Source organism: Diadema antillarum, unplaced genomic scaffold (assembly GCF_040938485.1).
Source record: "Diadema antillarum isolate AM-2024a unplaced genomic scaffold, OU_Dant_1.0 seq00000201_RagTag, whole genome shotgun sequence".
NCBI lineage: Eukaryota > Metazoa > Echinodermata > Echinoidea > Diadematoida > Diadematidae > Diadema > Diadema antillarum.
Window position 1 is genome coordinate 1 of NW_027271261.1, and position 51342 is coordinate 51342.

General features: G+C 37.2%; 1 protein-coding gene across 1 annotated transcript; it reads left to right on the plus strand.

Moving 5' to 3' along the window:
- Positions 1–37911: 37911 nt before the first annotated feature.
- On the plus strand, positions 37912–48719 carry LOC139728784 (transmembrane GTPase Marf-like). Its single transcript, XM_071639725.1, has 8 exons — positions 37912–37933; positions 38176–38281; positions 39032–39230; positions 40939–41075; positions 41828–41936; positions 42760–42864; positions 43690–43828; positions 48634–48719. The coding sequence occupies exons 1-8, from the start codon at positions 37912–37914 to the stop codon at positions 48717–48719; spliced, it is 903 nt and encodes a 300-aa protein (XP_071495826.1).
- The last annotated feature ends 2623 nt before the right edge of the window (positions 48720–51342 follow it).

Here is a 51342-nt window from a genome sequence, read left to right on the forward strand (position 1 = left end):
AATGTGATTGAGCAAAATCTTTGTGGAAGGCCACCCTACAAAATGTCTCAAAAGTCAATTTTCTGGTCAAAAAAAGAAGAATAAAAGAAGGAACAGGATTAAACAAAACTTTACTGTGAATTAGCCTTGACCGATTTCATGCTATCGAATAAAACAAATTTCAACCAACAAATTATCCATAGCAAGAGTTCCCAGAGTGTTAACACATTGTGCAACCAGATTCCACAGAGCAGTAGGATACATATGGAAGCAGTAGACACTCTGCATTGGAACAACATTGTGTCCTAAAATCATGAGCTGAATTGAGAAGGCAGAATGAAGCACGAAGCTGGAAAAACATTAACAAAACAAAATTTTGTTTTCCTGGTGTCAAAATGAGCAATGAACAAGTTCTTGTTTCTAGTAGGATTACATCATCCAGTCAAGAGGACAAGGTCGCACCAAATCTGCAAAGTTTAATCTTTAACCTCCCGAGGACTTTACTACAATTAACATGCATTTCTCATGGACACTTGCCCGAGCATACACGGGACTCATCCTCAACAGGTTAATGTGCCCTCTGGTAAGTCAATGAATATTCAATTGATAATGATTATTTACCAAACTTTTCTACTAATGTTGTCTCTTGACCGTTCTTCAAAAGAAATGTTCTAGTCTTGTTTTTTTATATTCTCAATGAAAAAAAAATAGTATAAACTTTGAAATTATACAGGTTTCTTTCAAACAATGTCGAAAGCAAATTCAATTTCAGTTTATCATACTAACTTTGTGACTTTCGAGGAAACAAAATAAAATATTCACAAAGGAGTCATCTGGGGCCATCGCATTTTGTGATAAGCATTCATAATGGAATTAATGGGGCTAGAAAGACTAGTCTGATAATGGCTTTCAGTGCTGCAATTTGGGTGTTGAATTTCTTTTTCTTCCTTTACTATGTATTTCAACAGTTCTGCATTCATCAGCCACAGACTATGGATATATTTATGACCTTTGGGCATGAGCTGAAATTATAGGACTTTGAATATATGGATTTTCTGCAAGTGAAAAGGAGCCAGAACTACAAAGCAGGGGTTGCATGAATAAGTCCATAATTACAGCTCCATGAAAAAGCCCAAGGATTGAGGACCAGAGATAGAACTTGGGTGTGCGATGCCACGTGAAGTTTAAGTGAGATCTATTCATACAAGGCCACGTGTGCAGACAAGGATGAGTGCACAATCCTAAGCCATCCCCATTCCTCTAAAAAACGTCTGCTCCGCTCCATTTTCTGCCTGGGCTCTAAAGCCCATGAAATTTGTGGTTGAAGATGAGGCCGATGACAATGTGACTAGCGTGCCGGATGATGTGCGGGATTTTCGTTCAGACGCCATCAATAGACAGCGGGAACATCACTCGTTGCCATGGAATAAACATTCTTTTTTGTGTGTGTGTACGGGTGAATAATAATGAATGCTGCCAAGTGATTAAATATCTGGCAAAATCATTGTCTCAGTGTGTAACACTACCCTGGCTCTTTGGGAATTTCTAAACAGCCTGGGAAAACAAGAAGGCAATTGAATAGAACTACATTCATAACAAATTTGTAAGATTTGTTCATGAAAAAAAATATATTTATACTATAAAAAAAAAATTTTGTGGATATTGAATTGTATGCATGCTACTAAACTATACACAGCTCTGTCACTGTACACAAGTTGGTTGGGCCTAGGAGGTACTAGGCACCTAGTACCTCCTCAGTTGGGCTAGCATGCTACAAAAAAAAAAAAAAATGGCTGCAGAAACAAAACCAAAGGGTTCCCTAATACAAAACTGACTTCAAAAGTAACCTACAGTGAAATCAATGCAATGGGTAAGCATAGACAAGGGCAAAATGAACTGAAATAACTGCAATGACAATGTGGAAATTTTCACACATTTCGCATGACCAGGAATCAGCAGGCAAATAAAAACACGCAATTATTTATAATATCATAAATGTCTTGATTCCACAAAATCAAAAACATGCAAAATACAATTAACCTGCAGAGCACAAAAAATTATCACGTGAGAATAACCACTTTTACAGGACTTAATTGATGTCTTTTAATGTTTACCCATCACACTTTTGGTTGGATTGCAAATTTGCAAATAGATTCTTCAAAAGAACCAATTTCTTCATTGGAACAATGGAATGATTGTCATGATTGAGCATCTAAAGAAAATAGTCCCTGTTTGATCTACCTTGCAAAGTATACAGTCTATGACTGTGTGTTTGCATTCATATCATAATTAATCATCAACAAAAATCCTACCATTCCTTAAACAAGTGGGTCAGCCAAAAATTGAATTATTCTGATGTCACTGATATGATATGTCATGTGATAACATTCAATATGTCACACCATCAATAAAGCAGTTTGGGTCTGCAAATTGTTAAAGTTGCCTAAAGCAAGATATTATACAAATGATGCACAGGATAGAGTGCGTTAGTGGAGGCGTATAGTGCACTCGAGGGTATTTACAATTGTGAAACATGCACAAGGCGAAGCCGAGTGCATGTTGCACTACATTGTAAATACCAGAATAAATACCAGAATAAATACCGGAATAATCCTGTGCATCATTTGTTTTATAAAATGGGTCGAAAATTCGAAAACTAACAGCATTTTCAGCGTTTTTCACGTACCTTTGTGGGTCAAGACGTCCGAAGATGTTCGTCCCAAACATTTACGCACGTCGCACTCGGAAATCCCGCACATACAGTGTAAGTATAATGGGGGGTTGGGTTTCCGAACACTTAAGTTCCCGCATGAAAACTTACTTATTTTACATCTATAGAATATGCACCCTTTACCTTAAAGACTTGATATAGACTCCTCATATAGGCCTACTAGACAACATACTCTGAAAACGGCGTGAGAATTAACCTACTAAATCGTTGGATTTGCCCTTCAAAGTGACTCCATGTACGCGTCCGGTCCCACAACGCTTGGTCTACTGTACACTGTACGTATGATACGTACGCCGCGCCACACGTTATGCACAAGGTAAGAAAGGCCTGCCGGCCGGCAGTCCGAACTAGAAGTTGTTTACAGGATTGACAGCGCGTATGCATGCAATTCAAAGGAGCCGCCGCGCGCACAGACGATCGGCAATAGGATTTAACACGCAGTGCAATGGGACTGAGTAACCAAAGCACACGTGACTCATTTCAGCGCTTCCTATTGGCTACATTCTTGAACCCATTTTATAAAGGCTCCTAAACCATTCACAAATTCATGCAATATACACTTTGAATTATTTCCTATGTCCAACGGTGGAACAATATGCTGTACATACACTAAGTACAATCAAATATTGCTTCTGTTTAAAATTTCTTATTCATTGGAGTCCTCATTTCATTCTACTCACCTTTTCTAACCTGATTTAAAAAAAAAAAAAATCAATGGTCTTATTGAAAAGACCTACAATGTCTTAAAAGTAGTCTAGTTACCAGTTCAGATACCATCCTGCCCGAGTCATAATTTCATCTTTTGATACTTGTATGATGAAGAGAATTGCTATCATCCTCATAGTTTCATTATCAATTCATATCATTATTTTACCCTCATAATAAATTTTCAAATATTATGAATGCTCCAGCACACCAAGATAGCATAAAAGCTTTTAATATTTTTGGACAACACAGGTCTGGCAACGCCCAGATTTCCTAGTGCAGACATGATTCTTCCTCCTTCCCCCTGTATGAATTGCATGTCAAAAAATAAAAACTGCAGATTGTCTTGATTGCATGCATGTATTTTCAGAATGAAAATTGAACGCTGTCTGTGGGCCAATACTTGAAATGGGGCAGTAAACAATTGGAAATGGAAATACAACTCAAACATTGAGAGCTATAAAGCAGTGACAACATTAGCTATAATATTAATTAGATTAATGCTATTACCTGGCAGAAATAGTATCAAATGAAGTTCCAGTCAATTTAAGAGCCAGTGAACACAAATGTCATTAGTGTCCTTGTAAAGGCAAGAATGAAAAACGAGCATTTACTCTGGGACAGCACTAGGCTATTTCTCAAGACACACTCAGCTCCTACTATTCTTTCAGGCAGTCTGGCTGAGATAAAAGTTTGGCTCTGTTTAGTTTTCAATAGTTACCTTTTTCTCTTGCTAGCTGAGTGAGCAGCTCATCATACAAAGAGTCTGACATGCAACATGTGGATTGCATTAGATGTGATTCAATGGCACAATCAATTAGTTTGATTATAACTCCCTTGATGTGACCTAAAAAAAGGGGGAAAAAAATCGCAACAATCGATGACCCTTCCTTGACATGCTTCAAAATCTGCTCCCAAGGAAATTTGAAAACAGAGCTTCACAAATTTCATTGCCATTCCAATTTTGAAGCATTTACATTCACTACCATTATTTTTCCTACAGGACAGTGTACAATGTATATGTGACCCTGCATCACAAAACCAACAAAAATTCGCCAGACATGGATTTTTACTTCAGGGCAGATTCTGAAAGAGCAGACTCTAAGCTTTAAAATGATGTATAAGTCGACTCAAATGGACTCTGCTAACCTATCTAAATATTGGAAAGAGAGCATACACTCTGTAAAAGTGTGAACTGAGAAAAGAAGCTCTGAAGTACAAGGTCTATTAGAAAGCATTTACTCTTTACCAAGCCACGCTTCCTGTGCATTGAATGGGACAAAAAAAAAAAAACACGATGTAATCCACCAGAGAAACAACAAATGAAGGGATTATCAGATTGAGCTGAAATTGAGCATGCTTTTTTAACACATTCAAAGCAGTAGCATTATAATTCTTTTTAAAGTTATTAGAGTTGAAAGTGAAGGGTGTGTTGAGGGTTTTTGAGGGATGAAAAGGGGACTCTATAAGACACACCTAATCACACTATTCTACAAAAAAAAAAGTGTTTGAGAAAAACTGCTATAAAAACAATTTCCTGTTTGTTTCATGATCCTAAACTTCAGCATAATGTACAATTTGTACAAGAAGAGTTGCTTACAAAAAAAAAAAAATATGAAAAAACTCAAGATTGGCTAGGTAGACCCATTTCACCTATTTTCAGTCCTCATATAAAATCACTGCATGTGACTTTTTGTTCATTTTGACATGCAGTCACATTGGGTATGTTTCCGAAGGTAACGTGGGTGCAGTATCCAAAGGGTACATGTATTCAATTTCAATGAATGCAGGAAACTATCCACAGTATCCAAAGGGTACACTCAATTTCAATGAATGACTTAATCTTATAATGACATTCTTGTTAACCCGTTGAGGATGAGTCCCAAGTATACTCGGATCATGGGAAATGCATGTTGTAGCAAAATCAGTTCGTCCTCAACTTATGGACATCACAGTCTGCAAATCAGCTGCTGATGTTTGAGGCCAATCTCATGCAGACACAATATCAGGGGTGCTACAGCGGTAGTGACTGGAGTTTTACAAGCAGACTTGAGGAAAAGAGCCAACATGGTAAACAACTGTTCTAAAGAGCATGAACACCACAAAGAAATCAATCTACTCTTTTGATAACAAGTCTCACCTCTAACACTGAATATCAGAGAAATTTCAGGAGCTAGAGAAAATGTTCCAGCAGCCAATACCACCATCAGAGATTTACTTAGAATGGAGACACCTTTTTTTTTTTTTGGGGGGGGGGGGGGGGTGGATAAAGTTCTGTAAGATTCTGAATCTCGAACAACTTTGTACGTGCAAGCAATCACATATCAATTGAATGTTTGTAGATGTTTGTGAACAAACACACTAACATCTTGCTATTAACAAAAAAAAAAAATCTCCTTCCTGTCCGAGGTTGGAGGTTACTTCTAGCAGTTCACAGAAAGTTCCATCAAACAGTCATTTCTCTTTTCCCATTAAATGTTATATTATCAGCAATTCAACCTGTGCCCCAATCTTGTCACTCAATTTGATAGGGGAACCATGATGCCTATAACGCATCGGGGAATCACCAATAGCTTGACTTTTTTATTCAATCTGATTGAAAGGCTTGTATTTTGACGAGAACTTGGTGGAAAACCATGATGGAAATCCTGATAACATTACTAACCATCAATTTTCTGGGCAAGTTCTAATCCGGCAATAACACTTGCCAAACTGTAAGCTTTTCCTTGACATATAATTCTCTCCAAAATGTCCATAAAATCCTGGTGACAGAAAAGATGCACACAAGCCACCTGATAAACAGTTTTTAAAGAAAATTCTCTTCAAAAAGCAGACACGGTCTAGTGTTCAGAGGATGAGAATTTAGAAACATGATGGTAAATACTGTATACGCCATATATTTCGCGAGTCTAAATTTTTGCGAATCGGAAATTCCCGACAGTTTCGCGAGTGGTTAAATTCGCGATCGTGGAGTCCTGTACTGAACGGAGAAATGTACACGCGATCACAGTCAATATTTTCACATGTCTTCAATTTCGTGAATAGGACACGACTCGCGAAATTCGCGAAAATAAAAACCTCACGAAATATTCGGCGTATAGACTACAGTAGGCCTAGACCTTTAAAACTGAAAACACCACAATAAGATATTTCTCAAAAATCAGAGTCTTGAATCAGAATCAGAGTTGAAGTCTTGAACAGCAAAAGACACTTCAGACATTTGAACTGAAATGGATATTTTTGATGAATTTTCGATCCTATTCTTAACAAGAAGATGAATTATAAACCCGTTCCATACTGAATGAAATGCCCATAATACCCAGGTCACCAGGTTCCTGTACCGAACGGGTTAAAAACAAATATCTTACATGTATATGGCCCATTCTCAGTAAAAGCGTTCAAATACGGAATTTTGGTGTCGCCGACATTCCATGACAGTTTGCGGTTCCCTGAAACCTATTAGTTACTATTTAAATGTTTATAATATATCACGAGGACTTTATTTGTTAAAAATAAACACGATCAAATGCGGTTGTCTGCCTTTTTGTATAAAATTTTGCTGTTAAACTTCGTTAAGACCCCCAAAACGCAGTGTCGCCGGCTATTTCAGAATTATGTTTTATTGCTCCTCTCCGTCCACAAACACACTTTCCAAATATCATTTTCATGGACGATGAGCATATCATATGTGCTAATCACAATACTCAAAAAGTTCCAAAATTTTTATTGACTTCTTTTTTTATAGCCTTTTGAAACCTGTCGCCAAGTTCACCGCCAGATACGTTACCAGTTTCTTTAGTGTTACAGCATTGCGAAAATAACAAGACTATGCAATGACCCTGTGTATATGAAACCCTGAGGATATACTTCATACATTGCAAGTACTTAGATTTTTTGTGCAACAGCTCTTTTTAGAGAATACGGTACAATGTTTGAAATATCGGTTTTCTACACTTTTATTTGGACAGATACGTGACATACTTTTCACGCCACCCACTGCGACAGATATTGCAATGTCAGACAAATTGCATATTATACATTACTCCTCGGAATGACGCATCGATTCAACATTAAAGTTTAGTACAAGTGAGAAATATTTGGTAGATATCGCTCTCATAATAATATGATCGACCATATACGTTACCACAGATACGTTACCCCAGATACGTGACCGAATTTTGCTCATTGGTCTTGTGCTTTCTGGGGATCAAATCTGGTCAAAATTCATCCCTACACATTACATGCCTCGTTTTGTTGGACCTCAGGATTATATTCTTACACCAAAAGGACAGAGAGGTGAAAAAGATCAACACTTCCACATGATTTTTCTTTGTGCGTCAGTGTCTCACAACTTAATGCCAAGTTTTCCGACAGATACGTTACCACATAATCAAAATGCTGAAAAGAAATTGTAAATGTTTTTACAAACAAATCGTTGTGCGCTCATAAACTCCAAAGTTCTATTCTATAAAACCCAGCCACTTTCATATTCTATGCAACAACTTTGAACGTTTATTTTACAAGACGAAGCTAAGATTCAGCATATCAGTTTTTTGCTTTTCAGATTTAGCAGATACGTTACCGTACGTATAATTCAGGGCACCCACGGTGACAAATAATGTTATGTAAAACAAAGTGTTCATAAAACAATTCTACATAGAATGACGCTTCCATAAAAAATTAAAGTTATGTTCAAATGAAGAATATTCAGTAGAAATTGCTCTGTAACTTCACCGACAGATTCATTTACGGTACGCCAGATACGTTACCAAACTTTGAAAGAGTAAAAAGTAGTTTATGAAACGCTTCCGAGAAAAGTTTCAGCGTTCTGTTGCATATCTATTCTAGTGTTTTTCAACATATGAAGAACTACTCAAGATTCATTGATAAGTTGAACAATTATTTATTCATTTTCATTAAAAGGGATGAGCCAAATACGTTACCATAGGTCAAACAACTGTTTAGCATATCGAGTTCATAAAGACTGTACCTACTTCCTTCTAAGTGCCTGCAAAAATATATTTTTTAAACCTTGTTTGAATTATCCATCAAAACTTAATGAATATTTATAGTCAGATGGATAAATACATTCAGACGTAAGATGAGAATATTCTGTGAATGAAGAACTCAGCTTTCACATTTGAGGTTCTCTTTCACTACATTTCATAGTTTAAATATTACGTACAATGTGTAAAATGGTTAATTTGGGCAAGAAATACATCATTCATTTTTACATCAATTCATGAGGTAAATAATTAAACAGGTGATATTTATTAATTCATACACAACTAAAATTATTACTTATATTTTACCAGATACGTTACCAAAGGTGATTCGATGTTTTTCAATAGTTATTTCCCCAGGAAAGCAATTCATATTTGTTTCCTGTGAAATTCCAGATCGGCTTGTTCCCTTTGCATGATTTGTGGGATTCGAAACTTTATTTGTAAGCGAAATTTGCTAAAAATACAAAGTGAATTTTAAGGTTATATTTCATTTCAGCAAAAAGCATATTTCAACCTACCACACAGAAATAATTTCTACCAATTAGCAAGGGATGACAACATCTTTACCTCTTGAAAAACCCCAATATCTTTAGGGGGGACAGATGTCTTTTCCTGAACAGAAATTGGATCAAAACAATAAATTTAATTCAGAGTTAGGAGTCCATTACAACATGTAAATTTGCGGTAACGTATCTGATTGGTGATCAAAAATCATATATGATGCTCTATTTCAATTCATTTTTACTCAATGAATGGCCATCATTTAGAATGTTCCACTTTTTGTTTCGTATTTGACCGGTTTTGAAGTTTCCGAAAACACATCTTTGAATGTATTACTTTGTGGTTGATTTTTCGGTTTTACTCACATGGAATTGAACACTTAATCTGAGAATGGCCCATATAATGCTCAAAATCTATTCTGTTGTTCTGTTAATGTCAGGGTAATATTGAAACCAGGATGAACATTCTCAGAGAAATGTTGAGTAAGATCAATGGATCCTGCTCATTATTTATGAATCAGCTGCCTTTATTCACCAACTGGCAGAGAAAAACTAAAATTATCCATCAGTGAGTGAGGATTTTATTATCATCTCTGCATGTATCTTTTGGACACTCATACACTGCACTTATTTATGCCTGAGAGTCTAGCTGCTAACTCTGTACAGCGTATTACAATCACCTGTGTGTTGTTGTTTCTTTCTTTCTTTCTTTCTTTATTTAGTTATCTGTTTTGCTTGGGGGGGGGGGGGGGGGTTGAGGGAGAACAAATTATCCAGAGAAGAAAAAAAAGGTGCTGCTATTACTATAGCATGTTGTCTATAAATGACAGAAAATTCAGCAACTCTTTTAACACATTTATCTATACAATGTATGTCATCTATCCCTTTAATTTGGTAATCTTGAACATCACCTACAAAAAGGCATTTGAGTCTTTGACAACATTCTGTTTAACTTCAGCAGGAGGTCTATCCATGACACAGATTATAACTTGATGACTCTTTCATATAAAACAAGTCACAAGATAAACCCCATCAAATCATTTTTTGAAGAAATAAACCAAGAAAACATAATTTCATCTGTGTGTCCATCCCTCCTTGAATAGAGGCTAATAATCATTTTGGGTCAAGGCAATAGATGCAATCAGTTTCGACACTCAACAGAAATGTGAATGTGATTTCATGGTGCTGTGGTACAAGATAGCAAATACCTCTTTCACAATGATGTCAGTTCAAACCCAGGCTAATTCTGTATAGCCAGGTAGGATAGGATACACTGTATGTTACATTTGTATCTGGTTCCCCCCACCCCCCCCCCCCCCCTATCTTTCAGTACAAAGAGCCATCCATGGAGGAGTATTCTCTCTTTGGCTCAAGTGCCAGTACACTGAGTACAGCAATATCTAGATCATATTCTCACAAGATTTATTTGACATTGAGATAGAGCACAAAGTGGGAAAACATAATATATCATATCCCATCACAGTGATAATTCATTTTTGTTACATCTATTGAAGAGGGCACATCAAAGATTTAAATACATGCCCCCTCCCCCTCCCTCTCCTCCACAAAAAAAAAGTCAAACAATCAAAACAAAACAAAAACATATATGTAAATTGAATATTCTGAATATCAAAGGTTATCATGCATTTAAGTTTTTGGCTGCTACCTCAGCCTGTCTGCTACCCACCATGCATCAACAATATAAAACATCTGATAAGAAGTGGAAGTGAACACTAATCTGTATGCTAAATACCTTTTGAGTATATAAGGACAATGTCTAAACTTAAATATTCAATCATTATTATTAAAGTGGTGAGACATACTGATATAATGAGGTTGTACCATTGTAATGCCATCATTGTTTGTACAACATCACAATCGCATCACATCACATCACATCACATCACATCACATCACATCACATCACATCACATCACATCACATCACATCACATCACATCACATCACATCACATCACATCACATCACATCACATCACATCACATCACATCACATCACATCACATCACATCACATCACATCACATCACATCACATCACATCACATCACATCACATCACATCACATCACATCACATCACATCACATCACATCACATCACATCACATCACATCACATCACATCACATCACATCACATCACATCACATCACATCACATCACATCTGATACAGAAGTAGGGACTGGTCCTGTTCCTGTACATTTCTTTCTATTGTCTCTTCTCTGAATCAACACTACCAGGTACTTCATGATACACTACCTTTACTGACAAGCGTCCCTTGAGCATAACTGGCCAGTCACAGTGATGACTAGTAAGTAGAACTAGGCACTGGTGGAGTGGTGTGGTTGTTACAGTCCGGTAAATCCCGAATGTAACGGATTGATGCCGTGGCTGCAGGGACAGACGGATAGCTTGGATGATCAATCAAAAGAGTTCAGTAAAAGTTCTTGGAACAAAGCTAAAAATCTTCACGAGAAGCTGAGCTTTCGGATCAGCTATGAAAGGAAACTCTCAAAGCGCCGACTCCACTGCGCGCTCAATACTATCACGAACGTGATCGAGGCAATATCGACATCAAAAAGGGGGGAAAAATGTCCACCAAGCACCATGGTCCATGGCCTTCGGAGATAATCCTTCTCCCAGAGAATCTTCACGTCAACATGAAAATCCGTTTTCCCCCGCTTTTTAATGTCCTCTCTCTAACACTACAAAGTCCATAGACTGACCTCTCCTATCAATACAAAGTCTCTGACACATTCACAGTCCCATGTGGCATGTGCTCATTCTGGTAAGCTTTGAAGAAAAATGTAGTGTTGCAGAGCGAATACCGTTAGAAATAGCAAGAAAATGGGCCTCCGTCCGATGTCCTTCGTCCAGGCATACGCGTTGCCACATAACACAGCTGTTCTTTGTGCTGCTTTCATTCAAGAATGCATCTTCGCTGGTCCTTGATGTGAACTGCAGGCCCAGACGACACTAGCAAACGTCGCTTGACATTACCAACAAAATAGGATTATAATTTCTCATCTAACGACGGAAGTCTATTGACGCAAACTGAGTGGTAAATAAAACTGGTATGAGGATCAAAAAATAGAGATCACTTTCCCTGGTCTTGCTCCTCCATCAATAATTTGCGTCTTTGGCATCGGGCAGGGGCGAGATGGGCGAGCTAGCCTCCTGATGCCCGGTTCCTTCCATTCAGTAGTGAGCCAAGCTGGTAGCAGTCGTACCCAGATATGGGACAAAACGCAGCCCACATTGGTGTTGTAATCGAACACCACACGGTAGTTATCGTGTGCGGACCACGACCCAAGTCACATGCGGGATTTGCAGAGAAAACACTGAGGGGCGCCTTGGAAAGTTGTTTTCGGTACATTCCAAGATAAACAGAGAGAGCGCGACTCTAAAATAAGGGCAGCTGGGGCCAAGCCACGCACTTTGGTATACGACGAAAATGTCTCGGCGCCAATCATAAGGTGGAGTCAAAAGTAATGAAAGTTTAGTTGTAACTTGGCAGTCGAAAGTGTTGTCAGTGATACGACATCATTATACAGTACTTCATTAGCTGATTTCAAGGAACTGTAAGATCAGGTAAAAATAGGCAAGCACTGAACATGCATCAACTATACACCTCATATCATTAACGTAGGCCTACATTGTTAATTGCCGTCAATGTTCTACATGTTCATGGCACTGCAAAAAGTAATGATATTGATAGTTCCGTTAGTAAATGGAAACACATTATTGGTCTCATTTGCCACACCTGTCCCCCCCCCCCTTCCCACCCCCACCCCCAAAAAAGGTAAATTCATCAATCGATGGCCTAGCGAGATTAATCACTATCTGCTCATGGCTATGATATTATTATAATCTTATAGGGCCTACATATTCATTGTTGTGCAGACATTGTGAGAAAATATTAGACGGTAGACGAGCACATGAAGAGCTCGTTCTGACACAATACACTCACTGGTGCTTGGCGTCAAAGGAGTAAAGGAGAAAGAAATTCAAATATTTATATACAGAAATATATACATCAGCGAAGTCTCAGGAAAATAATCGAACATAATTATTAATCTGTTAAAAAGTTGTGATTTTTTTTTTTCTTTTCGTTTCGGTGGAGCCATCACTAAATGAGAGGAATGCTACATTTCATGATGTCACGAATATACATAAAGAATTCCACAAAACTCTGTTTCCCTCCACATGTACAGTGTAACTGACATAATATCGTTATCGGCAATAATAATATTATTTCACCCTGCTTTCTGAAAGAGAGGTTAGTCAATGAGCGCTCATAATATGTTCAATTCTGATACACCAAGTGACGTGCAAACCAAAGCAGGGCATATTATGTGGAAACTCAGTACAGACGTAATGAATTAAGATTGGATAATCAAGGATATACCTGACACCTAAAGTGACACCAAACTGAGATCTCTAAAATAAAGATTATAAAGATCCAAACAGTAATGCTTGTTCATTTTTTTCTCTAATTTGGCGACATTTTGGTAAAGCTAAAGAAATCTCTTTAAGATCAAGTAGATAGCTGTTCCAGACGGCGAGATGTCATGACAACCAGGTAGATGGCTGTGAGATGGTTCGTTTCCTGGCTCGCAGCTGTGACATACCCTCTCACGTCTGTTTATCTTCCAGACGATAGTGATGAATGTTATCAGTATGACCACAGCAGTCCATGGCTCGCGATTTGATACTTTCACCCTCCTCTTCTTTCACCTCCTCCTCCTCTTCCTCCTCCTCCTGCTCCTCCTCCTCCTCATCCTCCCATCATCATCATCATCATCATCATCATCATCACCATCATCAAATCATTACCAATTGCATCATAATATGTTGCTAACTCAATTCAAGTCCCTTTAGTTTTCTTACTCTCCTTGTAATTATCTACAGTGACAGTGGAAGCCACGTAAAGGTTTACTGTGTTTATCATGTTTTTCTTCTCCTGTTCTCCTTCTCATTCTACCCTTCCGTTTCCCTTTCCATCCCCTTCATCTGATCATTACCGTATTGCGATGATATGTCTTCTTCTCTCTCTCTGTCGCCATCCCATGTTTGTCCTTCGTTTCGTTTCTTTTCTTTTCTCTTTTTTTTTCTAGAAGGCAAGGTGAACATAGCAAAGCGTACCCGGTTGATGAGTTCCGGATGTCTACCATGCATCTTGGTATCTTCCAACCCTGCGGAGGACCCCGCCTCCCTCCTTTTTAATCCCTCTTCCTCTTATTCACTCGGCCGCCCCCGCCCCCCCCCCCCCCCATCTCTCATGTCTTTGAATACAAAATACTATCATTAATCTTTAAGATGACCTTAATTTGGATATAAGGATTACCCCCAGTGTTGATGCATTTAAATCTAAACTAAGAATGCTGTTAAGGTTGTTACCACGTTATTTCAAATCTGTAATGTCAATGACAAAAGAATGTTGTATTCTTTCAATTTTGCAGGTTATAAGCTAGAATTTGTTATATCTGTTCCTCCTCCATTTCATTTTTCTCTCTTTCTTCAGGAGAGAAATTATTTCAATTTCAATTTCAATTTATTTTCATATTTCTCGATGAAAAATTACATCAAATATAACAAAATTAAATGAAATACATGACATACATGGAATATTGCAAATATGTAAACATAATAGTGGTCGATCTGTTCAGTTTGGAATCTGTGAATGAATGCTAAAGAAATATGAAGGAACCTACTTAAAAAGCGAGCTTGTTGAGCGTAGGTCCCGGTTAAAAACGAGTTTAAGATTGAGAAGGGGAGCACGGGTACAACAATGACCGGAACATAAGAGAAAACAAAAAAAAAAAAGTACAAATATACAGTTATATAACAAATTCTTCTCTAGTGCAGGTTAGGGATCGGAAAAGCCACATGCTGTATATAGGCAGATGAACCATTGTCGTTCTGGCAATACAATATGACTTAATATAGTTATAATAACAATGATATCATTCAGACAGTATTAGAAATGTGTACATTGCGTGTATTAAGAAGGGAACACATGCACCTGCAAATCCATTAAAAAAGACATCGAACAACCAGTTGCAGTGCAGTGAGAATGTGAAATACCAGCTGTTTCCTCGTCCCAGCTATCTTTAAAGAAGGAAAAATATACATAAACACAGTGATAGAATTTAAGGGCGCAAACAGCTGGGCTCTTAAAGTCTGGTTTTACATGACAACAACCCTGGAGTACAGTATAACGGGATAGTCCTGGACAGCACAAAACAGAATTTCAATGAGCTGATGTAGCGTAATTATTCAATAAATACTGTCTTAATTTGCATTTGAAGGATGATACTGATAAACAACCTTTGAGTTCAGGGGGGAGGTCATTCCAGTATTTCGGTCCCGCATACATAATTGTTTTCATCGCGAAAATTGTGCGAGTACGTGGAAGGTGATAAGCGTCCCGTTGGCGGGTGGGATAATTGTGAACTGAGTAGTTTCTTTTGAACATGTGAAGAAAAACATCAGGAAGATCATTCGTTGAGTACTTATACATGAAAATACCTAGATTGTAATCAAACAAATCAATCAATTTCAGAATTTTATTCTTGTGAAAAAATTCATTTGTATGAGATAAATATCCGGCGTTATTGATAATTCTGATGGCGCGTTTTTGAAGAAGGAATAGCGAATCAAGTAAAAATTTGGACGAATTACCCCATGCTAGAATTCCATAGTTGAGGTAAGGGGAAATCATTGTTGAATATATAATTTGTAATATATGTATGGGGAAATTATATTTCAGCTTGTTTAAAATTCCAATGTTTCTGGACAAAATTTTACTTAAATAGTTAATATGGGTTTTCCAGGATAGATCACTATCAATGTAAAGTCCCAGAAACTTGATACTATCTACCTGGTTTAAATTGATACCATTGATCTTAACATAATCAGAAACAGAGTTCAGAGAATTGCTGAAAAGCATATAATGCGTCTTATCAATATTTAGTGACAACTTATTTGCGTGGATCCAGGACTGAACAAGTTTCAGTTCATTGTTTAACATATGTATAAGCGTGTTTGAGTTACGATGTGAAAGAAATAAATTTGTGTCGTCAGCAAAGCATATGAAAGAAAGAATCTGGGACGAATTTTGGAGGTCGTTTATGTACAGGATAAATAATAACGGGCCAAGTAGGGAACCCTGAGGGACACCACAAGAAGTTGTTTTCAAAAGAGACTCATATCCATTTACATAAACATATTGCTTTCTATTAGTAAGGTAGTCTTTAAACCAATCTTGAGCTGTCCCACGAATGCCGTAATGGCTTAACTTATAAAGCAAAATATCATGGTCTATCGTATCAAACGCTTTCGAGAAGTCGAGAAAAACACCTATAGTATGGGAAGCGTCGTCTAAAGCATGTGCTACTTTATCAATGAAAGCTAACAAAGCGTGGGTTGTGCTATGCTGTTTTCTGAAACCAAACTGAAAATTCGAAAGAATATTGCAGTTGATAAGGAATCTAAGAGTTCGTTTGTGAACAAGCTTTTCTAAGATTTTTGAAATTGAAGTTAAAAGAGATATTGGACGATAATTGCTAACCGATTCTTCAGCACCCTTTTTGAATATGGGAACGACTCTAGCAATTTTCATCTTTTCAGGGACCTTTCCAGTCGACAAAGATTGATTAAAAATATAAGTAAGGGGAGTAATTATTTCAGTTATTATGTTTTTTAACAGAAAAACTGAAATTCCGTCATCACCTGTACTTTTCTTGTTATTTAGTTTGCGAACAATTTCTTTAATTTCTTCCTCAACAATGGGAACAAAAAACAAAGTGTGTGCATTCCTATCCCTTAGAAACGAATGAAAAGGTGTCCCGGAGCGAGGTATTTTCTTGGCAAGATCTGGCCCAAGGTTAACGAAGAAGTCATTGAATGCATCTGCCATCTCCTCTGGATTGTCTATCAGGCGACCCTCTTTCAGAATACGATTTGGAGAATTCGCCTTAGTGCTGGATTTTAAAGCTGTATTAATCACCTTCCACGTACTCTGTATATCAGATTTGCATCTATCGAACTGTCGGTAAAAATACTGTTGCTTAGCTAAGCGTAACGTAGAGGTCAGGGTATTTCGATAACAAACATAACGAGATTTAGTTGAAACATTTGGGGATTTACGGTATCTACAAAATAATCTGTTTTTCTTATTAATAGACCTAAGAAGAGATTTCGTGATCCAAGGCTGTCTTGGTATTCTTTTATAATTAGATTTAGAGCGTTTTAACAAAGGTATATGATTATCACAAGTTTCTATCAAAATTTTCATAAAAACCTCAAAGGATGAGTTTACATTTCCTGCGTTGTAGACAGGAGACCAGTCAACGGACCCAAATCCCTCCCTGAGCCTATTTAAATTGCGTTCAGACATGTCACGAATACCATGGTTAGATGTTGGAGTTTTTCTTGCTGTAAACTGAGGTACAAGGGTATAAATCGGGAAGTGATCAGAAATGTCAGAGACTACAATGCCAGATGTGACATCAAGAGATAAATTATTAACAAATATATTATCGATAAGAGTTGAAGTGACATCGGAAATTCGAGTAGGTTTTCTTATAAAAGGAATGAAGGATTTGGACAACATAAGGTTGAGGAAATCTTGACAGACTGTAGTATCATTATAACTAAGGAGATTTATATTAAAGTCTCCCATGATAATGCATGTCTTGTTATCAAAATATTTATCAGAGAGGAGATCATGAAGCAACCCAATAAACTCAGTCGGGTTAGAATGCGGGGGTCTATAAATTTCCCCCAGTATGATGTTACCTTTGTTCGGAGTTATAACCTCCACAAAAATACACTCTATACATTCTGAGGTAATGCTGTATTCATGTAACAATTGACAATTCAGAGTTTGTGAAACATAAAAACCTACTCCGCCACCTCTTTTCCCGGTTCTGTTATTGGTAAGCAATTTAAAACGATTGATGGAGTATTGAGAAGAAGGCGACGTTTCCTTTAGCCAAGTTTCACTGAGGCCAATGATCATGTGACTAAATTGTAACTCGTTAACAAATGAAAGAAATTGATCAAAATTTTTATTCAAACTTCTGATGTTGATATGCGAAACAAAGAGATCTTTCGGGTTAGAATGAGACAATGTAACTATATCATTTTCCAAAAGATAATTAGAAGATACATTTTTCAGTGAAATATCATTTAAATCAAAATCCAGATTTAATTCCTGGGTTTCTGCATTTAAAGATGTGATAAAATCGGTGCTGTCGCCTTCTTCACAATCAGAACACGTTAAGGGAGAGTTTGGTACAGGTGACTGGTAATCACATACTTCGTTGTTCATAACAGGAAGTACATTTGCATTAATTTCTTCACCCATGTTTGGTGGCAAACAAACACAAGTTACATGATGGGTTGTTTACCAGGAATGCATGTTCGTAGATTCGATTTCCATCTGTCACTTTGAGACAATTTTCAAAAACAACATTTCAATGATAAGCAATGACAGAAGTGCAGGCGTTTACGTGGGATAACATCCGAAGAGGTGATAGTGACAGGTGTGCATTGCAAATTGTATAAGTACGCACTAAGGACAGGTATATAATTTCAAGGGCTGAGTTGGTTGGTATACAGGTAGTGGAAAATTTCAAGAAAGAACCAAATAATGAGGAACCTCTATAGACAGTTTGTTTCACTATGACAAAGTGAGGTCCTTGACAGTCGTATCTAGGCGTGAGTTGATCGAGTATCAACGTTACGTAACAAGTAACTGGAACAGCAGGTTCATGGAATTTTCTACACGTTGCATGAATGAGTAAGGATATGAAGCTTGTCCTAAAAACAGTATTAAATTGGAGAATTTCAAATGCCAGACTATACCAGAAGGCGTTATCAAATAGCTTATAAATCAAAACTACTTGCATTTTGTTGCATACATGTACAGACATGCGGCTTTTTTGTAATAGCGAGCAGAAACAAATGAGACACAGAGTAAAACGGTAGTTGTTGGTTGGTATACGGGAAATGCATTGAGAAGTGAAAATTGATCGAAACATATTCATGAAGGAAAATATATCCAAAATAACGTTGAAAAATAGGATTTGCTCTGACTTCGAGCATGTTAAAGCACATAAAAAGGCAATCCAAAACAGACTCCCAACAGGCATATGATGAACGGACTCCCGGAGTATCTACGGTCACACACCCTAGCCCCCCACCCCCACCCCCTTTCCTATCCTCGACCCAGTCAGATAGCATGTACAAAGTTTTGTTCAGTTTGTAACTTGACTGAGTTAAAGTGATATACAACCAATTTGTGTTACAAAACCTTGATAGAAGCTGATAGCAGGGTATCAGAGTCTGTATGCGTGAAAAATATGCGTAATAATAAATTAGGACCTATTTTAATTGATTTGCCTAGCGACATGCAACCTCATGAATGGTCCAAAAAAAACTAATTTGTATATCACAGTTCCTCTGGTTTTATGAAACTCGTGAGTATGATTAATATGCAAAATATTCATCTGCAACTTACAGAAGAAATGATACGAGTGTATATACTGCATAACAATAAAACCAAATCTGATACAGGACAAGGGCGTGTTACACAAAGGAGGACGAGGAGGAGGAGGAGGGGGAGGAGGAAGAAGAAGGAGGAGGAGGAGGAAGAGGAAGAGGAGGGGGAAGAGATGGGGGAGGAGGAGGAGGAGAAAGAGGAGGAAGAGGAGGAGGAGGAGGAGGAGGAGGAGGAGGAAGAGGAGGAAGAGGAGGAGGAGGCGGAAGAAGAAGAGGAGGAGGAGGGGAAGGAGGAGAAGGGAAAGGAAGAGGAGGAGGAAGAGGAGGAAGAGGAGGGGGAAGAGAAGGGGAAGGAGGAGGAGGAAGAAGAGGAGGAGGAGGAGAAGGAGGAGGAGGGAAAGGAAGAGGAGGAGAAGAAGAAGGAGGAGGAGGAGGAGGAGAGGAAGAAGAAGGGAAGAGCAACATGGAGTGAAGACTCGCTCTTTTAATGCTTCTGTAGCTGCCTCTTCTGTTAGAGTCAAACAATACTAATAAACATGGTAATTCCTGCATGCAGTTATAGATAGCATAAGATAAGATAGATAAGATGTGTATTTTTATTTTGATCAAATGGTTTTGTGCTTTGCGACATAAAAAGATGAGTTGTTGCCTTCCACGTGTCAATGAATAATTGCCACTCTTTAAAGGTCAAGTTCGTCTGCTATTTCTTGAATGTGTTTACACTGTGACGTTACACCCCTCGAGTATGTTGTTGATTATCTGAGCAATGAATGTCGAAGTATAACATTGTATGCCGTGCATTGCAGACCGCCGTTGCTCAATACGCCATCTCAAGACACAGTTTCCAGTCGCCAACTTCAAGGTGCTAATCAAGTCTTATAGTAATTCCTTAGTACAGTATCCCCAGTAGAGACTGTCCGGTTAATGATCGTATCAATTCACTCTTCTTGAATAATAGTTTGCTGACATTAAGAACGTGGTTTTCTTCTTTTTTTATTATGGAAAGAAATTGTTTTATTCATTTTCAGTGCTTATATTGGGTTTTGTTTTCAGATCATTTTGGCATCTGATTCCGAGAGCTATTCAGTCAACAATCAAAGTGTTACCTACTGATGTAGCATAGTGGATACGTCCAAACAGACATACCTGTTTCGATCCCGCTGGCAACAATAGGGCCTGCCCTAATAGACAATGCAGTATTGTATACTATTTTTTTTTAACAATCCTTCGAGAAAAGACAGGAAAATAATAGATTGTCTTTAAGGAACTCGTTTCGGATATGATCATACGGACTCTCCTTCCATCTCCCCTAATGATGTCCAGCAGTTTGACGATTGGCATACTACCACCAGGCTACCACCTTCCGGTGTATCCCTCTGTATAAGGGGTTGAGCTGAGGAAAGTTAATAGGTTGTATTCCTTCTGCTATAATTGCTTGGATTTCATTTATGGTTTTTGACCTCAAACTTTACGATTATACAGAAGAAGAAATGCTTTTCGGAAAATTTAAGAAACTAAAAATTGGCTATGTTGAACCAATTCACCTATTTTGAATCCTCACTTAAAGGGGATGGCTAGTAACAGATCAGTGGGAATCAGTGGGTAGGCTGAGGGATTATTGTTCCAATCCTTGTGGGATTCATTTAAGAGTACATTATACATCTATTGTTGTGTGAAAAATTTTTTTGCTTCAGAATGGTCTCATATTCAAGACTGTGCAGATTAATGCCCCGTCGCTGACCAAGCATGCTAACCTGGAAACACTAAACTGCACATTACTTGAATATGAGACCGTTCTGAAGCAAATAATTTTCACACAACAGTCAGTAGATATATAATGTACTCTTAAATGAATCCCACAAGGATTAGAACAATCATCCCTCAGCATTCCCACTGATTCCCACAGATCGGTTACTAGCCATTCCCTTTAAATCGAGTCATGCGACTTTTTATTTTGTGTTGCAGGGTCAGTTCAATTCAGTTCAGTTCAGTTCATGATTATACAGTACGATTGAGATCACATGATTATACAGGACGAAAACCAAGTATAGACCTTAGACCAAGTATAGGCCCTAGTTCGTTCCCTAAAAATGTCTTCAAACTCTAATTTCGGTTTAGAATGATAAATATATCATCTGGTATCAGAGCATATACATTAGAAATCAGAGAAAATGATTATACAGTGATAATATCCTAAACACACAAAGATCACACTGAAAACGCATAATGGAAACAAGCTTCTGTAAAGTACAAAAAAAAAATTACAACGGGACCCTCCGCAATGATAACTTTAGAAATAGTGAATCAATCCAAATACAATTTCAGGATACGAAACTATAACTCATTGTCCACGTCTTACAAAAAAAAAAACAACAAAAAAACAAACATTCGATTTGCTTCTGTGGTCAAAGAGAAATGAGGAATTTTGTAGAGCATGTCAGGAATCGCCTCCCTCCAAGTTCTGTCTATTGTGTTCATACACAAGAGCATCCAAGTGCTAAACCTGGAAGAATCAGACTCATGACATGCTTTACAACAATTCACATTTCTCTGTGACCGCTTAACCAAATTGAATGGGGTTTTCTGTAAAATAGACCTAAGGTGTTACATTTTAAGACCCTGAAGTAGCATATAGACAGTTTAATCATAGTGGGTGTTATCAATGCGAAAATCTGATTGTAATTTTTTTTTTAGGACAAACTGTAGTTTGAAGCGTCATTAGGGTCTTCTTTTAGAGATCAGGATCGCCAGTCTACACATCCCTTGTATATCTAGACATTTTGTGCACCTACTATTCTTCGGTGTGATCTTGAATGAAAAAGAAGCTAACGAAGTTTCAAGTTATTCCTTGAGTATAAATAATATATATATATATATATATATATATATATATATATATATATGTATATATATATATATATATATATATTTATTTATTTATTTATATATATGCCAGGTAATGCTCATCCCTCCCTTATACCCCGTTCTCGGTTAAATAGTCGTAAGGTGATATATCATAGACCCGCGAAACTCCAACATAATAACTATCAAACATATCTTATTGATATTTATATCATTCTCATTGTTTCTTTGATATCGTGGTGGCATTTATGTTATTCTTGACAGAGAAGGTAACGATTTTTGTCAGCGCCAATGTAATTGGTTCTTCATGTCTGGTATCATTCACACATTATGTGATGACACATGCAGCATTGCATGGACTAACCCTCCTTTTTTATTGTGGTCCTACACAGTTGAAACAGGAATTGAGTAACCGACTGTCCCTGAGACTACCACTTAATGATCCTAATTTTGTTCGAGATATTCTGCTGCGTGTATGCATCAGAGGGCTTCAACCTTTCCAAGAAGACGGAATGCCCGACATTGATACATGAAATTGAAGATAGACATTTTTAAGAGCCCTTCAACTTAACCGCTCAAATTAAGCGTTTGGCACGTAAGGAAAGATGTTTATCTCTGGTTCAGCGCAACGTGCATGTGTTGCCAATTTAACAAACAGCTTGACATCCTGACACTGTAGCAGTCAGCACGTAAATCAATGTTACACGTGTACTAGATTTCTACTTTATTCGACGTTCGATTCGATTATAGTGTAATTTCTGCGGGCGTTTAATTGTCTTCAAGATTAACAAAGAATAAGTGAATTAAAGTGATCAGTCACAATTCTCATACCTACCTGTCTGGTCAGCATTATGATCAGCATCAAGTGTTCGTATCAATTATTTCACACTGTAAAAACATCGGTGTTAGATTTAACACCACGGGTGTTACATCTAACACCGATCAAACTTCAATAAAGGACGACACCCACAGGTGTTAAAAATGCACTGTGATGGTGTTGAAAAGTGTTCACCTGACACTTCGTGGTGTTAATTTGACACTGTACCTGGTGTTATTTTGACACTGTACTGGTGTTAATTCAAAAATGACACCACATGGTGTTGACGTGATATTTGCTGGTGTTAATATCAATGGTTTAACACCCGTCCAGGTTCAATAAGGGACCACACCAGCTGGTGTTACTTTGGTGTAAATTTATTTTCACATTTTTTCAAAAATCTAGTATTTTAATGTAAAATTCTTGATCGTCTTGTTTAAATTAAAAATCAACAAGAAGTGCAGTTACTAAGAAACTCTTCAAAAAACAGTTTAAAATTTGGAAATGACACCCGTAGGTGTTAATTTAACACCATAAATGAGCACCGAAAATTTAACACCAGCTCGGTGTTCACTATTTAACACCGGACTTTTCGCAGTGCAAGATCTGATTACACATTAAAACATTCAGCATGTTCCATCCTTCACTAGTGGTATTTTATCCCTAATGTGGTTTTAAAAGATAGTGTAATGACCTCTTTGCGCTTAAAACTACACCCTAAACTGGCGTTACTGCAGCATGCTTTCATACAATGATTGATTAAACGACTCAAAGGGCCTAAGGTATGGAGGTCCATAAGAATAACTATACACCTACCAGTCACACACTATAAAGCACACCAGCTCAAACACCACTGAACACACGACAACGTTCCTGCCATAATCAGTATTATGCAGAGAACAAAAGGTGGGAACGCCATAAAGTATCATCGAATGACAAGATTTTCCAAATATTTACCTCAAGCAGAGCCTCCAGTACGCTATCACTCCATCGTCGGGACAACATTCGAGCAATATTCCTGTGTGAACCCTAACCCACGAGATGGAGAGAAAACAAAAGGGGGGATATGACTGTCCTCCCGCTTGGATGGGATGCGGGATGCACTGGTAGAATCCTCCAGCGTGTCCTCCTTTGCCCTCCGAGCGGGTGTCATCATTCTTTACAGGCCGTAGTCTTCCTATATCAGACTCTAATCTGTCTTTTCTTTTCTTTTATTTCTTTTTATTTCTCTTTATTTTCTTTCCTTTTTTTGAGCAGGTTTTGTTTCAAGACAGACAGGTTTTGTTCTCAATTATGTAGAAATCATTATGATATAAATTTACAACACATCTATGATAAGTTTTGTTTAAATTTACGTGTGTTTTGTCTGTATCTTGTGGTTTTATGAGGTCGGGGAATGCGTCTCATCAAGGTTTGACAGAGAAACAATGTTATCGTATGAACGTTCTGGTTCCTCACCTATAATTGACAAGTAGAAGACATGCCTCCTGTGAACTATCGAATGGGTTAAAAGATAGATAATTGAATGAATCAATCAATTCATGAATGAATGAGGGAATAAGTGATTAAATAGACAGACAGATAGATATATATATCTAATCACAGTATATAGATAAAAAAACTTTTTTTTTAACATTAACTTTAAAAAGAGAATATCTTGAACAGGGAAAGTGGAACATATCAGATCCTTTTCCTGAAACTTTCTTTAACTTTGATTTTCAGTCACGCTTGTCTTGAGCTTTCTAATAATCATGTTGAAGGCTATTTTATGATACAAACATACTTGAAAATATTGAAGCTTTCAAACAAGGCATCTTATCAAATCGAACAGAACATTGCTTCTGAAGACGTTGTTTGTTCTCTTTGTTCACATCAAGAAGCAGATCCTTAGACAGATTGTAACGCAGACAGATGTTGAGGCCTGTAGACAGCTTTCATCGATCATCATTCTGTAAATATGGAAACGTATTTTTTTTTTTTCATGGTTCAATGAACAAGAGTTCATCAGCAATCAACACTCGGTATAAATGGGAAAACCATCTCAAGTCTTCTGATACTTTTTCGGCGCCCTATGGGGAGTAGTGTCTGTGGCATCATGTTTCTTGCTCATCGGGTTATATTATCCGTCTGCTCCCGTGTATTCCAGACTCCCCATGGGATTCAGTTGAAGTTGATGAAATCGTTCAAAAATTGAGTTAGCACCAATTTGTTAACAGGATTGCGGGTAGGTCCCTACTGGGGTGGAAAATACGTTATAGTGTACTTTATACAGCATTTTGTTCATGTTTGTACTGGCAGAGCAAATTTGGGGGGTTGCAGCGTCAGATGTGTAAAGGACAAAGAGATGTGCAAATCTCCGTCGACATATCGATGAGCTGACGCGTATTAATCAAACTTATTTGAGTCAATACCTTTGGGATAGCTGTAGCAATTAATATTTCGGTTATGAAATGTAGACTAGGGACTTCCACCACTACCAATCAACGTGTTCTATGGATCTAATTACATATTGGGTTAAACGTTTAGTAATGAGATAGTGACTGCTTACACTGGTATTTAAGGATTAACCACGTCTTCGTCTGCAAATGCGAAGATCGACTGGGCATCATAAGCCTTGGTTGTCTTCACCATCAGACTGGAATTTGATTTCGTTGTCTAGCGTATTTGATGTCATTTATGTTTGCTACGAAGATCTGAGTTTGTAAATGTTGATTTACTGTACCATGTACCATGTACCATGTTGTTATTCACTTTTTCGTAAACATGAAACAAAACATAAACAGAATTGCGCTTACTTCAAAATGTGTTCCATTCTGTTTCGTACAGAGTTTGTTTGATACCAAGCAGCCAAGCCAGTCAGAACAAGGAGGTACTATAGACTCGTCTGGTCTGGTAAGCCTACTTCCTTGGTCAGACTAGGCCCACACCGAGTCCGCCTTTCCATTGCTCGTCAGCGGTGGACATTTCATTTTTTGTCAAATTATCCATCTGTCTTTCCGACCTGGAAGATCTAATTGATATCCCTTAATTCTCGTGGTCCACCGATCATATCGCCAGTCGACATGTATAGGAAAGACCATGGACCCTAGGTAGGGTCCACGTAAAGAAGCCCTACTCCTCATTCAACGCGCAATCTTTCTTTTTTTTTTAATCTTTAAATATTATCCCCTCCCTCCCCCCCCCCCAAAAAAAAAGAGACTGTCACGTAAATATTGGTAGGTCAATAGTCTAACATGGGTTGAACTGGACTGTCTCAATGTTTAATAGTTTGCATTGATATGTCATGGCGTGATCTCGCAGGCATATAAGGTTCAAACGTATTCATTTGTGATATATGACCGTTACGTCACTTACAGATCACTGCAGTCAGAAAATCATATTGTCCCTAATTAATTCTGTCTCATTTTCTTGATTTTCGTTCAATTTACACATGTAATTATTCAATCATTCTTCAGTACACTTTCAAAGTACACCAATATTACCAATATTGTGTCAAGTATAGAATACATATCGAAGTTGCACGGTCCCATTATAGGCCCTGCATTGTTCAGACAAACGGCAACAAGTCTTGCTGAGATAAAAACAAACAAACAAGCAAACGACAACGATAAAATAATGAAGATTTGTTCGTTGCATAATGTGGCGAAAATAACACTTCAGTTACCGAAATAAAGTATCAGTGTGATTTCTTGAAGACATCAAGGAATGAAAACTCTTCCTCTTTACGTTTGATCAACTGGCGTGATATTTTCATGAACCTGCTGACTTGGTAATTACATGATTATTTGGTTCGAAATTTTTACAAAGTGGTATGGATACTTTGTCTCTATCTAATTATGTATGATGATCAGTCAATTCACATCTGTAAAGGGGAAATCCAGTCCATAATATAAGTTAGTCTGATAAAATCTTACGATTTCAACGGTAAAAAAATTGACTGAAATCGGATGAAAAACAAGGAAGTTATGACATTTGAAGTTTTGCTAATTTCTGGAAAAAAAAAAGTTCTTGTACAGTGGATATGAATATACAAATGAGTGAGCTAACCATGTCATACCCTCATAATTTTCCATTGATCGTGTACAAAAATTGACGAAAATTCAATGGTTCTATCATTGAAGTCAGAAACATGATGTTATTTCTCGTTGAATAACTTCAAGATAGTGATCAGTTAGATATACCAAGATTTTAATATCGTATTTGAATGAAAAACTGGAAAAATCAAAATTCTATGTACAGGCTATGTGGCATGTTGTGAGGGGAAGACATGCTCACTTTGCCGTTTGCATATTCATATTGACCGTTCTAGAACTGTTTCCTGAAAATTTAGCGAAACTTTGAAGTGTCATAACTTCCTTATTTTCACCAGATTTTGATCAAAATTTTACCGTTGAACTCGTAATATTTTGCTCTTTCTCATCAGACATACCCAAATTTGTTTTTTTAATCGTATCAACATAACCATAATGTTTAATCAGACTTGACCAAAAGTATAGGTGCTGCTGGAATACGTTTGTTGTTGTTTTTTTAATTGTTGCTACTTTGCAGTTGTGTTGTTGCCACTATAATCGTTATTATCATAATCATTGTCTTTATTACCTCCACATTCATTATCATCTCTGCCATTGCTGCCATTAGTACGCAAGAAACTCCAGGTATAGAAATGCCACCAACCAATGAAAAAGAGGACATTGAAAATGGTGCAAATAATGTTGATGTTGTGCAGTAAAAATGATAACAACGGCAGCTAAGATGCGACGTTAAAAGTCATCGTCATTTGCAGCAACAAAAGATGACAATCACAGTGTCGTATGCTAATTACTGTAGATTATACTAACAGAGTGACAATGACATAACATCATTATCATATTTGTAGGTTACTTGTCATCCTTAAAGGACAAGTTCACCTTCATAGACATGTGGGTTGAGTGAATGCAGCAATATTAGTAGAACACATCAGTGAGAGTTTGAGCAAAATCGAAAAATCCGTTAAAAAGTTATGACTTTTTGAAGTTTCTGCTCAGTCACGGCTGGATGAAAAGACTACTATAGCTTGTGATGTCACATTAGTACAACGATATAAAGAAAGAATAAAGAAAATTCAACACATTTCCATTTTTCTCGCATAACAAAAGAACACTTGACTTCTCTCTTTCAACGGCAGGGGGAATAATATTACCCTTAACATACATCAGTAGCAAGTCGAAGAAATCTGCACTTTATTCAAAAAGTAAAGTTTTGTGAAATTCTCTTTTTATTTTCCTTATAGAGTTGTACGCGTGTGACATCATACACTGTAGTAGTCTTCTCTTCCAGCAGTGACTGCGCAGATACTTAAAATATTCGTAACTTTTGAACGGATTGTCCAATTTTCCTCAAACTTTCACTGATGTGTTCTACTAATATTGCTGCATTCTCTCAATCCTTATGTATATGAAGGTGGACTTGTCCTTAAATTTTATGGTAATCATCGGATCTATTTTGTCGTTCTGAATGAAAGAACAAAATCCTAAGTTCAAACCGGTATTCCACGCTGAGCCGTGACCCAGTAGCAATGGCGGAGCGCGGGCGATCGTACTGAGGAATGTCAAATTTCGTCTTGTGGAGACGAACATCATTAGCGTAGCCTCTGCTAATAAAGTCAATCTATTTTTATCGGCGGCGGTAATGGAGAGTATTCAACGCGGTGAATGAGAGCTCAATATGCTATCTCCTCCTCTCCTCCTCCCTTCGGCCCTCCCCTCTACCTCCCCCTCCGTTTAATTCTCTTTCTCCCCTCCTTTAATTCTTCATCCTCATTCTCATAATATCATTTAATTCCTCATTCAAATCATTTGTTTATTAAATATGTAGATGATGCAGTGATAGTTCAGGAAAGAATATCAATGAATATATTTCAATACGTTGCATAATTTTAAAAGAATTATGAATACACATGTCAACAGATTTTGTTTTAGTTGTAGGTGTCGGGTCAAGGTTTAACGTTGTTAGTGTGTCTGTGATATTGTGTGTTAAAGGGATGGTATAGTATTGGTTGAGGTGATGATTCAGCTTTTAACTGTCTGCGAGATACTTAAGAATGACTTTATGAAATTTTAAACAGCATACTTATTTTTAGAGGCATTCAAAGTTTACTTGATAAAATACGATTTTTAAATGGCTGAGATATCCCAAAAAGTGTAACACAAAGCGTTCCCAATAATAAGTGGGTCAAACCATTTATTTTATTAAGACCGTTTTGGATATCTTAGCCATTTAAAACCCAATTTTCATCAACTAATTTATATAGATTCCCCTTGGAATTTTATGCTCTTTCATATGTCATTGAGGGGTTTCTCATTTGATATCTCAAATAATCATCATCAAAACATTTGGAAACTTGAAGCCCCATCTCAACAGAAACTGTACTGTCCCTTTAAAATATCTATTTCAGTTTCTGTTGCACTTTGTGATATCAGTTCAGTTCAGTTTCAGTTTATTTTAGCACGGAACCTGTTTCAGCCAATGGCCTTTCTACAGCTGGTCCGTGCCCGATAAAATCACATCTACATCATCATACATAGTACAATAACAAGCATATCAAACAAACAAAATACAAATACAACACATTGATTAAAATAACAACAAAAAATGATATGTCTTTGGGGGTACTTGTAGGGTATTGTATACTTGTTGTAATATCTAAAGTATATCAAGAACTTCCATTTCGGACAATAATGTAATCAATCATATAATAAATCAATCCACTCCTCATTCTATTCACACTTATAACTCTTTTCGTTTTCCTCAACCTCCTCCACCACATCCTCCTCCTCCACATCCTCCACATCCTCCTCCTCCTCCTTTTCCTTCTCCTTTACTTCCTCCTCCTCCTCCTCTTCCTCCTCCCACTGACCTCCTCCCTTCTCCTCTTCCTTTGAGCGTGCTTCAAGATTCCAAACGGAGTGTTTTTTTTTTTTTTTTTTTTGGGGGGGGGAGGGGGACATGTAGCACTGTCAACATCTTCAGTTCATCGTTGTCACCACTATCACACCATCACTGAAACTCCTAGCCAGTCACATATGAATGTGATGGACAGACAGAGTTAACTCAAAATAAATTGGTGTCAGAAAGTGTTGTCGAAATCTGCCGACTTCTAAAGAAGGAAATGCTAACGTTTCGCATGTTGCCATGAAATAGTTGTTGTGCATCGCAGTCATAATTTCCTTCAACTTATTTTTGGCTTCCATGCAAATACTTAGTCAATTTAGACGTTTATTAAAAAAAAAAATAAGATCAGTAATTATCAAGAATATTTCAGATTTACAGAATAAGTTGTAAGAGTTACACCAATGTAGATGATAAATGCCAGCACGTTTGTTTGGACAAATATGCATCTGTGCCCTTATTGATACGATTAATGAGGCATGCTCTGTCATAACGTGCGCATTCGCATAATAATTTCCTTATCATAACGATTAACCCGTTTACTGCTTCCAGCAGTATAGGGCTGACACCGTGAGCCGAAGATTATTAATGCATGTTGTTAGTCATACTTACTTACAGGTATTTTTTTTTCTTCCTTTGTTCATCATTTATCTTATTGTTTAGTCAATGCTGACTTATCTGTTCTCTCTCATCTCATAAATATCAATATTTGCCATGGCCGGCACCACGTTTTCAAAAGTGGGGGGGGGGGGGGGGGTACCTCAGACTTCTGGTGTCACTTCCGGGTTTCATCAACTGACAAGCAACAAAAGAAAGAAAATGTCTTCAACACAAAAACAGAGCCTTATCTTACCGCGCTCTCGCTTCAAGGTTTCTACCTATTTCTTTCTATTTCTATTTCTTTCACTTCCTTGGTAAGAAAAGTGTGTGTGTGTGGGGGGGGGGGGGGGGGAAGGGGGAGGCTAAGTGGTGACACCTTATGTATTCCTTTGTATGGTGCAAAAAGGGGGCCCGAACCCCAACCCCCCCCCCCCCCCCGGTTCCCCAGGTCCTGTTTACTGGGTTCTGTGGGTAAACAAGCTTGGGTGTTAGTAGACTTCATCGTGTTTCTATTTCCCTTGGAATTTCAACATAGACTTTATCCTATTGTAGGCCTATACATTCTAAAGATTTACATCAATGTTCAACTTATGCATTCACACCTTGATCTGTACGAATCAATTCAAGTCAAACAGGTTAATCAGGAATCATTTCCTACAGCGAAGGAATTCTTTGAAGAGTATAAACACACATTTTATCTACCAAGTCACCTATGATGAGGAATGCACTTTATCAGAGGAGGCGATAGATGGCGCTATCCAAGCACTGCTGTTCACTCCTTTGGAGCCGAAGTCCAATAATCCGCCGAGATGTGATCGGGTGTGAGCCAAACGATGTTACGAACGTATGCCGAAGATCTCCCGACTGGTCCTCATATGCACTGCGTATATGACTTTACACTGTGGAATTGTCGCAATCAAATCCAGAATACCATAACTCAGAAGGAGAAGTCAAGTAAATCACACAGAAATGCAATGTAACAAAGATTATTACCTCATTAATTTTGTTGACAGTATTTTCATCTGCTGCAGATAATCTAAGTGTAATTGAGGATCGCGTCATTTTGTATTCCACCATCTTAATTAAGTGTTGAAATGTCTTGTCTGTGGTGTGATTTAATTTTCGGAAGCCTGAATAGTGCAAGAGGCTCCCTACTTTGGGTCTCATGACTTTTATGTACTTCCCCATTTGTTGCAAATAAATCATTCGAATAGACGTAAACGTTTCGATAATTTTTGTTGGTAAAAAAAAAAAAATCTATAACAACAACACGATATTATTTACACAACTTTGAAAACTCACAGTGAAAGCAGGAAACTGAAGCTCTGAGATGACATCCACTATTATGTATCAGGAAGGTGGGAAGAGACTCCCATCTTCCTGTTTAAACGTACCCAACAATGTACATGAGTATCAATGCTTCCTGCCGGTTTGTTGTTGTGGGAATGGAGGGGGCGGGGAGGATGGGGTGTTCTCACTGGATGTGTTAGTAAGCAAACAAAGCACTAGTCTGTTTCCCTCACCCATGACCTAAAATTTAATAACTGTCGTTCCTTGCACGAACTTCGCGGCCATGAAGTGGCCGCCTTTTGGCATGCAGGCCCAGCCCACTGTCACTGTCCCTTCCGTTGTCGTTAGAGGGCGTGCGTATTATGGGGAGTGAAGCAGCATGGGGCAGCTGGTCTGGAAGCTAGACTAACTCAGCACGTGCCTGGGTATGTAAACCTCGTACTTGACTTTGGCCGATGAGGGGAAGTTACGCCTCTTCCCACCTCCCTGGTTTTCCTGACATTCCTGAACGCTTTAAAAGGCACCATGTTGGCACGTCAAAAAAAAAAAAAATATATATATATATCGTGTCCTTTGCTGTTTTATATACAGGCGACTCGGAGATGCAAGAGTTACTTACAAATATGATAATTATATCACTCTGTAATTCATTGCATCCATACTTGATATCTAATCGGTTCATTGGCTCATGTTTGTTTCTTACGTGGTATCAACAATTCACAGTTTGAAGGGAAAATGAATTAACTTGTAACTGCATTTGCAAATCATATAATCTTCTCACCGCAAAGAAACTTTTACAAGATGACCTTTTTTGGATCCAAAATCAACATGAAACTCTCGGCAGTGGCGGGCATGCCACCTTCAAGTTTGGTTTGAACAAAAGGCGTCCCGCTTTTGCGGAATTTCTGGATTCGCCCCTGTTTAGTGGTAATGACAAAGCAATAAGTCAAAGCGCAATATTATATCATCATAATCTTATGTTTACATGTCCTATTAAAAAAAAATATATATATACACTGTTATACACACACACACACACACACACACACACACATATATATATATATATATATATATATATATATATATATATATATATATATATATATATAATATACGTATCCATCTACGCATCTGTTTAGAATTACTGTAGTCTATTCATAATAATCAAATAGGTCTACCAGGTAACCAGCTTGTTAATTCAATCAACTTGTGGGACTGAAGTGTGGAATTTCTCTCCCTACGGTTCGCTGTCGGAAACGTATACGCTGTGCCATATGCAGGTTATTTTTTTTTTTCATAAATGGGATGCACGCAGACCAGTCCTGTACATATGGGCGAGGACTCTGGAGAAATTCACTGCTTTCGATGGAAATATGTGACGCTGTCCTTCATGTTAGCATAAACGAACTTGATAAACTCTTCGATAAAGCTCTACAGATCGTCAATAGGGAATGCGTGATTTGATACTTAATAACTTGAAGGCCATCACTGCCCGATGCTGACAAGAACTACAACTGTATCTTGCCTTTGTTGTCGCGTTGTCTTATTGATATAATTCGTGACTCTTTGGTGAGGTACTTAAGACATGATGAGGATGACTATGATGATGATGATGATGATGATGATGATGATGATGAAGATGATGATGATGATGATGATGATGAAGATGGTGATGATGATGATGATGATGAAGATGGTGATGATGATGATGATGATGGCTCCTTGTTATAGATAAGCATGGATTATTACCCGATTCCATGTTTGATATAATCATTTTTATTTTATCAGTCAATTTCAATTCAGTCATAGTCACGCTCATTTACTGCACCAAAAATACCCTATCCCATAAATATTCGTATCTGAGGGGGATAATGCCGTTCGTATTTTAATTCGTCATACGTGGTGCCAAGAAGGGAAAAACCAACAATCTGGCCCAGGCCTCATTAACATTGCGCGCGTGTCCAATCAGAGAGGTGAGACAACAATCAACATAACGGGGGAAATCCAACGGAAGCGTCGCCCTAGCAACAGTTGGTCGAACTCTCTAGGAAGTTATTTAGCATTTGTAGCCTATATCATTATCTCCCAAACATCTCGTGCACACAGCATACGAACGAACACAGGTGTGAACCATTATTATTCACGGAACGGGATAAAGTGTTACATGTATATGTCTCTGAAATATTTCTTTGGAGTCCGCAATGTAGCAAACGAGGGGATGATATTCAGCATAACTCGACCAACAGGATAACAAGAGTGATTAGTGATTTGATGTAAGACTATAGACTAAACTGTGTCTGAGTGCCCGTGAGAGAGCTTTTTGTTATTCTTCTGATGACCAAGTGCGGGGGACTCTCAGTGGACGAAGGAAGTTTGCAACAATCAGTGTGAGTATAAACAACGTGGTGTATTGTAGCGACGAATTTGCATACTACATGTATTCACAACACTAGGTGATTTGTCAAAATATGTTCGTCAAAATTAATATATTTATCAAATATAATATATTTGCTTTTCATGTCACGTGTGGGATCTATAAGCCAGAATAAAGATTGCCGTAGAAGTAACAAAAGGAAAACAGAGCACCGTCAAACGCAAACAAATCAATAGTGTGAGAGAGTCAGAGAGGTCCTTTAATATACATACTGACAATGTTATGAAGTTTCCAATGAAACTTCGCGTGAATTTCACACATAGGCCTACTACAAGCATGCATGTACCGGAACCATTCCTCGTAGTCTCTAAACAAGTGTAATTTTCGATAGACAAATGGGATTTTAATAAAACCTACTAAAGCAAAGTAAAGATGTATTTGAAAAGAAAAATCAATATTTTCTGCGATTTTTAAAGCTGTGATGGATTAACAGTTTTTCACATGGAGAGGCGTGGGGTCGACGTCCTGTGAATCTGTTTTTTCATGCATTTTTTTTTTCATTATGTCTATGAATTCAGTTTGTATTCTTTTTTTTTTACGATACAGTACATTCTTACATATGACATCTGTCTGAACTTCTAAGATGTAGTTATCTATAGATTACTTATGAACTGAAGGGCTATTTACAGACCTCGACTGTCACCACAAAATAATGTTCAATGCCTATAAAGGATTGTGCCTCATAAGTTTGAATGTCCTAAAAGATGTAACCTATTGTAGTGTATGTTGTGTTGAAAGCATTTTGCCATTACAAAAGCATATGGTCCGACACTCATTAAGCCTAATAGTCGACCTTTGTTGAGCCGGGTCGATCTCTGCATAATTTATACACGTGCATCATTACACTTAGTGAAAATAATCTATTATTCTGTTTTATCATTAAAAAAAAATATGGTAACCCGTGGAACGTTGACACCAATCATGTTTTTGTTTTGTGTTTTATCCAAGGCTAGTTTTATCGATTAATTAAATACATTCTTTGTAAAAAAAAAAAAATAGTTCTATTCTATTTCATAAGATCAGTAGGTAAGTACGGCCTTTGGCAGTGGTAGGGAACGTTTTGTTGTTGTTGTTGTTGTTGTTGTTGTTGCTGCTGCTGCTGCTGCTGCTGCTGCTTTTCATGGGGGGGGGGGGGGTTAATGGGGGCGATGCATGGTGCTTAAATTGTAGTTGGTATAAGGTCATCCTCTCTGTAACTAACGCTCCAAAGCCCTGGGGTTTCTTACGTTTCTTCTTTTTTTCAATTTGAATTCCCCATTTATCATTTGCCAAAAGTGTGTGTGTGTGTACGGGGGGGGGGGGGGGGAGGAGGGGAGGGGGAAGGGTGGGGCTGTAGGATCCCATGCCCGGTTCCTGATTGAATTTGTAGAAATACATTTGTAGAATTGAGTTTGTATAGCTTACACTGTCATTATTTCAGAATCAATTTCGCGGAATTCTATGGAATAATCAAATCATTTATGAAAATCAGAAGTTATGTTAAACTCATGCATTTCATTAGGCATCGTCACTGAAGCATCATCATCGAAAATAATACAACTAAAGACCCGAATATAAGAACGACCCAAGTGCAATTTTTGGCCAAATTGAGTTTGACATGGAAAATTGTAGCTTATGCATGGACTCATCTTGTGTGTAAATGATAAATCCTAATTACCCCCGGAAGTGTCTGAAATGAATGAGTGAAATCTTAAATGAATGTAAGAATGACCCAATTCCAGGACTTGGGTCATTTTTGCATTCATACTATAGCGCCCTCTCTCATTGCTTCTCTCATCTCTAATAGCAGCCTATCCTATCCTATGATTCAAAGAACGACCCAAGTCCATATATGATTCAAAGAACGACCCAAGTCCATCACACAGAATGGCCTCTCCACAATTAATGTAAATGTTAAGTTTTTTAAAGTTTACCCGAAATGGCTTTCCGTGGACTTGGGTCCTTCTTATATGCAGATACATTCAATTCAATTCAATTCAATTCATTTTATTTTCATACTTCTCATTTATGAACATTACAACAGAAACCAGACAAGTTCTTTTACCTTGTGAACAATGTGCAGAAAATTCAGGAATAGCTCTAAGCATACATGCAGGCATGCAATATATAACATCGATGAAATGAAATGACACGTCTCCACTTATTCCTACCAAAAAATGGAGATACATAAAAGCTTCTTGGAATTCAAAATGAATTTGCATTTTGAAATGTAGATTATTTTTGAATTTGAATTTGAACATTTCATAGCAAAATACAATGCATATCAGTAGACAAAACTAGTATAAGAAGAATCATCATGACATAATAAAATAATTCGAAACAAAGAATTCAGTTATACAAATAGATGGAATGATGAATGAACAGGTAGCCTAAATAATTCAAGGTCATTTTCAAATACATGACAGAACCATCAACATAAAGCACCAAGTCCATCAAACGATTAACAAAAGATACAGATTTTGTTTTTTAATAAAATGATATCATGCAGTAATGAGTGTCTCTCAGATTATGCGTCTATTTTGCGTAATTATAATCTATGCAGCATTATGGTGAAAACGAAAGCAGACAACCAGCACTTCCAGTTTGAAAACTGCAAGGCGGAACTACGAACGAAGTGCAGAAGTATCGTTGAGCAGGTGAAGAAGGTCAAAGACTTACTGCCAATAATCAACGAGTTAGGTGAGAATGGCAATATCAAATGATGGATTTTCCTTAATATCCTGTCAGACAACATTGTCATCCACTTAAAACGACACCTGCAATGTCGTCTTTACTTTTTCTCATTTGGGTTTGTGAGGCTCTTATTCGGAGTAATCATAACAAAAGTTGTTTCCGATAAAATAAATCGTATCCTTTAAAGGGGCTGTACAGTACTGGTTGATGTGGGGATTCATGTTTTGAACATTCCTAAGTGAGATAATGAGATTATGAAATGTGAAAGAGCATGTAATTTTAAGAAGGATTTAATGTTTATTTGATAAAAATTGGTTTTGAAATGGCCGAGATATCCAAAAAAGTGATAATGCTAGAAGGCGACAGGCCACAACTTTATTAGGATCTCTTTGTTTCACCTTGTTTTTGGATATCTCAGCCATTTCAAAACTGATTTTCATCAAATAAACTTTTGATACCCTTTAGAATTGCATGCTCTTTGACATCTCATAGAGTGGTTTCTGATCGAATATCTCGCAAAACGTTAACAGCTAAATCCTCACCTCGACCAGAACTGTACACACCCTTTTAGGTGTTTTTGTTTCTGGTCCCGTCTTGCAACGAACATGATTTTGTTTCATCTGTACTGGCATGAGTTTTTCCCTTTTTTGCGTATGCTCTCAACTTGTATTCATAAAAAGTAGCAATCTGATGATGGTGCAAAATATCCCTATACAGTAAAGTCATGTGAAGTAAACTGGATACATACTCCAACTCGTGAAAGGCACATCACACCATGCTATAGTTGTTTGGAGTGTATTTTTTCACAAATAGGCAAGCCCGTAGGGGCGGAAAGTGATAAATATGAGTTAAGAAACCAAATGGACGGCATCATTGGTACAGGTATGCTGCACACCATACTTTAAACCGCTATGTACGAAATTGTCTTTTGGACGACAATGTTTTCATCTTCTTTGTTAGTACGGCTGTGACTAAAGTGGCGGGAGTACTGGAAGTATGATTTCTTGTGATTCAGATTTGTCAAAGTGCGCTTTCTACAGTATTATTTCACTGTAATTGATATCATCTCTATAGCCATATTGTGTCTCAAGTCTTTCATCTCTTGTGTTGTTCGTCGCCAACAGAACTATCAGAACATGTTGCAGCCAATATCGAGCAAATTGACTGCACGGTCAGCTCCATTGATCATCAGCTCTCGAGGAAGAAAATGAAAGTTTCTATCTTTGGAGAGTAAGTACATAAATCCCACAACACGCAAAGAAGGTCTTGGAATATTTTAGAAATCTGAAAGACCTCTCTGACTACAGCGTAGGTATTACTTTTTTTAAGTAGTCACCTCGAAAAATCTGTTAGGTCTGTAACATTACAGCCGAGAGAGGTTCAAAACGTGTAATGGTCTTTTTAGCTGGCTAACAAGAGATTTGAATTTGATGAAAATCGAAAGCGCGATATTTCAATTACGTCCTGTCCACATTGCAAAAATGGATTTATCACCTCTTGGAAATGACCTCTTCATTTTTGTATAAAGCAAAATTTTTTGATTTAAAAAAAAGTGCCCGAATGTTTTACTCAAATCAATCAAATTATGCACCAAATGGCTGAATTTAACGAGATATAAAGAAAAAAAAATTGCAAGCTCCTCTCTGCGCCCCCTCGCTCCCTATACCGAAATCGGTAGTGGATCTAGCATTGCCTTCTGATGAAGATCTACGGAAAATGCATGTAGATCGATTGGTCTCTTTGCTATCATATCACACACACACACCAAAAAAAAAAAAGAAAAAAAAAGAAAAAAAGAAAAGAAAAGAAAACGGCAAACCAGTAATGCGTATGATAGAGCATGAACTACAGCATAGCATTATTATACACACACTTCCAGACTCGCTATATAGTTATAATTCACTTGTTTATTTGTATTTTTTTTTTTAAATTTGGATTACAATGGAGGCCAACAGTTTCCTATACTCATTGCCTTGTCAGGACAAGCAGCGGTAAGAGCACAACAGCTAACGCCCTCATCGGTAAGGACCTGTTACCTTCTGGCATGGCGGACACGACCAGCTGCTTCCTAGAACTACAAATCATGAAGGAGACGTTCTACAACAATTCTTACTTCGTTGTATGCGATGGAGTGGATGGCGTTGGAACAGAGCATCAGAAACACTTTCTGAATGAATCGGTATACGATCTCTCGATTCCACTGTAGTCATGTTGGTGCCCTAATTTTACATCTAATCCCGATTGATGTGGCTGACGTCACCATTTTTCGAAAGAGGGAAACATTTTCTAGTTGTTTTAATCCAATTGTTCATTGAAACGTTATTGCTATTTTGTTGGTTCAATGTAACACATTACATTAAAGACACCCTGGAGATGAATTGGTTTTCTTTTTCGAGAATATCATTAGCATAAAACTGGAAAAAAAAATCTTGCCAAAGATACAAATAATTCACTTGAAACTAATCACTATCCAATGCCGTTATCGCGTAAATCAGTGTTTCGAGGCTTCCGGCCTATTATTGTTTCCCAGATAATGCCACAAACAGAACCACAATATCATGATAGTTGTACGTGCATCAAAACCCTGTCCATATCAACTATAGAAGGTGAAAAATGTGAATCCGGGTCACATGAGGTGTGTGGGAAGGACTGAAAGTTTATATACAAACGCCTTTAAAGAGAGAGAGAGGAAGGTGCATTCCAACGTCTTTTGTTAAACATTGCAGTACTTTAGCAATGATTGACAGATGATGACATCTCAAGAATATTGGTTTGGAAGGATTTTTTTTTTTTGATGGGAGTTCCCAAGTAATCTGAAGAAAAATAGAAGAAAAAAATCAACATATTAACATGTGGATTGACAGCGATATTAGTCGAACACATTAGTGAAATTTTGAGTAAAATTGGACTATTCATTCAGAGGTTATGAATTTTTGACGTTTCAGTTCCATGATCGCTGGATGTGAAGACTAATATATCTTGTGATGTCATATGTGTACAACGACATTAAGAGAATATAATGAAAATTCAACATATTTTCACTTTTCTCGCAAAATAAAAGAGCACATGGCTTGCGTCTTCGAAAAGGCACATGGAGAGTAGTATTACCCTTAACATATATATCAGTTACAAGTTGAGAGAATGTGTACTTTTTTCAAGAAATGAAATTTTGTGGAATTCTCTTTATATTTTTCTTATGTCGTTCTATACGCATGTGGCATCATCGACTGTAGTCGTCTTCTCATCCAGCAGTGACTGGATAGAAGCTTTAAAAATTCATAACTTTTGAATGAATTGTTCGATTTTCCTCAAACTTTCACTGATGTGTTCTACTTATGTTGCCGCATTCTCTCAATCCACATGTATGATATGAAGGTGAACTTGTACTTTAATGAAGAAAAAAAAAAACCTATATCATAAAATGCAAAATGAATAATCTGGCAAGTCTATAAAAAAAACAAAAAAACCCAAAAAAACAAAATATCTAAAACGAAAGAATTGGGGAAAAAACACCACCACCACAACCCTGCTGTAAAGAACACAGTGTCCCACAGTGTGAGGACCACAGTATGAACACAATGTGAACACAATGTGAAATCTTTTCACACTGTTAAATTTGAGCGTTTTAACAGTGTGAACACATTGTGAATCATCAGTTCACAGTGTGACATAGAACATTACCATGAGCACACTCTGTGAAAACCAAATCACAGTGTGAAATCATCTCCACACTGTTAAATTCGAGCTTTTTCACATAGTCGACTATGTGACCACACTGTGGGACACTGTAGGACACCGTGTTCTTTTCAGTAGGGAAGAACAGCAACAACAGGGGGATTTGATGCTAGGCAACGGTGAAATTGATATTGTTTTGTGCATTTTTGTAGGGGATTGAACAACTGGAAGACATGTCCAACGCTGGAAGTGAGAGCTCCATTGGCGCATCCAAGATCATACGAATTTTCTTGAAGCCGCAGGACGTCAACGTATCCCTGCTGGCCCGAGATATTCAGATCATGGATTGGTAATTTGATATACCTAAATATACCACTAAAGTAGAGAACTTATTTATATATTTATTGTGGCATAATGTAGTACAGTTGTACTTGCAATTTCATAGCAATCGCGGACAAAATGTCTGGCGTATATCCAAGATATCAATTAGTTTATTCCGATAATTGAGCTTTCATACAGCAATATAACATATCAATGTTCCCCATATTCGCTTTACAATAACTCTCATCCATTTTGCACATCATTATAACAAAAACATACTGACAAATTACATTCAAAATAAAATGTATGAAACATAAAACACACAACAAGCTAAAGCTACACGCATTAATATACTTACCGTAATACGTAAATAGAAACGTTTACTTTACAAATGAACAAATCAATGCTATATCATACAAAGAGAGAGAGGGAGAGAGAAAAAAAAAACAGGATACAAATGGGTCAAATGTACAAAGATTTTTATGATTATTAAGTGTAAAAAAAGTAGCATAAATGTACGGAAATGGTTCCTGTCGTTGTCTCTTTACTCACACAATGCGTTATTTCATCCCTCGGTTTATCGGACCCTTTTCAATATTGGATCCAGCGGAACCTACAAGTGTAGGACTATTGGTCTCTCGGTCTGCAGTTATTCTCACAACTAATAAGTAAAAAAAATAAATAAATAAATACGTGAACACCGATCTTTAAATTCTGAGAGTTGCTTATCTCTTTGAAAATTGCTCATGGAATTATTTTTTCTTGACACTCTTTACGAAGTCCTGGAATATCGTCGTGCCGAGAGCTTGGGGACAAGGTCAAGAAGTTTTGCGCTGACTCAGATGTCCATATCTTCGTTGTCAGTTCTAAGGCTGTCATGTCAATAGAGGTAACTAATTTCTTTGTGTGTACGATTTCGTTCTGCTCAGATTAAAATTGTTTCATCTAATTCTTCAATCTTAATTCCTGGGTGCACTAAATTTCGAATACTGATATAACGTTACATGTTTACCTCATTGCAAACTTCGACCCTCATACAAAGAGAATGATGTAATATATTAATGAAGACAAACATAGGTATATCATTACACACATATACGATGACTCTATATGCACAACCCATAAGAGGCTTGGTATTGTGTAGTTTTGTTTTGGTTTTTTTTTCAATTAAGGGGATGGTATAGTAAATAGTTGAGGTGAGAATTCAGCTTTTAACTTTTAGTGTGATACTTTGAAAACATAAAAGCATACAATTTTTAGAGAATGCAAAGTTTTTTTCCTCAAAATTGGTTTTGAAATGGTTGAAATATCCAAAAACAAGTGAAAAAAGTGATCTTCATAAAAGGTGGGTCCCACCTTTCATCAGGATCGTTTTGTTTTGGATATCTCACCCATTTCAAAATCAATTTTCATCAAATAAACTTTGAATCCTTCATAGAATTGTAAGCTCTTTCATATTTCATAAGCAGTTTCTCATTATCTCAACAACAAAAAAAATCGTCATCAACAAATGCTGGAAACCTCAAATCCCTTTAAGGTTTGTCCAAAACTGACAAGGTTGTTAGCTCATCCTATTTCACAGGAGCATGAAGATGACAAGCTATTAATAGGTGAATGAATGCCACTGCCAGAAATACGTGCTATATGCCTGGCAAGCCATGTGTATATAAAAAAAAGGTTTAAATCTATGAACATTATATCGCCCAATCCAGGCAATGGACCACCTCCTTGAGGTCGGTAAAAGACTTCCAAAGCCAGACGTCATAATCGCGTTCACGCATTGGGATCTCTCAGTAAACGAACGACATCCAGAAAGGGTATGAAATTCAAAATGATATAGAGTGATGTTATGTAGGCCTACGTACATGCATAAGCTATTATCTACTGGACGTCCGCAGTTAAGCTTGAATAACTTATGATATTTCACAAAATAAAAGTACAAAGTAATGTATATTTCATGTGTGGCAAACTATATATAAATGTGTTTATATTGCATTGTATATTGTATGTATATACATTTGGTGAATAAATCGAATCAATTCAATTCATATCACATCAATGTCATTGTAATCACCTCTGTCAAGCTCTGTTCTTTTTAACCTCTGTCTGAGAAATTTGCGTTTGATAAACTGCGCAAGTGAATTCATAGTCATACATAACAACCAGCTAGAGGAAATTGATAATGACAAGCAGTCAACAGACCAAAAAAAAAAAAATAGACTATAGGAAGACAAAATAAGAGACGAATAAGGAACAAAATAGGCCTAATGTCATTTTAAAAGAAAAATGTAAAACCACGAATGCATATTAGGGACCCTTAAATCAAATAGCATAAGTGCGAACGAAACAATTGGCATTGAAGTTTTCTTACGCTCTCTACTGACATTGCTTGATCCTGCTGTTGTGAGTCATGTGTTATCAAGCAATAACTTCAATCAGACTCTGCAAAACTTTGCAGCAAGTGCAGAAGCTGCGAAATCACCCTCGAGACATCCTATAACGATAGTAATGATTAAGAACATTTGTATTTCGCAGCTACTATAATTATTGCAATAATATAGGCATTGCACGTACAATGTATTTCTCCTCTGCGCATAACGTATACATGAATTATAATGCAGGACGAAACCTTCTTATTGCAGGTGAAAGTTCGACACGTGGACAAAGCTTTTGAGCTGCTTAAAAAACTTGGAACGGTGGAAGAGCGAGAGGAGGCAGAACAGCGTTGTTTCTTCATATCAAGTACTGAGGCGAAGGACATAGCTGTAGACAATGAAAACGGTGAGTTTTACTATTTATGATTTACGCTACACATGACATACACACATCATAATAATACACCTAGTCCTAGACTTTCATAAAATATTGAGAGACGGTAGATTATTACGCTACCACTGCAAACTCTACAAAATGACCCCCCAAAACAACAACAAACAAACAAAAACAGACTGAAGTCATATATCAGTTGATTTTATTTTATTTTTTTCTTTGTCATTGACTACGAATATTGATGAAATAATTATGTGCAATTGTAAGTTCGGCAGATGTTAATGTGATGCCCCAAAGTGAAACGCCTTTAATGAAGAATGCCCTTGCAGTTGTAATTGTTCTTTGGTCGTCACATTTGTCATATCATTATAATCAGTGTGTGTTTTAATTTCCTCAGCATGCAAGATCAAAGGTTGGCAAGACAGACAAAACAGTTTTCAACATTTTGAGAGCAAAATCAAGGTTTGATTTGATTACCACTTTTTTAACGATCTCATCAATCTTTATCTTATTCACCTAATTTCAATGGCATTTCACACTAATTTTCTCTTTTTATCAAAAACCACCACGTATGGAAATGCAAATCAAATCGAAGCATAATTTTGACTCGGTTGAGTTTATATTTCCTCTAATGTCATGTATCTCTGACATTGATAGTGACATTATCAATGAATATCTTCTGTATTTCTATACATCTATGTTATACCCGTGTCTTGTACGTATGCATTCTTTGTATGTTCCCATGCGTTCTCGGTATAAAACAACACACGTATCCAGAAATGGACAATTAAAACGTATTGAATTGAAATGAAATGAATAATGCACCGTATAGAAAGAAAGATGTTCCTTAACTTCTTTATCAATATATATTGCATTCAGAATATAACGTCATTACACACACACATACACACACACACGCACGCACACACACCTACCTAAGAGTTATTGTTGTCTTACGTAAAATTGTAAGAGGCAAATGTATTAGGGGTAAAGAGTTAAAAAAAGTCAACGGGTATTACCAATTACCTCATAGCTACATGTGCTATCTTTTTTTTCTCTCTCTCTCTCTTTCATTTTACCTGTCTTTAATAACCTATTAGTTGTTGAAAATCTGTTGATGACATTTGGATCTTTGGCATTTCAACACACGAGAAATTTACACTGACATTTTCATATTTTTTTTAACGTTTTTACCTGGTAATAGACCGCCAATAATTCCAAATGCTCATTACTTTATTTGAGTAATCATTGTTATCATCGGTGCAAATCAGCACTTATACGTTTTATACCAACAAAATCAGAACGTTATATATAAATATATATATATATTTATATATATATATATATATATATATATATATATATAAAATGAGACCTCTGCAGATTTTGAAAAATAAGGTCATAAGTGACCGTACTGAATTTTATTGCAAACAGACAGCATACAAGGTACCAAGTACAATCCGATGGACAGTAATGTCACACTTGAGCAATCACGATTATGAACTTGATGTAATTTTATAGGAACGAGCGTCTGTCACAGGCGCGAAAGCGAAGCTTGAACTACACCGCCAAGCCCTTCAAAGCGCAGAGGAGAAATGGATATCGAGCACACGAGAGTTGCTGGAGGGCGCAAGAACGATGAGGTATGTCCTACTCTTTGATTATGCTCAATGTAAATGGTTGTCACTCTCACATTCTGGATTATTTCATTTCATTCATATCCATAATGCTTCCAAAATTGACGTAAATAAAAAATAAACATCATGGTTTACCAATGAAAGAGTAATGATGGATGCAAAAGATATACGAAGAAATATGTTTGCGTCTACAGATAAGCCAAATAATTTAATGAGAGGTCATATCAGTAAGATTAGGATGATAGGGCAAGTAATGGTATTTAAAGATGAAATCACTATTCAGGTTGAAACAAAATCGATATTGAAAGTGGGTTTTTATTTCAGAGTACAGTAGTCCAATTTCTAGTAACTTAGTCCAGTTGAATGCCGCACCAACACAGGCGAGCTATATCAAAGCAACAGAATGGATTTGACATACATTTTAGAGATATGAATCACAGTAGGATATATATATATATATATATATATATATATATATATATATATATATGTATATGTATATATATATATACATATATATATATATATATATATATATATATATATGATTTTACTCTATTTTTCAACGAGAGTGGGCAGCGGTGGGTGTACTGGCACGAGGGATAATGAGTCTAATTCTATAGGGTAATTCTAAAGGGTAATCCTATAGGTTCGGTGTAAAAATGGCAGAGGTAAAAATGCCATTTTTACCCCTGCCATTTTTACCACTGCCATTTTTACCCCTGCCATTTCTACCTCTGCCATTTTTACCCCTGCCATTTTTACCTCCGCCATTTTTACCTCTGCCATTTTTACCCCTGCCATTTTTACCTCTGCCATTTTTACCCCTGCCATTTTTACCTCTGCCATTTTTACCTCTGCCATTTCTACCTCTGCCATTTTTACCTCTGCCATTTTTACCTGGCACCAATCCTATATACTATAGAAGGATCATTTAATGCTCCTTTTGTTTTAACATTTTAGAAATATTCCAATCCCTCTGAATAATATGGCGACATTGTTCTCTTGAAAATAACTAACTTGAAACTCGCTTCCTGCAACAGGAAAGTGCAATGAGTGTGGAGTAGGTATACTATAATGTTCAGGAGGAATGCTACTCCATTGGCAATATCCACTGGAGGTGGTTTGGCGTGTGTGTCTTGGTCTCTCATATACAGTATGTTCCAGAAAAAATTACAATCAGATTTTCGCATTGATAACACCCAATATGATTAAATTGTCTAAAATGCTCCTTCAGGGTCTTAAAATATAACATTTTAGCTCTATTTTGCAGAAAAACCCATTCGATTTGGTTAAAGGGGTCACAGAGAAATGTGGAGTGTTGCAAAGCATGTCATGAGTCTGATTCTTCCAAGTTAAGCACTTCGATGATCTTGTGACTGTGTGAATACAATAGACAGAAATTGGAGGGAAGAGATTCCCGACATTGTCTACAAATTCCTCATTTCTCTTTGATCAGTGAAGGAAATCAAATGGGGTTTTCTGTAAGATGTGGGCAATGAGTTTTAGTTTCATACCCTGAATTTGTATTTAGATTGATTCGGTATTTTTACAGATATCATTTCGGAGGGTCCCGTTGTAATTTTTTCTTTTTTGGACATACGGTACAGGCCCTACTAGATATTTACGTTTGTTAATAAAGTGTTTTTATGTAAATGATACCATTTCTGTAATGGTGCAATGTCAGACTGTCGTACACTGTGACTTCTATTTTTGCTCGGGTGTAATGAACGCTATTAACAAAGTACTAGTACGCCTTACTGAACTAACTCCAATGCATTCTAAACCCTCATGATGTCTGGAAAGAACTCAGTATCTTACAGTGTATTCACAATGTGTTCACTTGTCAACTAAGGGAAAACACTCGAACACTCGATTATGAAGGTGATTTTACACTGTGATGTGTGTGTTGTTGTTTTTTTTTCAGAGAGAACTCATACAGGAATGTTGTTTTTCACACTGTGAATTGATGATTTACAAAGTGTTCACATTGCTAAATTTAACAGTGTGAAGAGATTTTACACTGCGTTCACAGTGTGATCACACCGTGTTTCATATTTTGTTTCACACTGTGGGACATTGTGTTCTTTCCGACAAGGGATTCAGTGGACTGGGGTTCTTCCGAGTAAAATCTGTTAGTGTGCTTTATGCACGATATAGATAACATACAACATCAGTGGTATAAATATTGTAGAAAAAAAAAAATCATTCATTGCCTTATTTCAGGGCGGCGAACAACGACACCATGAAGGCACTGACGGAAAAGAATGACGCTGTAGATGAACGACAACGAAAGTTTTATGACGAACATATGAAGACTCTACAGAATGAGTTACTTGAGGATTTGTCTCAAAAGGTGCTTTTGTTTTTCTTTGTTTCTTTTTTTTTACTATAATGTCAGGACCAATTCATCAAATTTACAGTACTGGTAGTAATACGGTGAACGGTTATGACAGAGTTTATGCTACTATACTGAAAAAATTTGCATTGCGTTAAGAGTCCTTTATCAAGCACCATGGACTAACTCTATTATTATCTCTGAGGTTCAGAGGATATCAAGACACCTTGCCAAGTCTTGTGAATGTACTATCAGATTTGCATATTAACTTTTCTTAGGCACATTCTATTTCTTGTCATTAACACTTCTTACGCCGATTCTTTTTACTTCACCGCGTCATCCTCATCCTTAGTTGACTTGTATTATACGCTTTATGTATATATTAACAAAGATGTAATCGCATGTACTTCTCATTTTCATATTATTGTACTTTGTCAAATTATGTTCTGCAAGTATTACTGGATTATCCTGTACATATGCAATGTATATAATTTCTTTGTTTATTTGATGGAAGTGAAAATAAAGTTGAATTGAAAATAAATTGAATCTGACCCACTCAGTGTTTCAATAATGTGTGCAGGGATTTTGGCCGCAAATTTCCACACCGTCATGGGAGAAAAATGACTTTTATCAAGAACTGAGGCAAGAGCAATACGCCTATAATGTACACGTACGAATATCTGCATGCACGCAAACTCAAGATTAAGTTGGAGCAAGGACCAATCTTTACACAAGACCGGAAACCTTGTAGCCCAATAAACTCTTTGGGTACCTATTAGCCAAGTACAACCTTTTGTTGCAATTTTTGAAAATACTTAACATGAAAAATGTTTGTGTTCCAGATTTTACAGCGTTACTACTCGGAGAAAAGGCGACTGCTTCATCTGGTGGAAGAACTGTCAAGGGATGGAGAATATGGCAACGTTAACGACTTACGGAAGAGAGCTGAGGTAGACGGCAAACTTTTGTACAGGGGTCGCGGAATCTGGAGGCTAGCACCTCTCCACCGCCGCCCCCCCCCCCCTCGCCCCCACCCCCACGCACATCCAAACACGCACACACATACACACACACAAAAGATGTCTCAAAAAGTGATAATAGAAATAAGAAACACAAGAAAATCAGTAACTTTTTGAGGGTTCCGCCAGGAGATTTTTCCCATTGAAAGGAGCATTTCCCCTTCACTAAACCATCTCAGCCAACATACTTTGGCAAGTGTTTGGTTAATAGCAAGAACGTGTTACATTAAAGTTCGAAATTCCAGCCTTCATTAATCTATTGCTTCCTTGAAACTGGTACGACAGATACTAGTACTTGATGCCAATTACCGAATCAATACATGTATCCAGGAACATCGAGTTAAGCATGCTAAATACCTATTGAAAGTGGCTTGTATCATCGGCTTTCGATCAAGTGAGGAGTGACTGAAATTTTTTCATGATGTTTGACTATATCGTATTATATCTCATATTTTATGGTCAATTAAAGGAGACTGCCCGTACATGGTTTGACGACTTGAAGACAGCGTTCCAATACGAAGTTCAACCTGTGTCGCAGGACTACGTCAATGACATCGCAGGTGAGAGAGAATGTAGCAGCGCTGCACTGTGGTCACTATGGTAACGACCTACGGCAGGTTGCCTGATATTGAATTCGTACTGTTTGTTATGATGAAGTGGGCACTGCATGATGTCACTCTACAATACAATCACCACAAGAATACTTGATGCTCCTAACTCGTCAAAAACTACTTATAAAAAAAGTATATTGTGATTTACAAATCAGTTGACTCTGCTAGTGGTCCACCGAGTACCAACCATAAATTAAATAATCGCATTACCTCTACTTAAGAATGCATTTCACCACTGATTCTACCACCATCACAATTAGCGCTGCACTTAATCAGAGTGGTGGAACTGCAGTGATATAACAGCAGCAAGAGCAGCACCAGTAGTACCATGAAACGAAGTAAGTTTAATGAGAAGTATAAGTACAATGTATATGCAAAATCCGGCTTTGACATTGATAAACTGCAGCAATAATGGTGATGTCTTTGTCATATCTTCCAGAGTGTTTTCACAAGGAATTTCTACCGCTGGTGGATGGACTACAGCAAATGCATCCTCAAGTTGCCGCATTCGAGCTGCATCTGAACCACGAGATTGCCGACAGCCTCGTTTCTACAATCCGTATGTTTACTTTAAAAAACACGTTGTTATAGTTCTCTAATTCGTTGTACTGATCATATATTTTCTTTTTTTCTTTCGTAATGGTGCGTTTTCCATTTCTTCTGTACTTCATGTGTTATGTCCTCAAATGTGTTGAGGACTGTTCATTAAACTATGCAATGATAAGTAACAAAACAATAAAGATATAACGAGTGATACGCGTTCAGACAATGTTGTCCCATTTAGGCTTATGGAGTTACTCTCGGAGTAGGCATGCTATAATCAATAAACATTTTTAGAAGTTGTATGGTATATCATTTTCCAAGGGTGTAAACATTGGATTTATCTCGACTTCATGAAATCTTGCTTTAAAACGGTTCCAGAGAATTTTTTTTTCAACTGCACATCCATGGAATGAATACAAGTCCGTCCTTTTGAATTAAGTCGTTTAAAGCGAAAATGGAGTTTCATTGAACATGTTGGGTGTAACGGAGACATTTGAAGAAATGACATAAGCAGTTTATTTGCATATAGATTTGTGTAATGCGTATATCAAAATATATTGAATTATTGAGTTTCTACATTTCTTACTTTAAGCAAGGTTTCAACGAAACTCCTCCTTTTTGAGTGGAGTTGAAGTGAGATGTTACTCCTCCTTTTTGTGTGGTTTTTGTTTAAAGATGTTACAACATTAATGTCTTCAACTTCACGAACTGACCTTTGAACTTAACCTTTGACCTCTTCAGAACCTGTAACCAAGTGTTGGTGCTGTTCCTCTTCTTCCGGGTTGTTTTCTTTCTGGAGAAAAGTGTTGATGCGTTTTGACGGAGAACTTCAGAAAAACTCACAATGGTCCAATGCACTTTTGAAGGATGTGAACTCGAAGACACAGGAATACCTTCGGGGGTAAGTGAACCAGTGGCACTAGTACCCCATTGCTCTTTGCAATTTACGCGTAATTTTCCTTTTGTCATAGGCATGCGATCGCACATGTACGTAAACATGAAAGTGCAAATGACAAGGGAACCATGCAGGTTTGTGGAATTTGGCACGTCCTTTCGTATAGAGATGAGGAAGTAAAGATGAGTTCATACGTATATGTAGCTTTATCACTTTTCTATAAAAAGCCCTCTTACCTCTGCCGAGGATTTAAGTAATTTGCTCTAAATGTTATGGAAACTTTATGGATCGTATAGTTTTGGTTGAGACGTAATTTCAGGTTTCTAACATTTTTTGGTGAGATAATGAGAAACCCCTTACGAAACATGAAAGAGCATGTAATTCTAGATGAGGAATTAAACGTGCATTTGTTGAATATTGGTTTTGAAATGGCTGAGATATCCAATAAAAAAGAGCGATTCTAATAAAGTGTGGGACCCACAC

Coding starts and splice junctions, on each gene's coding strand:
- LOC139728784 (XM_071639725.1), top strand. CDS start 37,912: ATGGACGGCATCATTGGTACAG. Junction 39,231..40,938: donor AACACTTTCTGAATGAATCG/GTATACGATCTC, acceptor GCATTTTTGTAG/GGGATTGAACAACTGGAAGA. Junction 41,937..42,759: donor AGGCTGTCATGTCAATAGAG/GTAACTAATTTC, acceptor CGCCCAATCCAG/GCAATGGACCACCTCCTTGA.